Source organism: Drosophila albomicans, chromosome 2R (assembly GCF_009650485.2).
Source record: "Drosophila albomicans strain 15112-1751.03 chromosome 2R, ASM965048v2, whole genome shotgun sequence".
Classification (NCBI taxonomy): domain Eukaryota; kingdom Metazoa; phylum Arthropoda; class Insecta; order Diptera; family Drosophilidae; genus Drosophila; species Drosophila albomicans.
Genome location: NC_047631.2, coordinates 4,911,840 through 4,972,728, shown reverse-complemented (window position 1 = coordinate 4,972,728; position 60,889 = coordinate 4,911,840). Strand labels below are relative to the sequence as shown.

Below are 60,889 nucleotides of genomic sequence, written 5' to 3'. Positions count from 1 at the left end.
CAAAAGTCATTTGTCTTCTTCAACTTTCAACATTTTCAATGTATTGCGATAAAGGATCATATTCGTATTTCACAGTTTATCATCCCGCCTAGCAGCACAAATTGCACAACAAATGTTCACGTCACAGTGCGTAACAATTTGTAATTCAAATTGTCTCTTGGGCTAAATATCAAAAAAACTCTGTCAAGCTAAATTTATTCATTTCCATTGCCTATTTTTAGATAGTGATTATTTTAGGTGTTGTTAAATTGTAGGAACTTTTGTTGTTCGATTAAACAAAAAAAATGATTAAAGGAGTAAGATAGCTACAGTCGAGTGTGCCCGATACCTACTACCCATTTTCAATAAAAGCAAAACAGTGCAGTATTCTTTTTAAAAAAAAAAAAAACACTAAAATATACCGAGGTCTATGTTTGGTATATCGGTATAATATTACTTTGAAAATATACCAGATAAACGAGATTGTAACTAACACTTTGGCAATCATCCATTGCGCTTGACGAAATAAGTAAAATATGTTAGAATAGAGCAAACAAAACAAAAATTAGTTTACTTACGTTGAGAAGATCCCGAGAAAACGTTAATTTATTTACTTTCGGCATTTATTTGCACTGATTGAAAGTTATTTGTTTTGTTTTTGTTATTCAATTACATAAAGTTTTTGTTTTTTTGCGGCATTTTAGGCTACGGAACGGCAACAGCAAACATTCAACAAATTTTGGACAAGAGCTGAAACCACGCTTATTTATTTACTTTGGACATTTAAGACCGTTGGCTTGTACTCGCTTATTTACTGTTTGCTGAAATGCGAAACCGCAAACACAGCTACCCCAACCACTGCCATAGCATAGGCAACAGCGACAAGCCTCTTCTGCCCTTAACCCCACAAGGCATGCGAAACATTCAGCCAGGAAAATGGTCACAAAACGCAAGTGATGGCCAGGCCGGCATGAATCGCTTGCATGCGGAAAAGTTAAACCAAAAATACTTTACCCAACTTAAATGCCTTTCAGAAAACTGCTCCAAGACCAAGACTGAAAGCAGTAGCAAAGGCAAAAGCCAAGAGCAGCAGCAAGACCAAGAAGCAAAATGTTAACTGGCAGACGCAAGAAGGAGGCGGAAGGTGGAAAGTGGAAGGCGTAAGGCAGTGAAAGGGCAAACTCGGAAACACAAAATATGTAAAAAGGCGACCAAGCAGAGCAAAAAGCTGAAGTGATTCCCCAGCTAGCCAAGTGGCCTGATGTTCTGTTGTCCCCTCAAACAGTAGACATCAAAAGCATAAAACACACAAGCAAGCAACCACACACACATCCACACCTAAAACACCCACCACACACACACACACACAGAGAGGCACACTCGAAGAAGTGGACAGCCGAGAGCTAGCCTCGATCTTAACACAATTAAGTGGGCGCGGCTCGGAGTGGGGCAGGGGACAGGCGGCAGCGAGGCGAAACGCAAAATGTTGCACGATGACCGACAAGTCAGTGCAGGATGTCATTTTGTGCACTTGCCTCTGCTTCCTATGTATTTTTCAGTCATTATTTTTCTTCTCTTGACTTGCTTTGTTTTTTTCCCCATTCTTGTTATTGTTGCTATTGTTCTCTTGCAACAAATGGCTTATCATTCGGGGGCAAGTTCCGAGCATTTCTTAACCAAATATTAAAAAATTGTTTCTTTAGATGGGCGAACAAAATAAAAAAAATTGTAAAAGTGTAGCTGATAAAAAAAGAGAGTGTATCATTTTTTATGAGATTTTTTTTTGTAGCTGTCACTTAGATGGTCCTTGCAAAGTATCTGATGTCCTCTGTACAAATTTTCTTTAAATGTAATTTGATTTCGACTCAAAGGGAACATTTTATATCCTGTTATGAACGTCTAAGATTTTTTCATAGCAAGCTGGGAAAATTGTTATAAAAATAGCTATCAATATCAATTCTTCGGGAAAAGAAATGCTGAAGGTTATCAATTTAAGGAAGTCTTTAATTTCAAACTGACAACCCACTCAAATGACGACATCACATGGAATGAGGCTTTTTTAATAAAGCATTTGTTTTCATTCATTCAGGGTTTCATTTTCTGTTAACTGAAAGTAAGAAAAAAAGATAGAAATTTAAGAGAAATAAGATCAAAGAAATTAGAAATACGTTTTTTAAGATAATAAATCTATGAACACTAAAATTAAAACTGATTTGGAGGTCCAATATTCTTATTGACCAAATGAAGATGCCTTCATTTGCCTCAGACAGCATTTACTCTAAACATTATATTTACAGAAGTGGAAAGCTTTCAACTGTCTCTTGGCCTGTCTTAATGGGTTCTTTGGTGAGCTATACTTAGTTTTATCTTATCCCATGCCTCTTTTGCTTTCAACGGGCTGTCAGCCAGTCAGTCAGTCCTTGGCTTTGGCTTTGGGAACATAGTGAAAAATATTTTCTTCTTGTTTCGTCCTCTTAGCATTTTTATACCCGCTACCCATAGGGTAGAAGGGTATTATAACTTTGTGCCGGCAGGAAATGTATGTAACAGGTAGAAGGAGGCATCTCCGACCCTATAAAGTATATATATTCTTGATCAGCATCAATAGCCGAGACGATCTAGCCATGTCCGTCTGTCCGTCTGTGTGTCTGTGTGTCTGTATGTCTGTGTGTCTGTATGTCTGTGTGTCTGTCCGTCTGTCCGTCTGTCCGTATGAAACACTGGATCTCAGAGACTATAAGAGATAGAGCTATAATTTTTTTTCGACAGCATTTGTTATGTTTGCACGCAGATCAAGTTTGTTTCAAATTTTTGCCACGCCCACTTCCGCCCCCGCAAATCAAAAAAAATCGAATAACAAGTGTAATTTTAAAGCTAGAGCTACGAATTTTGGTATATACAATAATTACTGTAGTAGTTATGATTCCTGAAAATTTGGTTGCGATCAGATAAAAATTGTCGAAGTTATTTAGGAAATACTTTTGTATGGGAAAAACGCCTACTTACTAGGGGTCTGAGTTGCTTTGGCCGACAATCTGGCACATTGTGCCGTTTATGGTATATTTTGAATGGTGTACTATATCGATATACCAAATATACCAATTGGTATATTTTTAGTATTTTTTTTAGTATTTTCGGTATATTTTGAAAATGATTCCGCAATATTTTGCCTTTATTAATAATGGGTAGCGGGTATCTCACAGTCGAGCACACTCGACTGTAACTTTCTTACTTGTTTGTTTTGCTTCGCATTGTTATTCTTGGAAAGTCACCCAGCATCATGCTCTCTTAACTCATTTCCACATTGCGGGCAACGACAAATTTTACGTGCTGTTTTGAATTTTTTCCCTTTTGTTTTTTCTTCATATGCAATTTATTTTTGGCGACTTGGATGAGATGCGATTTCCGTAGCAATAAAATAGAGTCGTCGACTACCTTAAAGGCTTTATGGCCGCCTGTAATTCGACATTTTATGGTTGAGAGTCTGCTTTTTATGCACTCTCGACTCAACTCAGCTCCGGTCACAGTCGTAAGAGTTTAGCATTTGGTCTATGCTGCCCCGAAGTTCACTTTCCGGATTGTTATTGTTGTTGGGTTAGGTCACCACTCGAAACGAACTTGAAAATATTACCATAAAATATTAAATTATTTATGCATTTCCCAGAAGACACGGCACTGAACGACTTTTATGATTGTAGCGAATGTGACCAATTTTTTGGGTTCTATTGTCGTTAGAGCCCATTTACAATATTGAAAGCAAATCAATACAAAGCTTATTTAAATGTGCGTTAACGATTATTGTAAAAATATAAAATAGGGGAGTTTAAATTTATGCGAGTGGCATAAATCCGAAATATTTATTCTAGAAGTTACGTTTACATCCTTTATTTTGGTTTCAACTTACATATTTTAATGGCAATCATTCGATGGACACTAAGAAAGTATCATAGTTTAAATGGAGTATTACAGTTACCGTTAAATAAAATATCCATTTCAGAGATGGTCATGAAATCGAATACTTTTTAGCTGCTCATTAAGAGATGCAAATAAAACATAGTTTCTGAGTAGATTTTACATTATTTTATTGAATTTGATTTTGTTTTAGGTTCAGTTGATTTACAATAATCTAATTATTGATGGTTTCGTAACGTTAAATGGCAACATTTGTTTGATTTTGTTTATAGAATTAGTTCTTACATAGACTACAAATTACTCGTATGTTTGTATATGTACTCGTATGTTGGATTTATTTAGAGTTCCAAGAAGTATAAAGTTATCAACATTGCAATGATTTGAATAGAAAATCATTAGGAGAATTTCTGTTTGACTCATTTGAAATGAAAACTCGTAACTTAATTAGTAGTTTGATTTAAATATACAACACACACACAAGCGTACTTGCAATAAGGTTAAAAGTATGCTGTAACATTTAACTTAATTATAGAAAGTTATACCTTCTGCCCGTGTCTATCCCTTTATCCCCCTTGTCAGCTATTTACAAAGTCGCCTTTAATTAATCTCTAACCTAAATTGTACAACTGCACATTGCGCAAAGCTTACAAATAATTGAAGTCCGAGCTTGAACTGGCCTCTCAATAGGCGAGTCACGTCACAAGTCACGTCTTGGTCTTGGACAGCAGCAACAGTCTCCAAGGCCCGCTCCTCCGCCGCATTCCTAGGGCTCCTCCCAGCAGTCCGGCCAGCCTGAGGACCAATAGCAGGAACGTGCTGCTCTGCGCTCGCTCTGTTGCGGAAGACTTGATAGCCGATGCGGAGTATTCACCTGTTGGCAATAACATACACGAAGGGAAAGCCAAGAGTATGTGTGGCGACAGTTGCAATTAATATGAATCATTTAACTTGCTGACAAAATAATTCACACGCACTCGCATTCACAATCAGAAACGCAATCGCTCACGTCACACCAGTCAAACAGTAGAGAGTTATATATTTACTATCTATATATGTATGTATATAGATAAAGGACTCACCGCTTAGGACGTGCAGGTCAACGGATACGGAGACACTGTTCGATGGCTGGCACGTATAGTTGCCGGAGTCCTCCTTGCGCACGAACGGTATAATTAATGAGCCGATCTGTAATTAATGTGAACTTTATTATTTCAACACTTGAATTAATTTGAAAATAGCTAAGGGCGCTAATAACCACATCATTTTGCAGATTATACAAGTAAGCTCTTCTTAATTCCATTTTGGAATCATCTTGATAGTGTAGTGTACAAGTGATGCTTGCAATCGTTCTGAACTAGTTCGATCGAAAAATTCACTCCGCTGAACGTACAAACAATACATGCTCGTTCATACACATAGCCAAGCTACATAGTTTGAGTTCCAAATATTTCATTCGTTTAGATATTTCATCATTCTTGGTTCTATCCGCTTGGGTTGATTGAGTCCCATTATCTCATTCTCTACCAGTTTAGTCAATTTGACCATTGATGACATTTTTTATGGTTATTGTTTACGTTTGTTTGGTATCTTGTTTAAGTTGCGACTATTAATTGACCAAATCAGTTTGAACGGGACTGAAATGAACAAACTAAGCGAACTATAGAAACTTATAGTTCATTCAGTTCAAACTGAACTTTCAAACTGCATCACCAAAATGAACTACATAACCCAAATCAAATGCGTCATTCTGAAAATCTGAACCAGAAAGAACTATATTCAAATTGAACAAGAATGAGCTAGAAACCAAAAATGAACAACTGAACAAAAACGAATCACGAATGTGAACTTATTCACATGCTGAACTTGTTCACCTTAATACTTTTCGCTTGTTCGTTCGGGAACTTGACCAGTACAGTACACTACAGTTCGTTATACGCTGTTTAGACTAATTGCATCATTGAAATTTCCGTTAAGTAGAATCTTCCGCCGCATTCCGCATCATATCATGAGGCAATAATTCAGAAAATGTGGCAGATGGAAATCAGCTGACTATTCCACTCACAAACTTTGGTGCCTCAAAATTATTTACAATTTCTTAACAAATTTTAAAAGTAACTTGATATGTCGAAAAAATAAAAGCAAATAGACAAAGGCATCAAGATTGACAAGACGATCAATTTAACGACTTTATACAGGAATATAATCGATGCAGAGCGACTTGATTATGATGATATAAAATTGAAATAAATAGAGTCAATTGATGAATAATAAATAAAATGTATATATACGTTTTCTTTTAGACTGTCCTTCATTTCGCATAATTTATTGAATTGATCATTCTCAGTTGATTTGTTTTTATTGATTTTTTTATTCTTCTTTCTGCCTGAGTTTGTTTACTTTTTCACCGCCAAATAGCTGTTCGCGCGATGCAGTTTTGGTTTAAGCACTTGCAGCACTGAACTGCATCATTGAAGTAGATGCACTTGATCTAAATAGAGTATTAACATTATACTTGCGATACTTACCGTATTCTGATTATCAGCAATTGAGCCAAATATATTACGATCTAATTGCGTATACCAGCCAGTGCGTTCATCGCTCTCGTAAATCTTTTTCTGCCCTCGAAACCAGATGATATATTTTGGAGGATCCAGAGTGCCGCGCACGATGCAATGAAGAGCAACTTTGCTGCCGGCTTTGACAAATCGACTCTGATCGCCGATAAGCTCAGTCTTGGGAGCTGCAAGGAAATGCGTCGTCTTAATATGAGAAATGTATGTATGAGGTGAGGTTATTTTGGAACTCACTAATCACTTCCAGATGCACTTTGGCACTTAATTTGGGCTCTGTGGCCATTTGGCACTCATACCACCCGGCATCGCTGGGTTGCACATACTTGATCTGGAGTGACCAAGTGTAGTCGTGGTCTTCCTGGAATATCGACTGAAAGCGTTCATCCGCTATGAATGTGGTCTCATCCACGCTGATTATATGTCCGTCACGCAAACGAACCCACGAAACGGGCTTATCCGACAGGCGATGAATCTGGGAAGCGAATATAAATTAATGTAATTTGCTGTATTTGAAATTCAAGTAAAGATAATAAATTGCATACTTAGCATACTTTTGTACAATGTATCTATATTTTTTTTTATTTTAAATGGGTGCCAAATAATTCTTTACTTTTGATGTTGTTTACATTCAAGACTCATCGTTGGAATTTAAAAAGCAAAGACTACGTTTCGTTTGTTGGTTTTGAATTGGTGCCTTAAAGAATTGAACAATTCAAAGAGGGTGTCAAGTGTCTGAGGTGCTTAGAGCGTCGTAGATTTAAAGTTCTTTGCATGAGGAAATTTCTTTCTTTGGTCTTCTTTTAACTGGACCACAGATAAAACTAGGTACACAGTGTATATTAACATATTGCTAACTAGGACAGATATATACTATAAATACAAACATACATATGAAAAGCACACTTATTTGCATGCATACTACATATTGTACAATATATTGTAAAGTACAATATCTCTGTGTATATGTATGTATATGTTTATACTTGTGTATACAAAAAGTCAACTACAATACGAGTAGCAACAACTATTTGAAGAGGCCTCACATTTACATTTACATGAGTAGCTGTGTCTGTATTTGAGACTCTTTCAATCGTGTCTATGTGTATGTGTGTTGTGGGTGTGCGTATGTGTGTGTGTATATGTGTGTGACACACTTTAAACGAGACCCAAAGAACACTCGACGTAAAAAGTAAATTGCAGAAATGTACGAGCTTACGGCAAGTTGGGGCCTTGTTTACGTCATAAAAATAAACGTAAACAAAATAAATTGTTGATATGCAAATGAAATTATGCTGATCTCTTTGCAAAGTTTTTGCCCAGACAAAAAAAAACGTAGCGCGCTCAACGTACTGCCTTTGGCAACGGATTGCCTAGAGAACACAAGCAAAAAAGGCAAGAAACAGTCAGACGTGGATACATTTTGAACTTCTTTTGCTCTTTAGTTTGAAATGTGTCTGAAATGCTTGCTCAAATTGTTAAAGCACGAACAATTGCTTCGCAGATAATTTGCAAGTTGTTTCCTCTATGATCACAAATCACTGAGCATTGAAATCGTCGAGTAATTTGAATATCTTGTGAAACACTTTTGCTAAGTCATCTCTTTTAACTCCATAGCAAGTATTATTAATAACATTGTAATAATATACATTCCTTGACCTCATCTTGTTTTGATGTCAACCAAATGTTGTCATTTTGGAAAAAGCTATATTAATGTTAATCCAAAGAATTTTCATATATGTACATATCATTTAAAGCTCATGTTATGAGCATGTTAAGTATAAAAGAATACTAAATTTAACAACAGAACTTTCTGTATACACTGCTGGTCTTAGGTTACGTTGATTTTCTTCAATTTTTATTATTTTAATGAATGAAAATGATATGTTGTTATTAATACTTTAATTATGCAAATTTATCAAAATTTCAACAAAAATTTTCTTAAAGTTACTCAAAATAAGAGGCATTTTTCTTGGTCATTAGAACAGACGCACTTAAGCTTTTTAATTTTTTATAAGAAAAGTAATTTTTCTAATTTAAATTTTTAGTTGGTGTTAATATTTGATTTCTTGTTACTAATAACTTTATGTAATAAATATATGTAGATAAAGGAAATCTAGCTTCAGCTAAAGATTCTTATCTACGTAATTCTTTGGGCCTTCTTATAGCTTCCGTTTTAGCCCGCCCAAACATTTTCAATTGCTTTAAAATCTGGAAAATATGGTTGCCTAAACATGATATTAACATTTGTTATTCGATTTTTATCGATCTGCAAAGGTGTCCTATCCATGTGGCGAGCAGTGTAAAAAGTCAGCAAATCCGTTACTAATATGGACATTGTCTTTAAGTACGTTTGTAACACTGAAATTTTTATATGGAAAATTTTGCAATGTTTAATGTAATCATATCTGTCGTACTCTTGAGCTTTAACCTTGAATAAATTCAATTCCTAGCAGTGTCATGTTTAATTCAAAGTCTAAGCGCGTGTTGAGCATGGAAGCACACCCCAATCCACACCGCGAGGATTGGAATTGGGTTTGAATATGTGCTGGTGCTTTGGCATTTATATCTGTCGCTGTCGCAGTCGCAGTCGCAGTTGAAGGGTGGGGCTTGGGGCGTCTCACTCACCTGACATGGCATGTACGCGTGATTTCCCATCTGCGCGGTGATGTTTAGCACCGGCATTGTCAGATTTTTGCGTGGCTGCTGGCCGGGCTCCAGTTGCCCGTTGTGGGAGGCCAAGTACGAATGTTGCTCATTAAACATTTGTTGTCGCTGCTGCTCCGGTGACAGTGTCACAGTCTCCGAGGCCATGGTAGATGCTGCTGCTGCTGCTGCAGCTGCTGCTGCGGCCACAGCGGCGGCAGCAGCGGCTGCCTCAGCTGCAGCTGCTGCAGCGCGGTAAGCTGGCAGATCTGCGGCTGCAAACACGGGAAATGGTGGCAGAAATGTTGGAATGGAGAAACCTTTAGTCAGTGAATCAGCGCTGGCCGCATGAGGCGACAGCACCGTCTCCTCCTCCTCCTCCGCCTCTACCTCCTCGTGCTGTGCCACCTGTTTATTCTCCATCTTCCCGGCTGCCATTTCAATGGAGTTGCGGGCATCCGTTTCCGTCAGCGCCAACGCTGTCGCTGCTGCCATTTGGACTGGCAAGACTGGCGGTGCTGTCGTTGGCTCTGTTGTTGATGCCGGATAAATTGTTGATATGAACATCGTCCTTGTTGCTGATGTTGTTGTTGATGTTGCTGTTGTAGATGGTGTTTGCTTTTCAGCCGCGGCCGCTGTGGGCTTCGTAGTTAGCCCAATTTGTGCGGACTTAGTTGCTCCTCTTGCCGCTGCTGCCGTTCTCGTTGTCGTTGTCGTTCTCGTTGTTATTATCGTTGGGGCTGTTGATGACATGACCAGACTTGCTCCGCTATGACCCGCTGTTGTCGCTGTCGCTGTTGTTGTTGTTGTTATTGTTGCTGTTGGCTTTTTCGCTGTCAGCAATGTTGTTGAGTTTCGGGCTGTCGTAATTAGATCGTTTTGTGTTGTCATTGGCCTATCTGGCAAAGTGGATCTTGGGAATGTCGTTAACTGTGGCTCCACGCCACTGCCCTGGTCGGAGGCTGAGCTGCAGGTGACAAGGTCTGTGGGTAAACAGAGCATACGAATCGTGCTGTACTTAACTCAACTGCTTAACTGTGATGAAGACATTTGGGGCGCATTTAAAATTTCGAAAAAATGAATGTCTAATGAACAAATTTAAATTGTTCATTTTGATGAGATTTACCAAGGTAATGAAATTGTCGCAAGCTAATTAAATAACTTATTCTGTAATTGGTTTCATTAAAGATATAGATAATGAACATGTCGTAAAATTATATGCACGAATATTTCATTTAATTGACTTACAATGTTTACTAATCAAACGAAAAAAAAAAGAGAATTAGTTTATAAAAATCATTCCACTACGAAGGTTGATTACGGACTCAATTTACGCAATTTATTCAAAGTAATTTATGTTTATACTTTTTTACTCTTCATTCAAGAATGCTCGATTATGAGATACCTCGGATAAATCACGCAAAAATTTCAGTGCTTTAACGATCTTTTTAAATATAGTTATATAAATTAAAATTAAATGAAATTAATAAAATTATAAATTTCACTTTAATGAAATATGTAAAATTAATATTTACATATATGTAAGTGCAAATTAAATTAAACTTTTCCATAATTTTAATATACTCTTTATGTGTACCTTCCAACAGGTACAGGATAAAAAGAAATTGACTTCGTTAAAGTCCTAAATAAATAAATAAAAGTATAAAGCAATACTCAGATGATAAACGCAACAGAAACTGACTCGAGGGCATATCAAAGCGAGTTGTGTAAGACTCTTTTATAAAATTGCAAAATTAATCATGCTACATTTATACAAAATTAATCTGTGGTGGGGGACAACTCTCTCATGTATTATGTTTCAGTTAATTTTCAATTACGCTTTTATGCTAATTAAAAGCATAAAAATGTTTCGTTTTTTCTTAATGTCGCGGTTTCCAATTCGTCAAGCGAAGGAATGAGAGCTGCCCCATTGCAAACTTTTGCTTCTCATTTTGTGGCTGAAAATGGTTTCTCGCAATTTGCGAAATTTGAAATTGTTATAGGATACTATGTGAAATGAGACTTTCTGTTTATAATTATAAACAGTCAGATTTCGCTGCATCGAATTAAATGTCGGAATGGTTTAATCAGCGTGTCTAGTTTACGAATTCATGCAGCAATCACACAAGCAAAAACCAAATTAAATTATAAATCTTTATAATTAGTTTGCCTCTCAAATAAAAATAAAAAATTATAAATTTTATTAAAAAATCACAAAATGTGTCAATAAAGTTGTGTAAACTATATTAAAATATCCGAAGCTAATCACTTCAGGCAGTAAATTTAAACATTTCTCGTCTCTCTTTCAAAGCAGTCAATGCTTGTTGTGTGTTATGATGTGTTTGGGTAACATTTTTGCCAGTGATTAGTTTGCCATACATCTCAACTTCTCGCTCACAAACTTTCTGTCACGACCCTCAAAAGAACATGCCGCCTCGGGGTCAATAGGCAGCGTGTGCAGCAACAGTCGACAGTAAAAAAAAAAAAGAGAAAAAAGAACTTATGATGGCGTGAACTCAGAAGTGGAAGTCATTCATGTGAAAAGTTTACTAAGCTCCTTCACAAATGGAGCAGGCGTTATATTTACAGTTTGGGAGGTGAAAAAATAGTTTGAGCTGAGCGTTTTTCGAAAGCTTATTTTTGTTGCCTTTATTAGTTCGAAAGTATATGAAATTTAATCAATAGAAACGATTAGCTTTAGAAATTCATATTGATTCTATGCTAGGTACAAAATACATTAACAAAATATAAAAAAAGTTACTTTGAATACCGACTTTAGATTTAAGAATTGGGTCATTAAACATAAGGTCGTATCGCACATCCAAAAAATCCAAAATATGTTATTTGTTTTTATTTGATTGTCTACTTTGTTTTGATTGCCTAATCTTGGTCTTACCATAAATAGTTTATGAAAAATCTGAGATATGTTAAGAGATGTAACATCTGTTGGAAAGAAACCATTTAACGTAAAAGGTAATCTAATTTTTCTGTAGATAGCCTAAATCCAGTGAACATAACCCTGGGTTTAAGCTGATTGCAGTTTTCTTTTTTGTTTGATTTCAACGCTTTGATAACGAAGAATTTGCATTTTTAAATTATTTCATTTCACGTTCTTGTCAGGTCTTGATTTAGGTACAACGTCTACCTGACGCTACTTTTTACGGCAGCAGGCGGACAAGCAAACCGGGGGACATCAAGTTTTCAGACTTCCAGGCAACAAAAAAATAGCGAAAAAACCGCATAAATTTTCATACGAATGGATGAATGCGAATGTGAATGTGAACGTGAATGCGTGAGATTTGGGTGTGTCGATAAGGTTTTGGGCTCTCGGCAGCCAGTTGTAAAAAGGTGAATGCCAAGCCAAACCCGGCCGGAAAAATGTGAAATACTGTAAAAATGCAAATTGAAAACGAACCGCAATAGTAAATTTAAAATCCACTACAAGTTCTTACCCTCACCCAGAGCATAGCCACCTGCCTGCTCGATGATATATGCAGTTATCCCTGCTTGCTTGAGATACAATATCCACTGCAAACCATGAATACACAGCCAAATAGTGCGAGTTGAGTTGTTGCTCAAGGCAGCTGAAGACTTTGTCAGAGTTTGGATTTTCAATTAAAAGCGATTATTCAATTATATGCAGTAAGCCGCTTCTAGGCTTAGGCCTTTACCTGTATTCGAGTTGGTCAAAAGCATTTTTATTCCTTTTGTTTTGTGTGTCAATTTTCCGATTTTGTAACCGAAAACGTTCTGTGTGTATGTTAGAGAGATTTGGTTCTGATGGCTTCTAAGCCGATTAATTTCCAGGCCAACAAATTCAGCGTGTGTTTATTTTGTTTTCAGGCCAAATGCGGTATGTGTTACTATGTTGTATTTCGATTACCTCGCACGAAGTGTGATCTCAACACTTATTGCACTTCGGCGACAAAATGACGCAGACAGAAGACGCCAGCAATTCTAGAGACGCCACACAATTGGTTCGGTTAACAAAAACAAATACAATGGCCACACAAGCCGCATGGGGAGTGAAAGGACTATGGTAACTGGGCGATGACTAGCCGAAGTAGGCGCTGCCAGGACATGTAAGCGAAACGTGCAATAACACTTAAATGGTTTTTGTTGCCACTGGGCATCTTCTGGAATTGCCAGTGGCGATGGTAAGTGGCTTAGCTTCAACCTCTTCAAAGTTGCGCCCACGAGTTGGGTTTACTAAACTCGCCACACAATGATGGACCAAAAAACGACCGTCTGCCGAAAGGTTCATAATTTAGGCATGTTACCGAAACGAACTACCACAAGTTCTACGACTCTCAGCCAGCTGGCTTGTTCTCTAGTACGCTGACTGAATAGTAATGCTCTTAAATGAGCCCCAAAATTACTCAAATTAGGATTGTAGTGCTTACCCAATGTCCAGAAGCCAAATACACACAGGTACACATACTTCCTCTCATTGGTTGTGTTGAGTGTGTGAACGTGTATAAATTTTTACATATGTATGTATGAATATGGTATGCAAGTTTAGCTATTTTAACTGCCAGTCTAAAGCATCGTGCAACATACTCATTTAACTAGCCAAAAAATGGGTGACAAAACTTATTATTTTCTAGATCTGCAAAATAAGTAATGAAATCAAATTATACCTGATGTTTCCGGAAAATCTCGTGTTAAGCGAGACTTATGTTTAACGTAAAATAAGAGATTGCCTTCTTTGTTTTTAGAAAATAACTTAGCACAACAATCAATGTTAATATCTATTCATTTATTATTGTAATCACATTTAATTCAAAGGCGGAAGATAGCTTCTTCAAATACCAAAACTATTATTTTGTTTACATCTCATAATTTTTTTTTTGCTTTTCAGTAATCAATTTAAGTTACATATTTATTAACCTGTTTAAACTGGGTAGCATCATTGAAAATTTGCGATCAGTAGAATCTTCACCCGCATAACTCATCATAAATGATGCAATGATTCTGAAAATGTAGCCGTGGGAACACTTGCATCATAGAATCGCATCATTGTAGCATATGCATTTAGTTTAAGATAAATTGGGTATACAAAGAGTTCTGCCAGTTAAGAAGGATATTTACTATTGTAAGGTACGAGTCTTCTTCTCCCTAACAGAACATTCGTCTATACACAAAATCTAACATCAACAAGCGTTTGGCTGTTTTACATTCGTCAACTCGTGGTATTGCCTCATATACGTAAAAATCGCATTATTTGATTATTGTTATACCCAATAGGGTATTATAGGGTATTATATCTTTGTGCCGACAGGAAATTTATGTAATTAGCAGAAGGATGCATCTTCGACCCTATAAAGTGTATATATTCTTAATCAGCGTCAACAGCCGAGACGATGTAGCCATGTCCGTCTGTCCGTATGAACACCTAAATCTCAGAAACTAAAAGAGATAGAGCTAGAATTTTTTAGATAGCACTTGTTATGTTTGAAAGCAGAATTAAGTTTGTTTCAAATTTTTGTCACGCCCACTTCCGACCATACAAATTGACAAAACTCGTAATTTTAAAGCTAGAGTCGCGAATATTGGTTTATACAGCAATAACTATAGTCTTTGTGATTCCTTTGGTTGCGACCAGATAGAAATTGTCGAAATTATTAAGGAAATACTTTTGTATGGGCAAAAATGCCTACTTACTTGGTACTGGGGGTCTTAGTTGCTTTGGCTGACTTTGGACTTATATGTATATCTTTAATGCAGTACGATATCAATATACCATGTGAGCATAAATATAACTAGTTCAATGGCTAAGTAAAAAGCTATATGATTTATGGCTTGAACACGAGGGGAATAACAAACTTTTTCGTCGCTCATAAGGTGCTACTAAAAATTTGATCGTTTAAAGCGGGCTTTAAAAGTTGTTCTAAAATTCAACCGACTTAAGCAAACTTTATATTACACTTGTAAACTAGTAAAATATTACGATATAGTTTACCGAATTTCTGTGCTCAATTGAGTCGCAATTCTTTAGTAATATATTTTTGAAACATCGTCAGGATAATATTTTAAAAAAAAAAAAAAAAAAGTTAATGTTCTAGAAACTAGAGGATGCAACAGATAGGCTGCCACATCATAATTAAACTAAAAACCATGTGTGACCCGTTAAAGGTCAATGGATTAATTATGGTTTCATGCTCAGCAGCGCTTTGTCGTTCATTTGATGCGCATACACGTGCGCGTACATCATTAGCGGAGTATTAAAACTGGCATCAACTTTGTCCAACGGCAGGCGAAACTTTTTATGGGCTCTTCTATGTAATTATAAAAAATATGCGTCTGTAATTCTGAGCCGCCGAGGGCTAAAAGTAATTACATATCCAATAAAAAGTCATGCTAGCTGGATGTCACCATAATTAAAAATGTTGCTATCCGCGTCAGTCTTTAGCCAAAGCAACTTCTGCTCTGCAAATCTGATATTTACCATGTGACACACGACGAGTACTATGTCAAACTTCTAAACCACTGATGATGGTCTATGCAGACCACGAATTAAACACCGTCGCACACTGCCATAAAAGCAAAACTTTCCATCAGGGACTACTTTGGGTTATGGGCGCCTAGAGTGAGCATAAAATACGCTCCAGTAGATTGCTCAAGGCGTTTTGACTAAGTCTCAAAGTCTGAGAATGGGAATCTGCCATCCCGTTCGTTATCCCCAATAACTCAGTACTCGGTTAGCATAGAAGTTGAAATTGCGTCTATTTTCTTGTTGACAATTTTAAGTTGTTAGTTTTGTTGTAGATTGCGATTGTTGCTCTCCTGTTTCTAAATGGCAATCCTTGGGGTGTCATTAATAAACGATTTAAACTTTTGCCAAGTGGACAAACACTGGTTTGCATTCGACAAGATTTCGAGAAGACAGCAATTTTGAATTGCATCAGTAAAACCACAAAGTTATTTGATCGCTCTATGCTACAAAGTACAAATTATATTCTAACAGTTCAGCTGGTTCAGCTGTGTTTCTTATGAACTCTGGCGAATGGCAAATCAATTTGCACTTTACCCAAGCTGTTGCCAAATATTTAACCTGTGCGATTTGCATTGCACTTATTGTAATGACATTTGACATTTGTGCTGTTACACTGAATTTCTCATAAATATTTCGAGTTTGTGTTTAGAAAACATTTACAAAATCGATCAATAAGCAATTACGAGAGTCTTTTTTCGGCAACATACATACATGAACATGTGTGTAAATAAATAAACATATTTGCAGCCATAAAATTATATAGGAATCGTATCTGTATGCTATGTAAATACAAAATGCTGTCTACGCATTAAAGATACATTTGCATGTGAGTGTGTGGGTGAATGGATATGTGGCTAAGATGGCAGCGAAATGTTTGTATGTACGTACATAAGTGGGTGGCAGTATAGACAGTCTGTGTGTTTGCTGCTGGAATGTTGTGTTTAGTGAAAATTGCTTCAACAATCTTCTTGTAGTCATTCAAAGTGAAACATATATGTTGGGTGTCACAGTTAAAATATATGCGAACCGCTGGGAGGAGTCGCTACGTTAGGCGAAATTCAATAGCAGGAAAACAACTCGAAACGAATATTCGAGTCGAGTCGCATTGAGTCGACGCGTCCCAGAGCCCATCCTTTTTTGGTAACCATCCGACTGTCTCAGGGTCTTTTACGCCCACTTCGAGTCCTTTGTTTTTGCTCTATACTTTCGCTTTTTGGCGGAGCAGCTTCAATTTATTTTTATGGCATCGTGTTCGGTCGGTACGTGTGGCAAAAGAAGTTTTCTCGCCTTCGGCTTCACTTTCAGCTGCGTAAATTGAAACTGGAGCATAGCCCAGCGTCACATTACACATACGCACTGTGTGCTCTACTTAATGTCGTCTGCCTTCAAGAGAAACTCCCGAGTCATACACTCTAATCAAACTTATACTTATGTACAACATTTATTGTTCTTGACGGAGAATCATCAAATTCAACTACAGAAACAAAAAAGTGATAATAAATTATGTTTATCAGAGCAGCATCAATAATATTAATTTATTAAATTTTCTGGCTCAGAAAATTATTAATACTAAAAAGTAATCAGTTTGAACATATAACTTTTAAGACTATTTTCAAAAGCAAAATTGTTTTCTTTTCCATATATAAGAAGAAGTTGAAAACATCTGGTACATTCACTATTGTAATTTCTTTCGGCCTGAAGAAGCAACTTTCAGACTTTCATTTAAAAATATTGGTTCAAACAGAGTCCTTAATATTTACGTAGGCCGATCACGTGCTAAAAGCCTTATTAAAAGTGAAAATAAGATTCAAAGAGAATATTCACAGAATTTATGAATACGATTTTGCATTCTCGCACTGATTATTCGAAATGAAGTAAACGACAAATTCGCATATTTAAATGAAGTAGACACTTTTAATATGCAAACATTTGCCCTCAATAACATCAGAATGCTCTGTGTGGACAATTCCCAAGTGGTCGAGTATAAATCAAGCAAAATAATTATGCGAATCTGCAGGACATTACATTATCTCTTTTGGAGTTTTCCGCAATGCTTTTTATCTCGCTGCTTTTATTGCTGTTAACCAAATATTGACCCACCCGCACACCATCCACATTTCCCGTCTCGCCCCCCAGGAAATGTTGTGCTCCAACTTTGACACCGACCCGAGTGAAACCCGCACCTCGCCAACTTTCCTCCCCGTTGTTGTGCCTCAATCGCCGCCGCCGGCCCAGCTCATAAATAAGTTCCAGCGTCGCCAAAACAAAACATTTTTCATCAGGCTTAGGCACAACTTCAACCGTCGACGGTCGACCGTCGACCGTAGTCCGTCTCTCGTCCTCAGACGGCAGACGCGTCGGCGTGTGCTCTGGGAATATTTCATAAATTTCAACGTTGGCCCACTGAACTGAACTGAACCTGTGACTCAATTCGAGCATGTGGGCACACACCATACTCGTAATACTGGCATTTCGGTTAGTTATTTTAGGGCCATTTTCACACTTGAAACAACGGGGGTACTCGTAACTGCACTTTGTCATCCGCGTTGGGCACTTCTCCTATTTTTCAGCAATTACACGCCCCCAACCACTAATTCTACACTTGTTGTTGTCATTTCGCCATTGTTTTCTACTGTGTTATTCTTCTGTTGCCTTGTGTCTTGTATCTTCCATTGTGCCACAACGACACAACGCGATGTCTGCGCTGACAGTGCTGACCCTCTGAATAATTTAAGCCCCCTCGCTTTTTTTTTTTAGCTAAAAGAGCAGCGAATGGCACGAACTAAAATGTGATGCTCATGCCATAAAGAAAATGGTTAGTTTTTAAGGACGCACAGTGGATACAAAAGTCAGACACAAGAAATGTACCAAAAGTGAAAAACACAACGTCTTCTATCATTCTTATTATGCTCAACTTAGTGAATTTTTAGTAAATAGTTATACAGAAGACGACTTAGAAAGATTCTGAAACTATAAATTAAATGCACAAATAATAAATACCGTCCTTACTCTTCAACACATACTAAATTAAGAAATCCATCAACAATTATTCATGATGTGGAAATAGAGAACTAATAAAGAATTTCATTTAAGTAATTGCATTAGAAATAAATAGTTGTAATTTAATAATTTTAGCTTGTAGTGTGAGGAAGCATATCAATAAATAATTGTATTTTTATATCATAAAATAAAGTGTGAAGGAAATAACTTAAAATTGTATACTCACATTTTGGTCTTATTTTATTTCTACAATGCGAAAATATAGACGCACGTGTTTAAGTTCAATTTGTTTTTTTTTATGAATTCATAAAGAACAATTTCAACAATTTATCAACGTGAAAAATCCGAATGGTACACAAAAATCAAATATGCTAATATAATACTGGATATTTGCCTCTCTCAGCTAATGCTCATATTCACCCATTGGATCCACGATTTTGTATAATCTGCAATTCGGTAAGTAAAATAAATGGGTTTCTCTACCACTGTGAATCAGTGTGAATCATAAACCAAAATATTTGATGTAGCTCGCAGCTCAACTTAGCTCACGGCTCACAGCTGGCGTTTCGTTCCGTTTCGGTTCGGTTCGTTTGGGTTCAGCTCAGTTGAGTTGACTTTTTTTTTGGTTCGTTGTTGGGAGAACACGTCAAGTGCAGGCTGGTGACAGCATCAGCGACAGAGGTCAACCGACATGTGCCCATGTCCATGCCCCAGAACATGTGGGGTTCTTGTGGATTCATAATTTATGAAGGTAAACAAACACTCTTGGCCTTTGATGGGGTGAACAGAGAGCAGCAACACGATCCTCCTCCTCTCCACCACTTTGTTTGGCTTTAAAGGATACTGTGTATTGAAAGACCAGAGGATGGGATGTCATGACATCACGCCGTTGCTAAGCATTTTGGAATTGCCTTGGTCGGTGGTTGGTTGTTGGTGGACCACAGACGAGCGTCAACCTGTAACGGGACTAACGGGTGTTTGCCACAAAGTTTGGCACATTCCCCAAATTAGCAGAGTGCACACAGTGCAACACTCTTTACGCTAAATCCTGTAATATTACAAAATGTATATAAAAGCAACAGCAGCATAGAAAACTTCAGTTATTTGGCATAACGAGCTGCACTCAAACTTTTATGAAAGCACATCGCATCGGGATGTTGCTGTTGCTGTTGTTGCCGCTCTTGGTGGGTGATGCTGCTTGCATCTGAATTGGTTGTGCATTTGCCACCCTTAACGAATCCACAAAGTGCTACGTGCCACTGAAAATGTGTTTATTAAACATTTTTGGCAACTTTTCAATTTCGTTAATGTTTTCAGCACATTTTCCAAAGCCCTCCTCGCTCTGAAGCAGTTGTCCTGCAGCAACAATAAATTTATTGTTTTATTTTTCTTACCATGCATATGCGGCCGGTCCAACGAAAGTTGCAAGTGCTTTTCCATTTTCCATTTACAATGCAACTTCATGGGGCAGCCGGGTTAAGGAACTCACAACTGCAGCTCGTTAATTATCGTCAAGTGGATCTCAAGAGAATGACGGACACTCCGAGCACTTAAACTATATTCAATATCTGTTTGTATGCAACAAATGTACATACATACATACTATGTATAAATTTATAAATATTGCATAGCTTTTCTGCGAGGAAAAGTATCATAAGATCTCACTGATCGTGTTTCACTTATCATTACCATGATTGTACTAGTAGTGAACTTTTCTTTAACTGTTTTTACATCCTGTTTAAAGAAATGCGATTGCCATCATTTTAGGTTTTAGGTTAAACCGGCCGCCCCTGCTAGGGGCCATCATTTTAATTGTTAATTCATTTTAATTAGAAATTTTAAAACACGTAATTATCGGAATAGCCAAATTTGTATTTCAAATGTGAAATCAATGGAATTTAGTTAAGTGATTCGAAATTAACTATAAGCTGCAATAATATTACACTTAACTTTGCTCGTTTTCAGTGTATTAGATTTTTGTACCTGCTACCCATAGGGTATTATAACTTTGTGCTGGCAGGAAATATATGTTATGTAACAGGTAGAAGAAGACATCTCCGACCCTATAAAGTATATATATTCTTGATCAGCATCAATAGCCGAGACGATCTAGCCATCTAGCGATCTAGCCATGTCCGTCTGTCCTTCTCTCTGTCTGTCCGTCTGTCCGTTTGAAACACTGGATCTCAGAGACTATAAGATTTAGAGCTATAATTTTGTTTGCAAACACCACCCCCGCCCCAGCAAATCAAAAAAATCGAATAAAAACCGTAATTTTAAAGCTAGAGCTGCAAATTTTGGTGTATACAATAATAACTATAGTATTTATGATTTCTGAATTTGATTGCGATCAGATAAAAATTGTGGAAGTTATTTAAGAAATACATTTGTAGGGGCAAAAAAGCCTACTTACTAGGGGTCTGAGTTGCTTTGGCCGTCTATGGTATATTTTGAATGTTGTCTATTTTAACATGTTTGTAGTATTTTCGGTATATTTTGAAAATAATACCGGAATATTTTGCTTTTATTCAAAATGGGTAGCGGGTATCTCACCGTCGAGCACACTCGATTGTAGCTTTCTTACTTGTAAGTTTCTTAACTGTGTTTAGGTGGTGCGAAAATACACCTTGAGTAAAATCATTTTTGTTGACAACTCTAATATCATACCAATACTCTTCACGATTTTAGACAAAGCTCTGCACGTCAGTCCTACATTACATACAACGCAGAGAAAAACAAGTAGGAAAGTTGCGATACCAGATACCCATTTTCCATAAAAGCAAAACAATGCGCTATTCTGTCTCTATCTCTTATAGTCTCTGAGATTGTGACTGTGAGACTGTGAGATACCCGCTACACATTTTTAATAAAGGCAAAATATTGCGGTATCATTTTCAAAATATACCGAAAATACTAAAAAATACTAAGAATATACCAAAATGGTATGTTTGGTATATCGATATAGTACACCATTAAAAATATACCATAGAGGGCACAATGTGCTAGATTGTCGGCCAAAGCAACTCAGACCCCTAGTAAGTAGGCGTTTTTGCCCATACAAAAGTATTTCTATAATAACTTCCACAATTTTTATCTGATCGCAACCAAATTTTCAGGAATCATAACTACTACAGTAATTATTGTATATACCAGTAATTATTATATATATCTAGCTTTAAAATTACGCTTGTTATTCGATTTTTTTGATTTGCGGGGGCGGAAGTGGGCGTGGCAAAAATTTGAAACAAACTTGATCTGCGTGCAAATATAACAAATGCTGTCGAAAAAAAATTATAGCTGTATCTCTTATAGTCTCTGAGATCCAGTGTTTCATACGGACGGACGGACAGACGGACAGACACACAGACGGACATGGCTACATCGTCTCGGCTGTTGACGCTGATCAAGAATATATATACTTTATAGGGTCGGAGATGCCTCCTTCTACCTGTTACATATGTACATTTCCTGCCGACACAAAGTTATAATACCGTTCTACCCTATGGGTAGCGGGTATAATGATGGAATAATAATATCTTTATCTCTTATAGTCTATGAGATCCAGTGTTTGTTACGGATAGATGGTCTTTCCTTTAAAAGTATTAATAAAAGTCTTCTACCCTATGGGTAGCGGATCTAATAAGGACATCATAAAAAAATTTTCTGAAATAAGAAGTCTATATCGGAATAATTTTTAAACAAGATTTCAATCTTCGTATTGAGGTATGACAATTTTGCACTCTTAAATTAAAAATATAGTCTTTTATTTCAAGAAAAAATAATCAAGTATTTTGGGAGATTTTTTCGATGGATTTAAGAATTTAGCTTCTGGGTTTAAGTTTGTCAACATGATTCAAAAATTGTTTCTTGATTTCAATATTTGTTTCTGTGTACTCGTTATAGTCGATTAAAAATTCACTTCCCGTGATCAAGAAGAACAAAAATCAAAAAGTCGTAACTCGACTTATAAATCAAGTATACGTTTCAAAACAATAATACATTTAACTGACTTGCTGAACTTGTTAATGCTATCATATTGTATAGAAACTGTTTTTTATGTAATTGGTATTGCTGATCCGATTAAGCGCTTAAGCTTGTAATAAGTTAACAAAATGAAGGTATTTATGCCTCGTTTCAGGCTCATCTCAACTTTTGAATTCAAAAATGAAATTTCTGCTAACATTAATGGGCTAAAATTTTGCTTGACTGCTTCAAGGGTCCCATCGTTCGATTGATATAAATCTTGTAGCCATATGGTTATAGGGTTTAATAACTTACTTAGTTTTATCATCAGAAAATACGTAGTGAGACAAAATATATGTATACTTCATATTACTATCAAAACAAAAAGTCATTTCAAAAATAATAGTTGTAAACAAGAATATCTTACCGACTAGCTTAGTGAACTGTTTGGGTTTCTTGTTAACAGTGGTCGAAAAGTTTGAAAGTGCTTTGTTTAACTTATTTTGTGTGCGTATGTAACTCGAATACCGTAGTCCTGAGATATTCTATTAGTCACAAGATGCTTGCGAATAAGTCATGTGTACATTATTATTTTGCCAACGAAATTTTACCACTGTGCGCAATCGGGCGGTCAACAGGGAAAACAAACATACTAAGTAAATTTATTGAGCGGAAGTTATAATTGACCTAGAGGCGTTGCAGTCATCTGGAATAAGTAATTGCAAACAAAAAGCGACAAAATTAAAAGAGCCTTACATTTTTCAATCGAGCAAAGTTACCAAAGTTAATGAAAAATATAAATAAAATGTAATTCCAATAATCGATTTAACAGCTGAAATTTGCAGTAAGCATTGAAACATAAATAAACAAATAACTCGAAGTGCGGGTAAAGTTGATTTCAGAAATATTTTAAATTAAATAAAACATGCATGAATGATAGACGCACAAACATACATATAGGATGTATGTTTCAGCCCCGAGCTGCACTTACATGTCCCAAAGTTGACAAACAGGAGCACAAGAATCGGAGCAAAAGGCAAGATTCGTTGGCATGCCATCGCCTTGTTGCTAGTGCGTAAAAATTGGAAACGCTTCTTTGAAGTTGTAGTTGTAGTTGTAGTTGTAGCTGTCATCGTCTTTGGCATGCCAGTTCGGTTGGCAGTTGTCCTGCTTGTCCTGTTTGCCGTAGCAGTCCCAGTGGCACAGTTCCTTGCTGCAATGACACTTACAGCATCTTTTGTGCGCTCATTGCCTGTCGTCTGCCGCCATTGGGGACTCGTTTGCGGAACCATCGGTAGCATCATCTCCAAGTGCTCGGCACGTTGCTGCCCTCTGCCAGCTCAGAATGCTTCGCTCTTTCTGATTGCACTGCCCGCTCTCTGCCGGCAAAGTTTTTCGCATTCTATGCGAAATGTGTCTATTCCCAGTCCCAGTCCCAGTCCCACTCCCAGTCTCTGTCCCAATCGCAATCCCAGTCCCAGATAAATAGGTTTATTGAATTAATTCACCGGGGGTCTGGCGTCCTTCCTACTGTTGTTGCCGCTGCTGTATTTCGCTCGCTTTTTTCTCTCTCTCTCTCTTCTTTTTCACCAAATTGCAACTTTTATGTGCTCTGCAATTTTTTGTGTCTTTCTTTGATTTTACGGCCACGCGTTTTCATAGCTTTTCTTTTTCTTATTGCTTCACCTTGTTCCACTTACAGTTTTCACAATTTTGCGGTCGCTGCGGTTTTTGGATGGATTTTGTAGTTTTAGTGCTCTTTACGCTAGTAACTTTAAAAAAGATATTTTTTGCGAATTTATTGCAACACTTGTATCATAAATTAGGGTTCATATTTGAGATACATAATTCTTATTCCGAGTATACCTTAATTGTCTTGGATTTATAAGTTGTTGGTTTATCAAATATTCAACAGAGAATATTATCTTTTTCCCGGTGTCGAACTTGGGATCTATTTATCATAAGAATTTGCATATAATAATCCAAAAGGGAAAACTTTAAATATTCTTTCGATATTCCGCTGGGTTTTGAAAATTTCACGTTCCATATGCCAAACTAGCACGAACACTATTTGGCATGAATAATGGCAAAAGTTTTTCACAAAGACTGCATGACTTGCAGCACTTGCAGTATATTTTACATTATAATTCCCACAAATTTCACACTCGCGTAGGTGTTTACGCTTGAGTCCAACTTGATCGCATTACGGCATTGTTTCGGGTTTCTCTTATAGCAATATATCCATGTACATATGTATATAAGTATACACAGACTATAGCATTTTTATACAGTTTGTTTTGTTTTAATATGCTGAGCACTTCAGCGTCTTTTGCCCATTTGCGACGCCATTCCAATATCCATTTGAATACAACAAAAACAAACAAATTTCGAAAGTGATTTCACCAACGATACGCTGATTCGGTCCCAGTGAGGCATCAAGACGTTGCTTTTGGTTGCGTTGTACTCCGTTCGCCCTGAAATTATCTTTGCTTTGCTGCTTTTTTTGCGATTCACTTAACACCTATTTGTGGTACACAGTTGTGTGTCTGTTTGAACATAAATAAGAGGACTTCAGCTGCGCTGTCTCATCCTTGGAACACGTAATGCGGCTTGTCCTTTATGCTAATATCACGCACGATTTCAATTCGAACCGCTGTACGCGACAAGTTGGCTTCCGTTTGCTCTTTTTACCCCAGCAAGTCACGTCCGTTCACAAAGGATGCAAATTTTCAACTAAATCGCGTGCAACTAACAGCAGGAAACTCGTGCTCCTCCGTGCCTGTCTGAAGACCCAATCCGACCCGACCCGACTCTGCTCTGCTCGGCCTTGCTGCTGTGAACCCTTAGACAGCCTGTTTCACATTACCGGCTAACAGCAGCCATGCCATATCGTTGGTCCATTTCTCCTTCACTCGTCTCGTTTCAGAGTGTTTCGTTTCAGTTCTGTTGGGAACGAACATGGACCAAAAGTCTCTCCCCTTCAAATTGCCGGTTGCACAGTCTGCGCATGTCTGCCAAGACTTAGAATTTCGTCGAATGAAACACATAAATGCCAAATAATGTATTTGTTCACAGCTTAGTTGCACTCTGTTAGCTATCAGACGATAAATCTATTTCAAATAGACTTGTACTCGTATATGGCATTTGATGAATGCTTAAAGGATATGAAGACGGAAACATTAAAGTAACTGTGGGGTCAGAAATAAAAGGAATGTTCACAGTTTAAAATTCAGTTTTTGTAATGAAATTGAAGAGAAACTGTTGAATATATTACGAAAATAATCTGCTATGTTTTAGAATGATTTTTAAAAATTGCATTAGACACATATTAAGAAAAAACATTTTATTAAAGGGATATTAAAGTATCGTTGGAATTTTTATTTACACTGCGAACTTAAACTTCTTAATATTTATTAAATTAAATTTATAAAAAACTTGAACTGTTAAATACAAAAGTAATCTCAAAAACCTTAGAATGTTTTATAAGAATGAAATTAAAATATATCATATTTATTTACATATATATAAAAAAGAAATACTACCATATTCAATTTTTGTTACGAACCTGAATAAAACCTTATTTGAATGCAATGAAAATATATTATTAAAGAATTATATTGGAAGAGCATATCCTATATATATATATATATATATATATAAAAGTGTTTAGTACAGTGTCGCTTTAAATTGTATTTATATTTATATTGTACTAAACACTTTTATATATATATATATATATATATATATATATATATATAAAAGTGTTTAGTACAGTGTCGCTTTAAATTGTATTTATATTTCAACGTCTAATTTAAATTCTCAATATTCATATCTACAAAATGGTTTTTACCATAGATAATAAAAATTTGTTACTGTCGCTTTAAATTGTATTTATATTTCAACGTCTAATTTAAATTCTCAATATTCATATCTACAAAATGGTTTTTACCATAGATAATAAAAATTTGTTACTTTAAACTGAATTTTCGGCTTAAAATAAGCTGCAGCAGAAATTGTGTTGGAAATAGATGATCAATTTTAGCTCCTTCGTAGCGCAAAGATCTGGATGGTATTGCTACAAATTGCCGACCCTAAATCAAAGTGTAGACCATTTTACGTTGGCACCTAAAATTAACTTTGGCTTTGAGCTTTTGAAATTTTTTTTCCACATCCTTTGGCTGGCGTCTAATTTAGTACATCTTTTGTTGCCGCCGGAGATGCGGCTGCCACAAGAATATTGTGTCCGCCACTTTGTGTGACAATAAAACTACGCAACGCCATTAAATCTGACCCAATATGCGAGACGTGATATACGGCCTGGTCTAATCTTGTGTGCTTTTGTCAAAGAGCAAGTAACAAATAAATAAATATTATTGAACTTTTAAGTCCCTAGAGGGCAACAGCAAGAGGCAAACGCACAGCAGGCAATTGAGTGAGGGGTGTGGATGTAACAGAGAGAGAGAGAGAGAGAGGAACTGTGGGTGAAGCTGGTATCGCTGGAATATTTCGTTCTCACAAAGTGCCAACATAAATTCTTGCACAGTTCAATTTATCGTGTATTGACACAGCTTCCGAATACGAAAAAAAAAACAAATAAAAATGTTTACAAAATGTGGGAATGCGAGGTAGCAAGTGGCAAGGGAAAGTGTGGCAGCTGATTGTGGATCTGGTGGCGGATCCTCGCGAAAGGCTGCAGGAATGCCAAGCACACAAGCACAGATGCAAACAAACACATGCACACACACATACACACACACACAAACAGACACAGCAGGGAGCAGTGCCATTGTTATTACCTCTTTGTTGTGTTAACACACCATTTGTGGCACTTCCAGTCAATTCGATGTGGCACTCTCCCATACCACGCCAATGAGATCTTCTTGCGGCCTTTGCGCCGTTAAAGTGAAATTTGAAATGCAAATGATGCCGGTGCCCGCTCCTTGTACGTATAAGTATAGAGCAAGTGAGGCCTTAAAAATGTTAAACTTTCGGCTCACAAAATAATCAAAATATACTTTATGCGGCATTTGTAGCCACTCCAAAACATCTCGTCGACAACAGCCAAAGCTCATGAATTGTGCCAAAAGACAACACATGTTGTCAGATTCCCGTCGTACTGTTCCCTGTTCCTACTCCCGCTCCTTCTCCTCTTCCCCATCCTTATCAACAAACGCCCAGTCAACTCAGATGCTGTTAATTTGAGTGTTTCACATTATGTGACTGGCTCGTAAATTGTTCATGTTTATGGCCTAAATGAATGGAACAACAACTAAATATTTCTAAAACAAGTGAAAACGCTCAGGCTGGGAATGCTCGTCGATTGGATACTTTTGCCTATCGGAAAGTTATATAAGTTGTAAATATTTATTCTGTAAAAGTTATAAACTGCAAATATATACCCAATTTCAATTCTAGCTCATAGAAATCGAATTAGGTTATTTTAAATGTGAAAAAATTATTCCATTCTATTTTTTTTTTTTTTTTCAAGAATTATCATTTAAATTGTTTTTTAATATTAAAAATAATTTATTTTATAAAAATGCATTTTGGCCGCACTAAAAGCTATCAAGGAGTTGTAATATTTCTCAATCTAATGGGTAGAAGGTATAATAAGTAGCACACTTTAAGGCAAATCTGCTTTTACGGATTTTGAAAAATGATTAGTATTTAGTCTAGTCACAAATTATGCGAGATATACTGCATCCGCAGGGGCTTTAAATTAATTGTACTTACTACACTGAATATTGCCAAATAAGATTAAAATCATCGAAATTATTATCGATTAATTTAGTGTTGTAAAACGCAAACACGTTTAGACCAAGTGTATTTGCTTCAATGATATATTTCGATCATGCAAGTGTTTGCACTAAAACTGAATCACGCGAACAGCTGTTGAGGGGTAAAAAAGTAAATATGTATACTCGGGCAGCAATTCAAAATAATTTGATAAACTGTTTAGACTGCAGTCCATGGACTGCATCATAGAAATTAGAACCTTCTTCCGCCGCATCATTCTATAAGCGACTGTGTGTAAGAGAGGGACGGCTAACGAAGCCGCATCATTGATCGTGCGACAATGATTCCAAAAATGTGGTGGTATTTTGGTATATTTATCGGAAATCAGCTGATTATTCTATTGGCAATTTTTGGCGCCTTAAATTTATTCAAATTGATTCGGAATTTAAAAAAAAAAAACTAAAGTCGAAAAAATGAAAGGAAATAGGCAAAGGCATAAGAAAATTTTTAAAGAAAATTGCTAAGACGATCAATTTGACCAGTTTTTAAAGAAAATTTATATTTTTATTAGAAATTTGATCGTTGCAGAGTGAGATGCTTACTATGACGCAAAACGAAAATAAGTAGAGTCGATTGATGAATAATAAATAAAATTTATATATACTTATACATTTTGAATGCACTCAGTGGCGCATAATTTATTAAATCTGTTAATTTTTGGTTGATTTGTTACTATTGCTTTTTATATTTTTTTCCGTCTTGCCAAAAATTTTGCTATTACAACATAACATATTTTACTAACAAAAGATATTGGTTTCATTTAATTTACACTTTCGTTGTTAGTTGAAATCGGAGCACAATAGAAACTGAGAATTGAACCAAAACTGATATGCGGTGAGAAATTTTAGATTCATACATTAAAAGTAAACACATAGATTTTTAAATATTACATATATTGTAATTAAAAGCTTGTTTACGTGAACATGTTATCAACAGGCATCGAATAATGTTCATTAAATTGCGTGTGATTATAGATACATATTATATTACATGTTTATACACCTTTATATGATCCCAGGAACTGGGTTACTTACGCATTGCGTTCCAATGTTAAACACAGCAGTTGGATATAATTAAGGTCTGTACGCACGAAGAGGCACAATTACTTAGGAGCTTTAGATAGCGAATGCAAGTGCAGCTAAAATATGTTGATATTTACTTTAACTGTATTTATAGTACATAGACTATCTACTATATATAGTATCTGTCGCACTTTTTCACTTAGTTTCGAGCCAGTAGGAATTGGAGATGTGCTTGAATGCAGCCAATCTGTGTGAATGTAAGTGATTCGATGGCTGAGTGCACAGGAACTGACTGAGCTCTTGAACTTGTTCTTGTGTCGGTGTCGCACGGCAACACGGTTTAGTGTAAGCCGAGAGGAGAAGCACAAGCAGAACGCTTCATCAACGGGGAAAATCCAATGGAAAATCGAGAGAACTCGCTAGCTGACTTCTAAGTGAAATGGATGAGTGTTGCAATTAAAAGCAAACAGAACGCGTAATCGAATGCCATTCAAATGACAATTGCGATGAAAATGCTCTAGCGCTTAACTAGATCCATAGAGCAGAGGGAGGATGTCGGTCGTATTCTTTTGGCATCCGTTTGCATCCTTTATTGTGTGCTCCTACTGTTTGCCCTTTCTATTTGTTGCGTTGCTTTGTGCGCAGCCTTCGTTGCAAATAGGGTTTAAAATCTGGGAATTAACAGTAAATATAATTACCACGCTTTCTGCCCGGAAAGCGAGAAGACGACAACGCTCGAAAGAGAAAGAGAGCGTGCGTGTGCAGGTGTATGTGTAAAACAAAAGGGAAGGGGAAGCTGCTCCGTTAACCGTAGCAGATTATGCCATCGCTCTAGTTTATCCACAGATCCGTTTAGGTCCAGGTCCAGGTCCTACCTCAATTTGTTTAACGTTCGTCGTCGTGTGTCTAATTAGTGCAAATTGCAGCTCATAACCATAACTGTAAAATTAATAATAATTTCGTTGTTTATAATAGATGGAACACGCATCTTCAACCCGCCCCTAGATTAACTTGCCAGTTGCCGGAATTAATTGGGTTTTGCAGTAATTTCGGTTTGGCGCTTCAGATTTATGTAACAAATTGCACTCAATTTATTGTGAGTTTAGGCAAACACAAAAGTACCCTTCGGTTTCCACTCTTATAGCCTACGACTCATTTTTGGTTTGATACATTTTTATATGACAACAACTTCATTGCATCGTTTACACTTCGCCAGTCGTAATGACCTTTGTTGCTAATTAAAATCACAGTGAAGACAATTCCAGAGCTCGGTAAGAAGTTAAAGACTGCAGTGTCGTGTCATTGTAAGTAAACAATCTACTTAATGTCGTCTCAATGTCGACGTTGTCCCATTCTTTCAGGCAACGAAAACAACAGAAGAGCGAAGGCATCACAACAAAAATGTGATATAATTTATTTTAATTTGCGAGCCAAACCGTCGAGGTTTAAACTGAGAAATGAGTGTGGCAAAAAGAAGAGATGGCAAAGTGAGGAGTTTCCCTTTAAATCTAAAATTCTGACTAATGCTAATTGTCTAAAAGGAGAAGTTACGCTATTAAGTACATCGCTTGTTAAGAATATTTTTATGTAGTATAGAGTTGTGAGTAACTTCTTCATTTAAATATTATTCTTAAGCAAGCAACAAAGCTGTTGTCGACTGTGGAGTCAAAAAAAAGCAAATCGGACAGTATCATCGTTTAAAATAATTCTAACTAATATACCGAATAATACAGAAATATACCAAAATCTATATTTGGTATATTGATACTGCATTAAAAATATATTATTGTATATTAGAGCTGACAGCTGCAACTGTTTTTACAACATAACATTATTTATTAAATAACTTCATAATTTGTCAACAAATCGCCCTTGTACTTTTAGTAATCATTAAGACAATAGTTATTATTATATGTACCAAATATTGTTGCTATTAATTTTACCTCATTGGCGATGTAAAAAGACAACAGAAACTTGATGTAATTTTTTGCAAAGGACAAACTACGATGCTCGATTTAAAATTATAATTTTGATTTGTTTTTGAAATATATATATATATATTACACGTTTAACGTGTCACAGCTTTTGCATTTAAGGAAGTTATTGTCTTATTTGTAAGCTCAGTTTTTTATGCAGTCCAGAAAAGGAAAGAAAATGGTACATTAAAAAACGGCATTACAACATAATAAAAACACTTAAGAGATGGAGGTGATGTGGCAACATCGTGAGACGCAGCAGCAGGTTGTAGTAATATATGTGCATATGTAAGGATACCGAGCTTGGGCTACTGCTAAGCTGAGTAATGTAAGTGCTTCCGCTTCCGCCTGCGTAGCCAGCCACTTCCGCTTTTGTACAAAATTCGAAAATACTTAATACTCAATTTGCTCCGCTAAGGAATGCTATTCTGACAGACTTCGAGCAATTGCATATGTATATGTGAAGTGCACAGTGTATGAGTGTGAATAAGTATGTGTGTGTGTGTGTGTCTGTGTCATGTTGTGTTGTTTGTTAAATGCTCGCCACTTGGCAACCTTTCTGCTCAGGCTGCTTTCACTTTATCTGCAACAGTAAGATAAAAAGGCATCTCCCACACGAAGCAGAAGGAAACGAAAATACTTAGCGATTAAATGATGCTTGAATTCAATCAATTTGATTTTAAATTATCCGCTTCCATTCGTTGGCAGTGTGCCATAAACGAATTGAGAGCCTAAACTGCATTTCGCTGGCCTAAATACGCAACATGTTCAATTGCCACTTTATCAATTATTCAATGAATCTCACAAAAGCGCCGAAAATGTTGAAATCAATGAGCAACTTATTCGCTGGTCTTTATACCCGCTACCCATAGGGTAGAAGGGTATTATAACTTTGTGCCGACAGGAAATGTATGTAACAGGTCGAAGGAGGCATCTCCGACCATATAAAGTATATATATTCTTGATCAGCGTCAACAGCCGAGACGATCTAGCCATGTCCGTCTGTCTGTCTGTCCGTCTGTCCGTCTGTGTGTCTGTCCGTCTGTCCGTATGAACACCTAGATCTCAGAGACTATAAGAGATAGAGCTATAATTTTTTTTCGACAGCATTTGTTATGTTTGCACGCAGATCAAGTTTGTTTCAAATTTTTGCCACGCCCCCTTTCGCGCCCGCAAATCAAAAAAATCGAATAACAAGAGTAATTTTAAAGCTAGAGTTGCGAATTTTGGTATATACAATAGTAACTGTAGTAATTATGATTCCTGAGAATTTGGGTGCGATCAAATAAAGATTTTAGAAGTTATTAAAGAAATACTTTTGTATGGGCAAAAACGCCTACTTACTAGGGGCCTTTGTTGCTTTGGCTGACAATCTGGTATATTGTGCCGTCTAAGGTATATGCGGCACTGCACCGATATACCACATATACTAGTTGGTATATTTTTAGTATTTTTGCAGTATATTTGGTATATTTTGAGAATAATACCGCAAAATATTTTGTTTTTATTTAAAATGGGTAGCGGGTATCTCACAGTCGAGTACACTCGACTGTAGCTTTCTTACTTGTTTTAGCTTGAATTTAAGTATTATTTTATATATATTTAAAGTGTAAAACGCTTATAGTACATTACGTAAAGTCAAGGCTGCATTTTTTACACTGCCAACTGGCAGCCAACTTGAATGTTGACCCTTAACAAATTGCGAGTCATTCGTTTTGTTTGTTCGCTCGGTCATGTGGTTACGCTAAATGCATTCGACTTGAGTAGTCACCTTTAAGGTTACCGTGTTTACTTCTCCTCTTGCCATTTGTCACAATCAACGCCCCCAATTGACCTTACATCGCCTTGGCTTCGTTCAACCTTAAGCAGCTTTCCCCATATCGAAATGAGACCAGGAACAAGTTGAACGTGGTGTCAACAAAAGTCACATCTATTTAACGGAAATACTCCTCACACTTTCCCACACGCACCTTTACTATACTATATGTATGTAGTCTGTATATTGAAACGCGAACACCTCTTAACAGTTACTTGCGACAACTTATGAATGTGTGTGCATCGATGTTACGAAAAAATTTCATTAGCTCAAATGTCGAAAGTTCTGATGGGAACCTGCCTCGAACTATCTCTCTTTCGCACTCTCTCTCCCTCTCTCTCTCTCTCTTTGTCTCTGTTTCTTTAGAGCTCTCATGTGTGTCGCGTTTGTAATGGTCGCAAATAAAAAAATTGGGCGTAAAATCTCTTTCTTTTTGAGATTTTAAATTTGCCGCGCAAAGTTAGCGAAGACACAAACCATGGCACGATAAAGGGACAATACACCTCTGCAAATTAAATTTCCTCTCCGTGGTGAATTGTCTAGCGAAAGATCGTAGGAGAAGGAGACGAGCTTTGTCACTTTGGCAACGACAGCTCTCATTCTTTTCTTATTGGACTACGATCAGAGACGGATGCATTCTTGGTTGATGGTGTTTTTAATAAAACAAATATAAAACACATGCATCACCAGAATATAAAAGACAAACATAATCTGTCATTATCATCAGCATCCATCGATGCTTCTTTGCTTTGAGCAAAGAAAAGAATCCAGCTCGTTACGCTTGCTACGCAAAGGTAATTATTTCTAGGAAATAATGAAATTTTACATTGGTCCTAACTTCGTATTTTTTCTCATATGTAGATTGTGAAAATTCGTCTAAGCCGTCATTATTTTCTATTAAATAATACGGATAGACAAAATTCTACACCTATAGTGGATTTGAATTCCACAATTCCGGCGCATGTTAGTCAGCGGAGGCCGACTATTTCGTGCCGGAAGCCTTTTTATATTTCTGGTCTGCCGCCTGCAGAACCAAAAAGCAACAACAGTGAAGTGCAGTGCATCTCTGGGCAGATCACTCTTGCACCACTGTGCCGAGCCGCGCAAGGCTCTTGTACCAGAATCGTCACTTCTCTCGTTTGCCGCTTCTATCGTTCGCCGTCTCCACTCCGCAGCAGCAGCATCAGCAGCAGTGCAGTGCCAGTGCCAGTGCTAGTGAAGATGTGTAGTGCAAGTTTGTGAATAATAGTATGACAAAAATAAGTTTGTTAAAATTAAAAGGTCATACAATAGTTGTACACAGAGGCAATAAGAAAAGGGGTAAAAGCCCAAATAAAAAGCAACAAGATTTGCATTTGCCGTCAATTAATATATTGACAACAACAATTTAGTTGCCATACATATAAAATAATAAGTAACGAAAAAGATAACGAAAAGTAAAGAGAAATATCAATTGTAATTTGGCACTTATTTTTTTTTGCGCTATTTTTTTTGGTTTGCTTTGCTTTGTTTACCATTATTGCCCTAGGCCTTAAAGGGTATATCCAACGTGAAACACAATAATTCAAAAAAAAATATATAAATAAATAAATAATGCAAATATAATCTCATACATAATAACAAGCCACAATAAAACCCTGTGCAAAACAATAATAATTATGACAATGTGTGTGTATGTGAACAACCAAACAAAAGTATATACCTTTTAAGGTATATAAACAATCATTATTATCATCATCATTAAAATCATTATCATCATCAACATCATCATCACCAACAGCAACAACATCATGAAGGCCTTCGTCGTGGAGTTCTGTCGGGTAAGTGTAAAGTCCGAGTGTCCGAAATAAAAAAATACATAAAAGAAGTTTTATAACATAAATATTCGTACATATGTAATTACCTACATACATACATACATATGTTGGTGCCTGTTCGGCCACGCAGCAGCTGCCCACAGTTTTGCTTGCATTGTATTTTTCATACTTCTTCGCAGTTGCGAAAGCTTCAAACAGCATATGAGCTGTCGGCTGATACCCTAACTTTTGGGTCAGGCCTATACCTTTTTAGTACTGATTTGTATCCGCTTATATTGTCACTATTATTATTGTTTGTTGGTACAGCACAGTGGTTTGAACATGATTTACAAATAAATTAATAAAAAGTCAATATTAATTTTGGATAAATAAAATATAAAAAGTAAATATAAATAAAATAATAACAATTAAAAATAAAATAATAAAACTTATATCCAAAAATAGTTGCCAAAATTTGTTTGCTTATGAATTATTGATTGTTTATTAAATATTATTAGTTTTTACATCTTCTTTTTTTTTAGTTATTATTGTAAATGAGTAGTAGCCGTTGCTAATAAAAAAATGAATATTGTATCGAATTAAAAATAACTGCCCTATAAACCAATTATGAAAATAATTATACCGCCATAATTCTAATTAAATTTTGAAAAAATGGTTTTGTTTTTGGTTATAAATAAATACTGATGTTAACTTTGAGTCATTGGACTTTAATAATGAAATTCTAGATTTTGTTCTTATTTCCGGAGACATGGGAGCATAAAATAAAGGGGAGTTGTAATAGTTTTGGGGTCATAAAAACGTTTCATCTTATGACCATGGTTGGGTGGGTATAGACCAGGGTGTGGCAGTTAACATCTTATAAGACCACCCCTGCTTTTCTTAAATTTTGTCCGAATTTTCAACAGTGTGCCTGCATTTGTTTTGTTTATTAGATATTGGTTGTACTCCGATCGAGTTGTATTGTAGATTCGAGTCGGATTAGATTATTGACAAGAGGATCGACTCAGGTGTTTGTTTTTTTTTTTTTTTTTTTAGAATCAGGAGGGACTCTATAATAATAAAGTTTTCGTGGCTTCGTGTAAAGCATAGCAAAAACCCACCCCACAATCCCGAAAGAGCTAAGGGTTCAATGGGTCCCGCTCCGCTATATGCTTGCACGCGAGATGGTTGTGAATGATATTTGCAACCGTCTTCTCACATCCGGGGCTGACTATTCTTAGGAATTTTTTGGCGCCCAATCGTGGGTCTAGCAACGCCATCATAAATGGTTGGCTAACCCAATGTGAGACTGGCAATCGGGCCCATAAATTTTTGGCGCCCAACGTGGGGCAGCAACAACTTTAGCATCGTGAAACTTATAACAGCATCGGAAGATCCGATACAGGTTGTTGTTGGCCTACTTTGATGGAAGTAGGGCAGAAGGAGTAAAGTGTCTTCGATTCTGGACTTTGACTAATCTTACGTATGTGAAATTACTCGACCGAATCGCACTTTGCATCTCTTAAGGATTATCTTGTGTAATTCTGTTATCGATTATCGAGAGCCTTACATCCTTCAATACCAAGCTCGTTTGTTTTCGCTAGGTCTTATAAATTGTTGGAGCAATTTAAGTAATACCTCTTTATACATTTTCGGAATTCGAATATTTGAATCTTTGAATATTATCGACCAAAATTATCGGTATTGAGATTGCTTAATAGTTCAAATAATTTATTAGTTTCTAGTAACTTTTGCTCTTTTTCGGTATCGCATTGATGAAGATCGATTGTAACTCCGCTTTCTTCTGGAATACAATAGTATATGCATAGGCGTATCGTTGTCCGAAGAATACGAAGAAGCCTTCGATGTAATCAGGTATCAAAAATGACAAAGTTTAGTTTCAATAGCCCATATTAATAATCCTCCACTGTTGAGTCGGAACAAAGTTTAAATTCCTTTTTATTTATGTCTCCCAAAAATGTCGATGGAAATCTAAATTTGAAATATGCCCGTTACACGTAGTTTTGAAGAACCTCAGCCACTGCCACCAGCAGAAGCGGCTGAAAATATTTGTCTTATTTGCAGTGAACACATGTCGGATACACAACCTTGTGCGATAACTAATTGTGGTCATGTGTTTCACAAAAATTGTCTAGAAAATCGAATCAAAAGTATTAAAGAGTGTCCAAGTTGTTTGAAAAAGGTTAGTCATAACGAATGGAAAGTGGTTGTAGGAAATCATTCGCCTAATGCCAAACAGCAATCGCAATTGTCTACGCAACCAAATCAACCCGTAATCTCGCAAATCGTTACTCGTTCATTGCAACGTCAATTTGACGCCGCGCAAGCGTTGTCGGCTGCCGATGAAGAAGCGAGAAGTAATATCGATCAATCACACAGTACAAGTACTGAGAGGAATCCTCCACTTCGTAGTACGCCCAACAATCAGGGGGCCAGACCAAAAGTGCCTGCTTATGAAAGGGGAAATGCACCTCGAAGAAGAGGAAGACCATTTAGACCAACACAGCCTTCGAGACCAAATAATGGTCGTCGTAATATACAAACTCCCGAACCAGATATAGAATCAATCGTAAGAGAAACGGTGAGTCGAGTAATCGCTTCTATGAATAGTTCAGGTTTGATAGTAGCAACTGCAGCAGCAGCAGATCAAACCGTGGAAGGGTTATCGTCCAGCCAGAGAAGCTCACGTAACACCAATTTGGGTCCACTATTGACTACACATAAAATTGCTGATATGTTACAAAAGTGGGGTGTTCGTTTTGATGGTTCGTCGGAAGGTTTATCGGTTGAAGGATTTTTGTATAGAGTGAACATTCTCACTCGAGAAAATTTAAACAATGATTTTCAATTATTGAACAAACATATTCACTTATTACTGAATGGAAAAGCCAGTAGTTGGTTTTGGCGTTTCCATCGAAGAGTTCAAACCTTCACTTGGGAAGAGTTTTGTGAAGAGTTAAGAGAGCAATATCGCGAGAGCCGTTCTGTCACTGAACTTCGAGAACAGATAAGAGCTCGTAAACAAAAAGTTGGCGAATCTTTTGATTCGTTTTATGAAAACATATGTAAGCTTATGGATAAGTTGTCGGTCAGTTTTCCAGAAGACGAATTCGTGGAAATGATTCAAGGTAATCTGCTAACAGATATGAAAGACAGGTTATTGTTTGAGAAAGTCTCTTCTATATCCGCTTTACGTCGTCTGGTACAAAAACGCGAAAATTTTCTACAGGAAGTTGGAAAAAATCGATCAGTATCTTTTAAGGCCAAAGAAACTTCTCGAGTTTATGCTGTTGAAGAAACTGCTCCCGAAGAAGAGTCTAGTTCTGAGGTCGAGGCAGAGATAGCTGAATTAAAGCGAGGAACTGCTTCTAAATTAGTTTGTTGGAACTGTGAAATCCCCGGACACATCTGGGAGAATTGCTTAAATGAGCGTAGAGTTTTTTGTTACGGATGCGGTACTCCTCAGGTATACAAGCCGAATTGTCAAACCTGTAAACAGAGGTCGGAAAACCGTCAATCCGGGGCATTCAATGCAGGAAGGATGTCCCGACAGTAGAGATAGGTAATAAAATAGAACCTAAGATTAGAGAAAATGAAGGATACATCGGTGATGAACGCACGATGTTAAGATTTTTACCTTACCATGAAAGATTAAGGAATTATAATTTAGTAAGAGATAGAATTTTTAGAACACATTTAGTTAAGAGCCGTCGTAATACCTTACGTATGCGAAAATATTATAGAAAAATAAAGAAACAAAAGAAACTGGTTATCTCAACAGTTTTTCAAAATGAGTCGGATCGACGTAGTTACGCGAAAGTCGCGTTCTTAACTTTTAGCGAATTTGGTTTGCTCGACACCGGAGCCAACATTAGTTGCATTGGATCGTCGCTAGCATTAGAAAATTTTTCTGATTTACCAAATTTTAAACCCATTAAATCGCAAGTGCGTACCGCAGATGCCAAACCACATCAGGTACTCGGAATTCTGAGAGTGAGCATGCAATATAAGAAGCAGCAAGAAGATATTGACTTGTATGTCATACCTTCTATAGCTCAGCGATTAATTCTTGGCATAGATTTTTGGCGTATTTTTGCATTAGCACCTGGAATTATTAGCTCTATTTCTGAAGAAGAAACTGAAAATATCGAATTTGAAGATCACTATCCATTGTCCGAATTACAATCTCGTCAACTGGAAGCGGTCAAAGCATTATTTCCGAATTTCGAAAAGCAAGGTCTCGGAAGAACTGCGTTAATTAAACATCATATAGATATTTCTGATGCTAAAGCGGTGAAGCAACGAAACTATCCAATTAGTCCAGCTGTAGAGAAGTTGATGTACAAAGAGATTGATCGTATGTTAGAGCTAGGAGTCATTGAACCGTCACAGTCAGCATGGAGCTCACCTATTCGTCTTGTGGTGAAACCAAATAAGGTCCGATTATGTCTTGATGCGCGAAAACTTAACGAAGTAACGAAAAAGGATGCTTATCCCCTACAGAGCATTGAAGGAATATTTTCTCGTTTACCAAAAGCTAACTTAATTACGAAGTTGGATCTTAAAGACGCTTATTGGCAAATTGAGTTGTCTGATGAAGCCAAACCGTTAACAGCTTTTACTGTTCCCGGTCGTTCGCTGTTTCAGTTTACCGTCATGCCTTTTGGGTTATGTAATGCTCCATCCACAATGTGTCGATTGATGGATGACTTAATTCCACCAGACTTACGTTATTGTGTTTTTGGTTATCTTGATGACTTATGTATTGTCTCAGGAGATTTTGAGTCACATTTGGCAGTATTAGTGCGTATAGCTGATCAATTTAAAAAGGCTAATCTCACATTAAATATTTCAAAAAGCAAATTTTGTGTTACAACAGTAAACTATTTAGGATACGTTATTGGAAGCGATGGAATTTCTCCAGATCCAGAGAAAATATCCTGTGTCCAAAATTGGCCCACACCCAAAAACTTAAAACAAGTACGAGGTTTCCTTGGAGTTTGCGGATGGTACCGACGCTTCATACAAAATTTTGCGGAAATTACCTTTCCCATCACTGAAGTGTTGTCCACTAAGAAAACTTTTAATTGGACCCCGGCAGCTCAGTCTGCAATGGATACGTTAAAAAATCTTTTAACATCAGCCCCGGTTTTACAAAATGCCGATTTTAGTCGGAAATTTTATGTGCATTGCGATGCTAGTGACTATGGAATTGGAGCGGTGCTCATTCAACTGTCAACTTCTGGAGAAGAAAAGCCTATAGCATACATGTCAAAGAAATTATCTAAATCTCAGCGTAACTATAGTGTCACGGAACGAGAATGTTTAGCCGTCATTTTAGCAGTAGAGAAATTCAGATGTTACCTTGAATTACAGCCCTTTGAGATAATCACTGATCATTCTAGCCTCGTCTGGCTTATGAGACAGCAAAATGTATCTGGTCGATTAGCTCGTTGGATTTTTCGATTACAGGCTTTTAAATTCACAATTTCTCATCGGAAAGGAAAAGATCATATTATTCCTGACGCGTTGTCACGGATAGGTGAAGGTGATATAGATAGTTTAGAACTTGTGGGACCGGAAATCGATTTAGAATCGTCAGCGTTTCTCGAACCTGATTATCTAGATCTAAGATTGAAAGTTGAATCTCATGGTGAAAAATTTCCAGATCTTAAAGTTGTAGACAAATTCGTATACATACGAACGGAGCCATCAACAGGAGATAATCTTCAAGATTCTCATTGTTGGAAGCTTTGGGTACCGGAGAGACTGCGAGAAGCTGTGATTTGTCAAGCACATGATAGTCTAAGCTCTGCACATGGTGGAATGCAAAAGACGATCGAAAGAGTGCGTCGTAATTTATTTTGGCCAGGTTTATCAAAAGACATTAGAGACTATATTAGGCAGTGTGATATGTGTAAGCAAACTAAAGCTCCAAATATGACACTACGTCCGCCTATGGGAGAGCAAAGCGTCTCTAGTCGACCATTTCAAAAGCTTTATATAGATATCTTGGGTCCTTATCCACGAAGTCGCAAAGGAAACATTGGTTTACTAATAGTTCTTGACCATTTTAGTCGCTACCATTGGCTATGTCCATTGAAAAAGTTCACTACGTCGTTAATAACTGAGTTTTTGTCACAAAGGATCTTTGCCGAATTTGGAGTTCCTGAAATTATAGTATCAGATAATGGTTCACAATTTAAATCAAACGAATTTGAAGCGTTTATGACAAAATTCGGTATTCGTCATGTTTTTACTGCATTATATTCGCCTCAGAGCAATGCAGCGGAGCGAGTGAATCGTTCCTTATTAGCCGCTATTCGTGCTTATCTTAAGTCGGATCAAACTGAATGGGATATGTATTTGCCAAGTATTTCATCTGCCTTACGTTCGTCGCTTCATCAATCGATAGGTTGTTCCCCTTACAAAGCATTATTTGGCGTAAATATGATTAATCACGGAGATGATTACAAGCTCTTAAAAAAATTGTCCTTGCTGGAGGAGTCTCCATATTTAGAAAGAGGTGATCAATTAGCTTTGTTGCGAGAAGACATTAAGAAAAGTAGTAGAGAAGCCTACGAGCGTAACGCCAGACAATACAATCTTCGATCCAGTCCTGTCATTTATAAAGAAGGCCAAGAAGTATTTAAACGGAATTTCCATCTTAGTGATTTCAGTCAGAATTATAATAAAAAGCTAGGACATCAGTTCTCAAAATGTCGGATAAAGAAGAAAATTGGTAATTCTTTTTATCTATTGGAAAATCTACAAGGTAGAGAATTAGGAGTGTATCATGCGAAAGATATTCGAGTCTAATTCCCATCTAATCTACCTTTGTATGACTCGTGAGATTATCTGGTGGGTGTAATGGTCGCAAATAAAAAAATTGGGCGTAAAATCTCTTTCTTTTTGAGATTTTAAATTTGCCGCGCAAAGTTAGCGAAGACACAAACCATGGCACGATAAAGGGACAATACACCTCTGCAAATTAAATTTCCTCTCCGTGGTGAATTGTCTAGCGAAAGATCGTAGGAGAAGGAGACGAGCTTTGTCACTTTGGCAACGACAGCTCTCATTCTTTTCTTATTGGACTACGATCAGAGACGGATGCATTCTTGGTTGATGGTGTTTTTAATAAAACAAATATAAAACACATGCATCACCAGAATATAAAAGACAAACATAATCTGTCATTATCATCAGCATCCATCGATGCTTCTTTGCTTTGAGCAAAGAAAAGAATCCAGCTCGTTACGCTTGCTACGCAAAGGTAATTATTTCTAGGAAATAATGAAATTTTACATTGGTCCTAACTTCGTATTTTTTCTCATATGTAGATTGTGAAAATTCGTCTAAGCCGTCATTATTTTCTATTAAATAATACGGATAGACAAAATTCTACACCTATAGTGGATTTGAATTCCACAATTCCGGCGCATGTTAGTCAGCGGAGGCCGACTATTTCGTGCCGGAAGCCTTTTTATATTTCTGGTCTGCCGCCTGCAGAACCAAAAAGCAACAACAGTGAAGTGCAGTGCATCTCTGGGCAGATCACTCTTGCACCACTGTGCCGAGCCGCGCAAGGCTCTTGTACCAGAATCGTCACTTCTCTCGTTTGCCGCTTCTATCGTTCGCCGTCTCCACTCAGCAGCAGCAGCATCAGCAGCAGTGCAGTGCCAGTGCCAGTGCTAGTGAAGATGTGTAGTGCAAGTTTGTGAATAATAGTATGACAAAAATAAGTTTGTTAAAATTAAAAGGTCATACAATAGTTGTACACAGAGGCAATAAGAAAAGGGGTAAAAGCCCAAATAAAAAGCAACAAGATTTGCATTTGCCGTCAATTAATATATTGACAACAACAATTTAGTTGCCATACATATAAAATAATAAGTAACGAAAAAGATAACGAAAAGTAAAGAGAAATATCAATTGTAATTTGGCACTTATTTTTTTTTGCGCTATTTTTTTTTGGTTTGCTTTGCTTTGTTTACCATTATTGCCCTAGGCCTTAAAGGGTATATCCAACGTGAAACACAATAATTCAAAAAAAAATATATAAATAAATAAATAATGCAAATATAATCTCATACATAATAACAAGCCACCATAAAACCCTGTGCAAAACAATAATAATTATGACAATGTGTGTGTATGTGAACAACCAAACAAAAGTATATACCTTTTAAGGTATATAAACAATCATTATTATCATCATCATTAAAATCATTATCATCATCAACATCATCATCACCAACAGCAACAACATCATGAAGGCCTTCGTCGTGGAGTTCTGTCGGGTAAGTTTAAAGTCCGAGTGTCCGAAATAAAAAAATACATAAAAGAAGTTTTATAACATAAATATTCGTACATATGTAATTACATACATACATACATACATATGTTGGTGCCTGTTCGGCCACGCAGCAGCTGCCCACAGTTTTGCTTGCATTGTATTTTTCATACTTCTTCGCAGTTGCGAAAGCTTCAAACAGCATATGAGCTGTCGGCTGATACCCTAACTTTTGGGTCAGGCCTATACCTTTTTAGTACTGATTTGCTTCCGCTTATATTGTCACTATTATTATTGTTTGTTGGTACAGCACAGTGGTTTGAACATGATTTACAAATAAATTAATAAAAAGTCAATATTAATTTTGGATAAATAAAATATAAAAAGTAAATATAAATAAAATAATAACAATTAAAAATAAAATAATAAAACTTATAAATAAAATAAATAAAAATTAAATAATAAATATGATTCAATAATAAATACAATAAAATAAATATTAAACATGAGTAAAAATATTAAACCAAAAATAAAAATAAATTCAATACAATTTTTTTTGTTTAAATATGATTAAAATATTGCCAAAATAATTAAATTAAAAAAAAAAAAATAAATCAATAAATAAAAATTATAAAAGTGGTTGAGATATTAAAAAATCAATAAATAAAAATAAATATCAAAAATAATTAAAAAAAAAAATGTTTCACAATACAATAAAAATAAAATAAATATTAAAAATACAAAATAACGATTTGAGAAGAAAATAAAGATTTTAAAGTAAAAATAGTAAATTTAATAGAAAAACCTCATGTTTGCTAAAGCGCGCATCCAAAAATAGTTGCCAAAATTTGTTTGCTTATGAATTATTGATTGTTTATTAAATATTATTAGTTTTTACATCTTCTTTTTTTTTAGTTATTATTGTAAATGAGTAGTAGCCGTTGCTAATAAAAAAATGAATATTGTATCGAATTAAAAATAACTGCCCTATAAACCAATTATGAAAATAATTATACCGCCATAATTCTAATTAAATTTTGAAAAAATGGTTTTGTTTTTGGTTATAAATAAATACTGATGTTAACTTTGAGTCATTGGACTTTAATAATGAAATTCTAGATTTTGTTCTTATTTCCGGAGACATGGGAGCATAAAATAAAGGGGGAGTTGTAATAGTTTTGGGGTCATAAAAACGTTTCATCTTATGACCATGGTTGGGTGGGTATAGACCAGGGTGTGGCAGTTAACATCTTATAAGACCACCCCTGCTTTTCTTAAATTTTGTCCGAATTTCAACAGTGTGCCTGCATTTGTTTTGTTTATTAGATATTGGTTGTACTCCGATCGAGTTGTATTGTAGATTCGAGTCGGATTAGATTATTGACAAGAGGATCGACTCATGTGTTTGTTTTTTTTTTTTTTTTTTTAGAATCAGGAGGGACTCTATAATAATAAAGTTTTCGTGGCTTCGTGTAAAGCATAGCAAAAACCCACCCCACAATCCCGAAAGAGCTAAGGGTTCAATGGGTCCCGCTCCGCTATATGCTTGCACGCGAGATGGTTGTGAATGATATTTGCAACCGTCTTCTCACATCCGGGGCTGACTATTCTTAGGAATTTTTTGGCGCCCAATCGTGGGTCTAGCAACGCCATCATAAATGGTTGGCTAACCCAATGTGAGACTGGCAACGTCACACGTTGACTTCGGTTGGTTGCATGCGACATTTTCGTCCAACTACGACAATCGATTGGTTTACAAACTCGACAGCACAACTCCAATAAAGTTTTCGGAATATCGAATGCTACAAATACTCGTCAGATGCTGAAATATTCGAATTACATTTACATATTGCATTTTATTTAACTTTATCCCTTGTAAATTGTAGTGCACTCTCAGAAGTTAAATTAAGAAAATCGCAACGAAGATAAAGTTCAAATATAATATTATATGAGAGCATCTCTATTCATATTAATTAAAATTAAAATGAATAACTTAAGCGAATTCCACGTTTTTCCTGTGAATTTTACTAGAATCTTTAAAGAATTTAGAAGTCAAGAGTTAACTATTAAATAATAAATTCAAAATAATATAGTTTTATTGTTTGATAAAGTTTTTGGTGCTTAAATTGTATTCTAAGCAATTTAAAACATTCCTAATGCAATTTGCAATCACAATATATAATTCATAATTGGATCTTCTGGCTGACAGTTGTTGACTATTGCAATAGACCATTAAACCGACATTAAATTTTAAGATTTAAAGGATTCTGTTAATTAAGGATTGCCGCATAAATATTAAAAAAAACTATTATTTAAGTTAAGTTATGTTAGACCGAGCTCTCACCGTATGGACCTTGGGTCTTTTTCCTTACATATATTTTAACAGAAATTCATTTTCCAAGGAAAACTTGTCGCACATAATTTTATCTGGATCTAACTGTTAAAATGTGGTTTAAAAAATGAGGTAAAATTGCTCTTGAACAGTAAATTTCTATAGAAAGAAAAAAGACCTGCGAATATTTTTTTATTTAACTGAGCGAAATGCACTTGATTCGTTTAATTATGAATGACTTGAATGGCACTTGACTGAGCGCATTCACTGCAACTAATTGAATGTTCATTAATACGACGAGTGTCTCATGAATGACTGGGAAATCTGCAGGCAAACCAGGAGACACTACGTATTCTGATGTATATATTTATTAAATAATAAAGCTCGGCGATGGAAATGATCTGTTTTGATAATATACCCGTTCTATAAGTATGTTTAGTACAGGGTATAAATGTAAGCAACTCTCAAAAATTCGAGGTATAAATAGTTGTCGACGGATGAATGGTCATTTGCGGAGCTTATCCGTTTGAGTTTTCATTTTCATTTAACAGAAAATGAAAACAAAACTGCAAAAACTGTTTGCAAAATATATTTTAATTAAAAGCAAACTCTTTTGATTGCACCACATATAAAGAGGATGCGCCTAAATCTGCCCAAAATCGCAACGGCAAACAAGCAAACATAAATTTACAGCCGCAATTTGCGAAATGCAGCCCTGAAAAAAGTAAAATTCGGCGCGCTCGACTACGAAATATCCTAAGCCAAGAGTTTCATGAATGTATTTAATAATGTCAAAAAATGATTCAAATTTAGTATTTCTTATAAAATTCTTACGCAAAATATATGTAATATAATACATCAGTCCGGGATTATTACCAATTGCTATACACAAATATACAAGATCTAAAAATATTAAATTTTCAACGAAGTACTTGCTAATTACCAATATTGATGGTTAATACCCTTTTTGGACGTTTTCAAATGGACAAAGGGTATACCAAAATAAAAAAACGCAGCAAAAGTGGCAGAGCAAGCTCTCACATTCTCGTACATAGTTTGGATGAACGGTACAAATTCCCAATGGCTGCGCACAAATAGATATTTAATTTTTGCAATTTCATGCAGAGTTGCCCCGTTGAGGCACCATACTGCGTGCAACATGCAATGCACCAAATGCCCCACACAACATACACACACACACACACACATACAAACACACATTCCATTGGACGTGGAATACAAACATGAATTAAATTTGTTTGTACCAAAAAGTTTTCCTTACGAAGGCGTCGAGAGCACTAGAAACTCGTAAATGTGCCACTGACACACTTTACACTTTTGGTTCCTCAGTTGACAAACGACAAATGATTCAAAACTAAACGAATTATTTTGCACGTTTTAAAAAAGCTGTGTCTTTGCTTACAAGAGTGGCAATCATTTTAAATTTGCATTTAAAGTACGAGCATGCAGGATATAAAATATAATTTAAAAAACTTTGATATTTGCGTCTTTTTAGAATTCCGTTTTCGAAAAGTTGTTGTTCTTAACAGAAATATACACATAGTTAAATTTAACAAGTGAAAAAGCTTTAGTCGAGTGTGCTCGACTGTGAGATACCTATTTTGAATAAAGACAAAACAATGTGGTATTGTTTTTAAAATGTGGCAGATTAATACCTAAACATACCAAATGCTATTATTGTTATATATATTATTTATATATAAGATTCTAAATATTATATAGAGTACAAACATATACCAGATTGTCAGACACCGCAGCTAAGACCAATTTGCAGTACGCGTTATTTTCATTACAAAAGTAATTCTTAAATAATTTCGAAAACTTGTATCCGATCGATCAAGTTCTCAGGAATTATAAATACTGTAGTTATTACTATACTCCAACAAAAAAAATCAGTTTTGCTTCAAAATTACGATTGGTTTTCGATTTTTGGGGACGGAAGTGGGCGTATTAAAAATTTGAAACCAACTTAATGTACGTGCAAACCTTAAAAGTTCTGTCGAAAATATCTCGGTCTCTTTTAGTCTCTGAGATCTAGGTATTCATATAGACAGACACAAAACATGTCCGTATCTTCTCGACAGTTGACGCTGGTCAAAACAATATACACTTTATGTGGTCGGAGACGCCTCCTTATGGCTGTTACATACATTTTCTGCAGGCACAAAGTTTCAATACCTTTCTGGCCAATGGATAGCGGGTATTAAAATGAGAAGCAAGATTATTTTCTGCAATTAGAATAGGAGAGCACCCAAACCTGGGTTGTCCTTGTAAAAACACTTTGAATGGAAAAAATGAGATACTCACATTTCAGCGAAGTTTGGCCCAAAGCCATATTCGGAACAGACTTGTTTCGTTTCGTGCACAAGCAACGTAACGCTGGCCCATATATTTGCATGCATTCAAGTGTTTACTTATGCCAACACACACACAGATACTAACATTAACATATATGTATATGCTTATACATATTTATATACATTTATTTAGGCGTACATGTTAATATATGTAAGTTGAGCAAGTTTTAATTACGTCTTTCTGTAATTAATCTATGCTGATGTTGACATTTTTGCTGGAATTCCTTTGATATACTTAAAGATGTCTGTTCATCTATCCGATGTGACATCTGCAGGTTAAATTTGATACGCATCACAGAATATTCATTATGACAATTCCACAAATAAAAAGAAATTATTCTTTTGTACTCCGAAACTCAATTTACGCTGTCAAAACTCAACCAATTTCATTCCTTTAAAGTAAAGCATATATAATATTAAAGCATTTACGATTGTGCATATTCTGCTTTAAGTGTGACATCAATATATTTGCGGGCGTTAAAATTCAACCAATAAAGCGCACTGCATGATGCCAAAAATTAATTTAATAAAAATAATAAATGCGACGAAAATCAAAATCATCACAAATATACGTAAATAAAATATCAATTGACTATTTGATTGCATTTCAATGAGAGCATTATTTTGGATTTAGTTTTATGAAACTGGCAGATTATTGTGTGAAAAATAAAATGGTGAAAATGTGATACCAATTATACTAGATAAAACTATGAATTCAAATCCAATTAAATTATGCATTAATTTGACACACAATCGATCTACTCTATGTTATACACTCATAACTGTTGACACATTATTATCAGCGGGCATTTTATGTGAGCTCCCTTGGATATACAACCAGCAGGAAAGCAATGAAACCCCTTGATTCGCATTCCCCAATCGCAATTGCAATAACAATGTGAAGTGCAGTTCTTATTATTCTAATATTTTTAAAAGCTTTCCATCAACTGATTGATTTTAGTTGAGGTCCCTTTGTGTGTGGTGCATTTGGTTTTTCCATGATAATTTGAAGAGTCCCTCAAATGTGCTGAGCATTTTTTTTTTGTTTGTTGGTTTCACAAATATATATGCTATATATATTTTATTTTAATTTCAATTGTTTCACGCACTCTGGTTTTAGAATCTGCCACATGGGGTTCACTATCTACTATTAATATACAATTGGTATCCGTTGACCCATTTACCAAATTGACAAACAAAAAGTCACTCTTAAAATGATTTCTCTATCGTATTGAACAATCATTTCTGCATTTATTTAGAAAATATAAGATTCTATAATGCGCACGATACCCTATATCAAATGACTAGGTAAATTTATTAGAATATTTTGCTTTCATGTTATATAAATGATAAATAATTAAACAGCTTGGCCCACTGAAAATATTGCCGTCAACATTAAAAATGTTTTCCAGCCTACCCCATAACCAATCATATTTATGATAGATCAACTCTTGCCAACTCTTCACCATGATAATAGACATCATAGTTGAAAAAAATATCCTACTTTTTGCAATGATTTGAATTGGAATGTTGAAGTAAGACTATGATTGTTAAGACGTAGATTGCATTTAATTAATCTACCTTCCCTTGCTAACTGGAGAATAATGCTTAGTATTATTTTTATACCCGGTACCCATAGGGTATAAGGGTATAATAAGTGTGTGCCGACAGGAAGTGTATGTAACAGTCAGAAAGAGCCATCTCCGACCGTATAAAGTATATATATTCTGTATCAGGGTCAACAGCCGAAATGATATGAACACCTAGATCACAGAGACTATAAGAGATAGATTTATTATGTCTGCAGGAAGATTAAGTTTATTTTAAATTTTTGCTACGCCTACTTCAGCCCCCGCAAGTCGACAAAAATCTAACAACAAGTGTAATTTTATAGAGAGTTACAAATTTTGGAAAATAAAGTAATGTATATAGTCTTTAAGATTCCTGAAAGTTTGGTTGTTATTGTACATACCAAAATTACGTTTGTTTTTCGATTTTTTTAATTTGTGGGGGCGGAAGTGGGCGTGGCAAAAATTTGAAACAAATTTGATCTGCTTGCAAACATAACAAATGCTGTCAAAAAAAAATTATAGCTCTATCTCTTATAGTCTCTGAGATCCAGTGTTTCATACGGTCGGACGGACAGACAGACATGGCTATATCGTCTCAGCTGTTGACGCTAATCAAGAATATATGTACTTTATAGGGTCGGAGAGGTAGAAGGAGGCAACCTGTTACATACATTTCCTGTCGGCACAAAGTTATAACACCCTTCTACCCTATGGGTAGCGGATATAAAAAAACTACTAATATTATTGTTCATAATTGAAATACATACACAGTTTTTGAAACATATGTATAAGCAACTAACTTATTTAGATTCGTGTGTGTGATTTCATATTATATTTTAACAACATATATAAATTTGATTTTAATTGACTTTTATCGTATAAATCGGTTAAATGTTAGGCTATTTAGTTAATGCTTTCCCTCACAATATTTGTTTTAACATGGATGTGGGGAATCAGAGATGAACCTAGTGTCAAGAACTAAATAGCAAATATTATTATTAACATTTTGAAAGAAGCTCAAATTGCTTGAATAACGTTAGTTCACCATTGGCAGATTATTAGCTAAATGAAATGAGGGCATGTCAAGTGGTAAAGTTGAAAAATGTTTTTTACGGACTGTGTAAAATGTGCTGTAAAACGTTTTAATAAAAGCATCAACTATGTGCTTTTACTTATTTTCCGCACAGTTATTTTATTGCTGTGCGAAATCACAAACTTTTTTATCGCAATTTGGTGTGTGTATAAAAGTGTGTGTGTGTGTGTGTGTCTGCATGTGTGTGTGTGAGTATGTACTTGTTGTTGCTGTTGTTGTTTTTCAAACATAATTTGAAATTGTTTTGGATGAAAATGCAGCGGCACGCTTTGGCTTTCGCCTTGTCTGACGCGAGGGGAGGAAGCCAAGTAACATTGAAACATACACACGCACACATTTACAACACACTCAAGCACGCTCAGTTCCACACACATATGCTCGTATGAATACAATGTTGACTCTGTTTTTGTGAACATTCACATACATACATACATAAATATGTAGATATGTATTGGTGAATGGAGGACTCACCCATGAGTGTGCGGGTGGCATGTTGGCCCATGTGGTTGCTGTCCCATTTTTTTTTCTTCTCACAAATACAATAGACATTTTTAAAAGTGTGTGTGCTGCGTGCTCATATAAAAATTTTCGCAAATATGCCAAGTTGCTTTCAAACATTTGCTGCAATATTAAAACAAAAGTAATGCTAGAATCTTTTTCATTTTCGTTTTTGCCAGACCCGTTCGCAGATTAAAAATCACCTCACACACACACACACAATGTATTTTTGGCATCAATGGGGTTTAAAGTGAGAGATGCGAATTGGCTTTAAGCTCTCCCCAATCTGTTTTCCACATCGGGCAATTAATTAGTAGCAAAACACTGAAACATCGAAACCAATATCAATACACACAGTTTCGTAATTGTAACGCGCCGGAGAATTTGTTGTACAGCTTGTAAGATGCACCTATGTGAAATGTATCTGTGAATCCGTGGCCGTAATTACAATGAACATTACAGTATCTGTATACATTTCAAACATCATCATTTCGCAAAGTTTATCTATGAGTATATGCTTTGCTTACCAAATCAGAATCGTATCCACTGGTTAGCGAGATGCATTGTATGATGCTTAAATTTGAATGGTTATTTTTTCGAGTTCCGCAATTCAGTGGCCGGATAACTGCAATAACTTTCGCATAGTCAAACTTTATTGTAGCCTTGAATGAGTGTGTGTATGTCTGTGTATGGCGCTGAAGCAGCTGCTGTTCTCATGATAATGGAGCTCTACCAAGACTGTTATTTTTATATAATAGCCTCTGCTTCTGTCGACGTCGCTGTTTCTGTCACTGTCTCCATCGCGGTCGCCTTCGCCTTCACAGTTGTCATTGTTGTGGTTTCAGTTGCAAAATGTGCGTATGTTCTATTTTTAAAATATGCAAAATAAGTTAGTTTCACAATATGCCCGCCAAGCCATAGAGCGAGATATACTCGTACCATTCGCAATATACTAGAATTGCTCAGAGAAATTGAAGCTTACATTACACAGGAAAATTATGCTTCTTCCTATGTAAACAAAAGCAAAAGGACAACAAACTGCAGCCGGAGCTGTCAGAGCAATCGGGATCTCAGCTGGCAGTTCATAGCCTCTTGGCAGGAAGTTTGTTGACTCGGCCATCCGGACTCAGTACACAATCTTCAAACATACAAAGCGTTTCTTGTATCACATTTGATTATGTATTTTATGAATATTATTTGCTATTACCACGCAAAGTATTTATTTCTTTTAAATTTGTCAACTTTTTTAACTGTTATTTTTATTATGGGTGTTATTAACTTATCATTATTTTATATACATATATTATATATACATTTTATTTTTCTCCTATTTATTTATGATAAATTTACTTATTCAACATAATTGACAATTTCATACATTTTTCTTTTTTTCGAATGTGAATCAAGAATCATATAAGATTGATGTTATTTATTATTCAAGTTATCGCATTATTCCTAAAATACTTTTGTATCCATATAAAATTTCGATAACGATATTTTTTATAACACAATAAAGCGTCCATATGAGTATAAGGTTGAATTAGAATAATGAAAAGTTTAAAAACAATTAGTTTTATAAAAGTTAGTCAGAGATTGCAATATTTAAATTCCTCACAAACAATTTTATTAGGTAAAAACTATAAACCAGTTTTTTCGTTGTCATGGAAAAACAATTTAGTGTAATAATATCTGAATACAATTTAACTATTGTGACAATCAGGCAAAAATCAGATTAATTAATAAATAAAATTTAATACTAATAATTAAAAAGGTATCCAATTGAATTGTGATATAATTGATTAACATTTGAGTACTTTACATTAATTGTTTCATTATGCTGCACTATATGCATAGTATACACTACATCATTGGGTACTACACAAATACATATATACGATGATAAAAATATAATAAATTAAAAAAGAAAAGCCATCGGAATAAAAATATCCTATTTTGATCATTGCATCGCATGAGATCAATAGGATGACTGATAAAAAAATAAATTAATATTTAAATTGTGGTATTAACTCCGTTCGCTAATTAAACAAAGAGCATTAAAAACACGTTTTCCATTAAATCAAAATTTAATTACAGGTTAATTTAAAGCAATCAAATATTGACATATGCATATGACATGTATACGCGTCAGCTTGTTATTATTTTTGCTTTAATTGCCATTTCTGAGAGCCATTGATCCATGATGTAATTACCCAAAATGCAAGCTTTAGTTTTTTATTTCATTCATTTCATTTAAATTCTGCTTAGTCTATTAGTGTATATTTATTTGTTGTAAGCAATCAGCAAATATTGTTTAAGAATAACGGAAAATTTGACATGATTGAAAATTGTGCAGATTGTGGCAACATTTATTTTCCGGAAGTGGGAAAATACACAAATTTAAGAATTAGAATCAGAATGAGAATAATAATAATAATAGTATTAAGTGACACAACTTGGTTGCAACTTTTCAGTTTGCATCTTAAACTGTTAATGAAAATAAGTATTTTAGCGAACATTTTAAAGTGCACCTTGCACAGTTTTTACACCTTTTCGTTCTTTATTTTGTGCAGTGAAAGTAAATATAATATATATAAATACTATTGAATTCGCTCTGCAATTATCCAAAACGTGGAGAAAGCTTTCTTTCATTTGGTTTTTATTCGGCGAGCAATCAGCAAACGATGAGAAACCGATTCTCAATTGACGTCCATTGTGCGTGATGAGTGATGAGCCTGATGTTCTTCATCCTTCTTTTCTTGCTCTGTTTCTTGTTCTTGTTGTTGCATAAATTATTCATGTGTGACTGCGCGCTTGTGTTTGAGAGAGTGTGAGAGGGAGTCCGAGATGCTATCTCAGTTTGGTCAATAGCTCAAATCGGATGATGGCCAGTGATAAACGTTCTGACAGCTTGATAGACGTGCCGAAAGAGCCCGCATGTCCGTTGAGCATTGGCCTAATGGCCGCACATCAAAACCAAACACAGATGCCGTACCACGATGCGTATGAGTGATAGGAATATCTTGGATTTGCCTATTTAAAATTAAGCCCACTTTAAAGTCGAGGTGTTTGCTCTGTTGTTGCTCGCTAATCAGCTTGTCACACCCTTAACTTGTTCAACAATCTCTCGACCTGCCGAAGTGGTTTTGCCTTACACAGTTTGTCGCATTGTTTTGCAAACTGTTTTTGGCTACCCTCATTCCACAGTTTGTAATTGTACTTCAGAGCAGTTCTGATTGGGTTGCGGTGTCGACCATAACTCTTGGCTTATCGCAGAAGTTGAAGTTGAAGTTGAAGCTGACTTTGTTTGGACCACGAATAATGTTTTCTACTTGGCTAGGTCAGTTGACAGGCGGTTGTGACTTAAATATGTTAATTATATTTAAACCTGTGCTCTGCGTGCGATTCGTTCGCAACACAATACAGTGGGCTTATACATGCGACTCACATTTGCTTATTTAATTAGCTTAACACATTTCTGTGCACGTTTCGTGGTACGTGTTGCCCTCGAGTGTCGAGAACTCCGGAATGTTAATTAATTTATCATTGTTTTTGCCTTCTGCTTCTACTTTTGCTTATGCTTCAGCTTGTGATTTTGTCATAATACAAAAACTTCATTTTCTCCGTCTGCTCTGCTTCATTCTCGAGTCTATTTCATTAACAATCCCATACATATTCACACACTATGAGAAAGCCAGGCCTGACTCTCTTGTGTTACAAGTGGCCCCAAATTTGATAAATAACCACAACAGCTGTTCTTATGAAACAATTTTCATATTCAAGCAAAGAAAAGCCAACTGAAAATCGATATTTTCTGACTGTCCAAACAGCATGAGAGACTTGCGGCCAATGGAAATGATTTCGGCCCCTTCTCCTCTTCTATGTATCCCTTTATACAGAGACTTAAGGCAATTCAAACGACGTGGCGGATGTAATGGCAGACAGGCTGATCAATGTGCTGCAATTTATTTTTGGATCTCCGGCAAGATGACGCAAATCAAGGGAAAATTGAAATTAAAAACATTTCGCATTGCTGATTGAGAAAAATAGCTGGAAGTACATACCATGAAATGCTGACAGATTTTTCCTACAATTTTATATTAAACAAGGTAACCTATTTCTCTAAAAATTAAAACTGATACAGAAGATATATAAACCGATTCTTTTTATACTCTTTTCAAAGAGTAGAAGGGAGTTACTTTGAGCCTTAAGTAAATGTATGTAATAGGCTGAAGAATCCAACTTTCGCACAGTGGGCGATTTGGTCCCGCATTTAATTAATAACTTCTAAACTAAAATAGATATTCTCAGTCGGTTTTTTTCACTGATCAGAAAAAAATCATAAAATTTTTTAAGTTAAAAAATTTTTTTTTTAATTTTTTTTTAAAATTTTTTTTTTAATTTAAAAATTTTTTTTTTTTAAATTTAAAATTTTTTTGTACTTTTATTTTATTTGAACTTCAATTAACATATTTCATATATAAACTTTATCTAAAAAATGATGGGATGATGGAAAAAAATGGGATGACTTCTGAGTGCAATACTAAAAAAAGATCCCTTTTTGGTACTAACACTGTGTCTAAAAAGTACCATAGTTTCAAAGCTAGCAGATAATAGCAGTTGATATTACACATTTTGGACGCCCCTGATTCACACTTTCGGCTAATAAAGGAGTTAGACTGAACTTAGTTGAACAAATTAAGTTCTACTCCACGAAAGACAGGTGTACGCTAATCCGGGCTAGTTGTTAATACACTGAATTACCACTACGTTTTATGAGCTACACATTTATAGACCGGTAAATACATACCTTGAATATAATAAAAAACCAAACTTCTAACAAATTCACCAAAAATTGTAAATTTCCGAGGAACTCAAATTCCATGCGCGCAAAGAGAAAAAATTGTGTAAAGCTCTTTGCGAAATCATATGATGTGTTTGACCGATCACAGCTGATGATCAGCTGATCGTAAGGCTTTCAAAAAGCTTTTAAAAATCTAATCAAAGCATCTGCTATCGATATGTGAAAAAATATTAACGGATTTTTAAATTTGAAAATTTGAATTAAATGCCGCTAGCGGGACCAAATCGCCCACTGTGCGCAAACCGAAAAAATAAAAAATCAATCGTACATTTAAATATAAAATTTTTAGTATATACAATACACTATTCTTCACTCCTGAAAATTTCGTTGCAATCAGATAAAATTGTAAAAATTATTTAGGAAATAATTTCATATGGATGATGTCGGGTTTTGTTGTATATTTTGATCATAATAGTATATCCATATATCAAATATAGTCTGCGGTATATTTTATCCATTTTCAAAAAAGCTGAACAAAGTGGTATTATTCTAAAAATATACCAAATTAATTTATTGAAAAATCTCAATTAGGTATATTTTTAGAATAATACCGCATTGTTTTTATTTATTTATTTTTTTTTTAATTGGATAGAGGGAGTCTTACAGTCGGGAACACACGACTGTAGATTTGTTTCCGAGAAATAATTATATTATTGCAAACATCATATTCCATTTACTTTTAATAAAATGAATGCATAATTCTGTGACTGAAATTTATGCATAATTAATGAAAACCACTTGCTAAATTGCATAAGGCTTAAAAAGTGCATTAAGAAGCTGTAATTTTACAATGTATCAGTAACTTCAAGTTTTTACCGCTAAGATATTAAAGGATTATACAAAAAAGCACACGCCCAATACGCATATTCAACAAACTGGTGAACTCCCAAGCTCTTGTATTTAAGTATAGGCCACAGTGCAACAACTTGACACTCTGCCACGAAGTTTACACGCTTAACGAAAAGCTCAAATGCATCGCATGCTACTGTAATTTGCATAATTGCGGTTAATTGAAATGAACATGTTAATAAGTTGAAAAGGAGCAGCTGCAACGATGAAAATGCACACCCCATGGTTACGTGTGTGTGTGGTTTGAGGTGGGGGATGTGTGTACTAACAAATTGGTGTGACATTTGCATATGGATATAACGCCCCGAAATGACACGGTTTCGTTATCTCCGCCTTCAGTGGTGCTCTATGCAAATAGCCATATGACATATCGCATATCATACTGAACTAAACTAGCAATTGTGGCTTAAACGTCAAAGCAAAAGCAGCCAAGGGTCAGAAAGAAATGTAAAGTTAAAGTTCATGTCCAAAAGACGTGCCACAGCAAAAGCAAACGATCTCTTCAGCCATATAAACCGATTAGCTCATATGAATATTTATGTCTTGAACGCGAGGCATTGCAAGGCAAGGCGTTGCATTTGCTGCCTTCAACGTTTATTCAGAGAGCATGCAACAGGGCCAGACTCCCTTTGCTATAATAGTAATAATTTCATTATGCGATTTAATATTAAACAAGGTCTAAATGCTGGTCGAGCCATGAACTGGAATAAAACTTTCAATTCAGTTGTTTTATTCAAATAAATATGTTGTACAAATAAGCGTGGTATCTGATATGGACATTCACTGAAAATAAACATAGTTTCAGGATGGGTACTCTTCAATTGCTTGAGTTCCATCTAAATATGATATATGTTATTTATACGTTTACCTTTTTATTTTAAAAAATAGATTTGTGTACGCAAACCGTAAAAATATTTAACGTTATTTAATGGACAGTAAGATGATAAGATAAACGAACCGAACTCTTTGCTTTCGGAACAGAACTCGACACTCAGGTTGTGTTATTGCAATACATTTGAACTACATTGTATTGTTGTGGTGCGGTAAATCAATAAACAATTTTTGCATCAAAATAAATACAATATTTACATTTAAAAGGTTTTTATCGATGACCAAATAAAATGTATGGCAGTTCAATATTGTCCGTTTTGCCAACAATAAATTTGCATCATGTCTCGGTTAGCATTGTGGGAATTTATTCATCAATATAAATGATGAATGGGCTTTTGGCACTACGAGCATACTATACAATTGGAAAGCACACAATTTGAATATACTAATGAAATCCACTCACATCATATACGAATAGTTTTCCATTTTCCGGCCATTCAATAAATACTACGGATGCATATACGAAGAAAATATTTGGCTGCTGCCATCCATCACTCGCATTAGTGGCTAACTGACCTTCAAAATAGATACAATGCGAGATTTTTGGTACTTGACTTTGGCTTTGACTTTGGCCAAATGGCTCTTCGCAGCTGATTTATGCCTTGAATGGATTAAATCGATTTTAATCGTCCCATAAGTGAGCGCAATGAAGTGCTCAATAAAACACACGCGGATGCTGATGCGGATGCGGATGCATTGGGGAGTCAACTGGGTGTTGGATGCTGGCAACAACACCATTAACCAGTCAATCTTCTCAAGGACTCTTAGGCACACGAGCTACATCGTGGCACATAAAACCGGAAGGGTGGAACCGTACACAACAACATGTGTGTGTGTGTGTGTGTGTGTGTGTTTTGTTTCAGTTGATTTGTTCATCGATAAATCTCTTTATCGCCATAATCGTTAAAGTTCATTCGTCACGCTCTTTGATTGCTCCACAAGCGATTGTCCAACTCAAACCTGTGGGCTAATGTCTACAATGGTGTTCATACAAAAATCAGAGCTAATAATAGAATGTTTAGATTACACTAGGCTTCAAAATGGGTTTCTCTTACTACTTACTTTCTACATTCAATTAATTAAGAATAAATTAAGTGTGTAAAAAGTGTATGGCGAGTCACCCTAAGCTTCTTAAAATATTATGTTATCATATTGTTTTTATTTCATTTTTCATATTTGTCTAAAAATGTTGCAGTTTCTTGCCACTGTTTTAGACCAGCTTGCTTGCAATATTTGCTTCGGAGGCTTTGTTGTTGTTATAGCTGAACGGTCTGAATGTGTTCATTGGCTCAGAGCTTATTGCAGGATTCTCTTGCTGAACACACCCCGATTCCACCGACATTGGACAACTCGGTGTGTGCAACTGAGTGTAAGGCTGAGTGTGTGTGCATGACAAATTTGTACAAGCAAACAATTTAATAATTGATTAAACGAACACTTTGCGCTCTTTAACAACGGCTTTTATCTTTAACAATGTAATCCATATATAGTGCACGTGAAAACTCAATTTTAATTTTATTTTTGGTATGAAAAAGGCCTGCATAAATATTATGATCAGGAAGTAAGAAAATAAATAAATATATATTTTAATATTCACTGGAATGGTAATACTTAGAGAACAGAAATCTTATCAAAGTCAGTAAAGAATGAAGTAGTGGTAGAAGGCGATTATAAGTTAGATACTACATATAATATTATATATTTAATAAGCCTAAAGAGTCATCTGCCAATTTTTATACCTGTTATGCATAGGGTAGAAGGGTATTATAAATGTGCTCAGCTCTTGTTATGTTTGAAGGCAGATCAAATTAGATTCAAATTTTTGCCACACCCACTTCCGCTCCCTCAAATCGGCAAAAATCAATTCAAATCAGAATTTTCGTACATACAATAATAACTACAGTAGTTAAGTAAGTTGTCGAAGTTATTATAGAAATGCTTTTGTATTGAAAAATTCCACTAACTAGAGATCTTAATTACTTTGACTGACAATCTGGTAAATGTTAAACTCTATGGTATATTTTGAATGGTACTGTAGTTTTGCGGTATATTAATTTTGTAGATTTAAGGAATAATACCGAACTATTTTGTTTTTCTTCAAAATGGGTAGCGGGTATCTCACAGTCGAGCACGCTCGGGTGTAGCTTTCATACATGTTATTCTTGATCACGGTGAACAGTTGAGACGATTTGGCGATGTCTGTTATATATTATTTAACTATTTATATAAAGATGTCACTTTTGCTTTGATAAATGATGAAATCAAATGTTTTTTTTTATTATTTCCTTTGCTTGAACAATCTTTGCAGGAATATTTTTGTTACTAACGTTTAAGCTTAAATATGAGAATAGTTCTTCCTTGCGTCATATACTTGTAACATGCTCTAGAAAATGGTCGAAACTGTTGTTGGAGCAGCTGCCTCGCACAGCATTGTAAACGAATTTCCATTTGGCGTGGCTGAAAGTTTTCGCCTGCTTGTAATGTGTAACAAATTTTCTGATTTATTGTTAAAGTTTTGTGCATTTCTGTTCAAATAGCTGGATGCGATATGTGCCGACAGTATCATGAATGTCAGGAGTGAGAAATTTTAGGATTTGCTAAATGATTTCAGATTCAAAGCCTTCATTTACCAAAAATGGCTTAATGCAGCTAATTCTTGTCATCCTGAGACTGAGTGGAAAAACGAATTTAAGTGAAATAAATCTATTGGACTTGTTACAGTATTTATAAAATTTTCGGTTACTTAATACCATTTTCATGGATTTGCACACATTTAAATCAATTATTTTGAAAGCACATAATTTTGTAAACCCAAAAAAAAAAAAACAAAACCGTAAAATTTCACATTTCATATTTTCATAACTTGTGGAAATTTTTAAACTTTAGCAAAAACATTTCGAGTATTTACGACATCTTAAATGAAAGCACGTGTTTCGCTGAACAAGCGACAAGCTCAGCCTCTCAAAGGCACAGCTTATATACCTTTAGTACACTCATTCCTGTCCTTTGCGTTAGCTTCTGTTTATGCTCTTACTTCTGTACCTGGCTGAGCTTCAAGGTGGGCTTGCTTGCAAATACATACAACCCGAAACGAGACCATAAAATGGTAAACGCTTTCGACAAAAACAAA

General features: G+C 35.7%; 1 protein-coding gene and 2 long non-coding RNA genes across 3 annotated transcripts; all 3 read right to left on the bottom strand.

The window, feature by feature from the left end:
* Positions 1–4,078: 4,078 nt before the first annotated feature.
* LOC117576203 (uncharacterized) lies at positions 4,079–24,690 on the bottom strand. The gene is made up of 6 exons (XM_052007660.1): positions 23,558–24,690; positions 9,090–10,090; positions 6,699–6,936; positions 6,417–6,631; positions 4,971–5,076; positions 4,079–4,762 (listed from the first exon to the last, which is right to left on the bottom strand). The coding sequence occupies exons 1-6, from the start codon at positions 23,868–23,870 to the stop codon at positions 4,596–4,598; spliced, it is 2,040 nt and encodes a 679-aa protein (XP_051863620.1). The 5' UTR covers positions 23,871–24,690; the 3' UTR covers positions 4,079–4,595.
* Positions 24,691–34,824: 10,134 nt separating this feature from the next.
* LOC127566104 (uncharacterized) lies at positions 34,825–35,250 on the bottom strand. The gene is made up of 2 exons (XR_007955394.1): positions 35,092–35,250; positions 34,825–34,989 (listed from the first exon to the last, which is right to left on the bottom strand). It is a non-coding gene; the product is annotated as an uncharacterized LOC127566104 (long non-coding RNA).
* Positions 35,251–43,191: 7,941 nt separating this feature from the next.
* Positions 43,192–43,683, bottom strand: LOC127566105 (uncharacterized). The gene is made up of 2 exons (XR_007955395.1): positions 43,389–43,683; positions 43,192–43,286 (listed from the first exon to the last, which is right to left on the bottom strand). It is a non-coding gene; the product is annotated as an uncharacterized LOC127566105 (long non-coding RNA).
* Positions 43,684–60,889: the final 17,206 nt, after the last annotated feature.

What these genes read in the sequence shown, in the direction of transcription:
- LOC117576203 (XM_052007660.1), bottom strand. Translation starts at nt 23,870, where the DNA reads ATGATGCTACCGATGGTTCCGCAAACGAGTCCCCAATGGCGGCAGACG. An exon ending in TTGCTGATAATCAGAATACG is followed by an intron (nt 5,077 to 6,416) that starts GTAAGTATCGCA and finishes CATTAATTACAG; the next exon opens with ATCGGCTCATTAATTATACC. An exon ending in TGACCTGCACGTCCTAAGCG is followed by an intron (nt 4,763 to 4,970) that starts GTGAGTCCTTTA and finishes TATTGCCAACAG; the next exon opens with GTGAATACTCCGCATCGGCT.